Source organism: Cornus florida, unplaced genomic scaffold (assembly GCF_030987335.1).
Source record: "Cornus florida cultivar Cherokee Brave unplaced genomic scaffold, ASM3098733v1 CherokeeBrave_3.0.0_Hap2_Chr07, whole genome shotgun sequence".
In the NCBI taxonomy this organism is placed as follows: domain Eukaryota; kingdom Viridiplantae; phylum Streptophyta; class Magnoliopsida; order Cornales; family Cornaceae; genus Cornus; species Cornus florida.
In genome coordinates, this window is record NW_026775577.1 from 3924048 (window position 1) to 3991975 (window position 67928).

The window sequence follows — 67928 nt, forward strand, 5'->3', positions numbered from 1 at the left end:
CAATAGGTCCCATAATCTCTTGAGAGAGGTGCAATGAGATTGTGATCAAAGACACATCAAAAGAAGAAGTGAATTCAAATATATTTGATAATGAAGCAATAGGTATAGCCATTTTAGGGCTTTCCTTTCACAATTCCTCATTGGGGGGATCCACAACACTTCTCCCTTTTCCCCTTATAACTTCCTCCCACTAATTCGAATTAGGTCTAGCCGTCCTCCTTCATTCTCCATTTTTGTGTATGCTTAGTAGTGGGCTTAGAAGAGCAAGATTGGGTTGAATGACCAAAAGATTCACAATCTAACATCTGTGACTTCTCATATAGCTTCCTCTCTATATATACCAGTCTCGAACCTTGACCAGTGGGTTTATAATTCAAACCATAAGCCAACAGGCTATAAGGTGAACCGGTAAGCATTTTCATTTCTCCAGTTGTTAGGTTTCTAAGTGAGGAAAATAGATAATAATGTAATATTATCATATGTCCTATTGTCTTGGATTACAAAGAATTTTTACTCGAAAGGAACCAAAATAGTTGTAGAAGACAGTAACGATAGTTTCAGGTTTTGTTTTTGTGTTCCATATAAAGAAAATATTACATTTCAAAATATACTCTCTTTATTTATTTAATTTTTTTTTTAATATCTTTGTCTGCCTTCTTTTGTCATCGCAATAGGCTTCACACTAATCTTGCTCCTGGGTTTTAAACTCTATGGCTGATTTTTTCCTGTCATTTTGCCTTTATATATATATATATATATAGGTTTTATTGGAAATTCACACTAATCTTGTTCTTTTGGGATGGCAGCTGGATAGGTTTATTCCCAACCAATCTGCAATGGATTTTGATTTTGCACATTACATGCTCAACGGTGGGATGGTAAGAAAGGAAAGCCCAACACCATGCTCTCCAGCCAAAGAAGCTTACAGGAAGAGGATCCTTGCATTTTGTGTGGAAAAAGAAATTGGGCTTCTGTCAGTTTCTCTAACTGCATTTTGTGTGGAAAAAGAAAAACTTAAAGAAAAACATGGGTTTAAATGCAACACAACATGCATTTTTATATCCCATTTAAGTTCTGATAAAGTTGGTAGTTTCTTTTACGTTTTTTTTAGTTTGGAAGAGAACAAAGTCCAGTTTAGTGGTGAAGTGCAAGGTTGAATGAGGCATGTATCATTGAAGATTTTATTATACTGATATAATGCATAAAGTGAACTACTATGAAGGATTATGGCTTGTATAGTTGGCCTATATTTTAGAAAACAAATATTAGAACTAAGAGTATTATATTCTTTATTTGGAGTGAAATGAAATGTATTTATTGCAAATTGTCACATTTCTCATGATCTAGGCATTAGATTTGATTTTTCTGGTGCCACCTCTCCATCCTGTACTCTAATTTTCATGGTTTTTCTGAACAGCTGAGGACTTTGCAAGACGGGCATAGTTCAAGGGTTGGTTCTCTTTATTGGAACAATCACACACTGTATTAGAAAACTGTATTAGAAAATTAAAAGAAACCAAAAACTGTCTTGGTATGGATGATGGCTTTAGGATACTGCTGAAGAAAATACTAAAAAAAAATAAAATAAAATAACTGTGTTGGTGTAGGAGTGATCCCAAAGTAGGGTTATTAAAGAAATTAAAGACTCAAAAGGTGATGTTTAACTGGTTAATCTTGAAATATAGTTGCAGTTTCTTTGTCCAGTTCTTTTATGATCCTGTTTTCTTACCCCTTGCTGAAAATATCCTATACTGGATCTTGGTTCCCTTTACTATTTAGTCTATTACTACTTACATATCTTGTTCACTGATAATCAAGTTAAATTATACTTGTACTTGAGAATCCAATATAATTAATTGGTCTTTCTGGGTGTATACCAAAATTTACATGAAAATACAAAACCTTTGGAATTAAATTAGGCGGGTCATGGGGATTTAGACCTCCATTACCCAAATTAATTGTATGGGAAAGCAGTATTGTTTATCAGGAGTAGGCGGAATTAAGTTGCCTACTGCCCAAATTAGCACTAGGCTCTCTTATCTTGGTTTTGTTTATTTATGTATGTTATTTTGTTCGTACGTTTTGGTAGTAGTTTCTTCGCTACTTTTTGTTTGTCAATGATGATGATATCTATTTGATTCATAAATGACAATCTTATTCGTTCCTTTTTCTGATTAGCATACTGAATTTGAGACTTGTGTGATGCAGCTACTTGCTTGGATTTTGTACCATGGACAATGAGGTGATTTTTTTACAAGTGCAGACTGAAACTCAAGTGGTAGAAGGTTTATAAATTTGGTAAATAGCAGTGCTAGAAGATTTTGTTCCTGTTTTGGAACATTGATGAATGGTGAATTGTTTTGGAACTTTAGTAAATGATGAATTTTTTTAATGTACAATGAATTTTTTGTTGTAGTGATAGGCAGACACCATTCATGCACAACTTGAAAAAGTGATGGATGAAATAATTTAAAGATTATCCAAATGATATAAATAATTTATAGGAGGAAATCTATTTAAAAATTAAATTAACATTATAATAGTTTTGTTAAAATAAAGACATTAGATTAGTAAATTGTAATTACAAATAGGGATGTCAATAGTCTGCCTCATGACAACAATGGCACTATTTATAACTTTTTCAAACACTAAGGCTTTTTCTTGATGATGTGACCATACCTCTTTATCTGCCATGGTGTAAGGCTGTTTTACATTATTTGGCTTTTTGTTCAATCACATGGCTAGACACAGAATGGGACTCTTACTGAATAAATCAGCTCTTGTAGATAAACAAAAGCAACCCACTTTCATATCTTATCATCACATGGCTAAAGTTAAAAATAGTGGTGCTAGGTGCATGAACTATTATGCAAAACACCCCACTTCCTGCCAAAGAGAGAGAGAGAGGTGTAAGTCCCTTTTGTCAAATCATCACATGGGTAAAACTCATTCACATGTCTGTGAATTGGGCTTTGTAAATAGACATATGGCATATGCACAATGCCATAACATTAGCACTAGTAAATCTCAAGGATTGAGTTTTTTTGAGCAATAACGGGGAGGTGGAATTCATACAAAATACTGCATAAAATAAATAAAAAATACATACATTTCATATACATACTGCATAAAATTTAACTCAACTACTAAGTTTTTTTTAGCAATAACGGGGAGGTGGAATTACAAAGTCATCATCCCCTGTATCTGAATAATCTGACAACTCTGAAGCAACTTATAAGTCTGGATCATTAGTAATGGCTTGAATAACTTCAATTGGATCCTTATGCATCTTCTTTGCAATGGAAATGCTCTCATTCCTGCAACATCTGACATATAGATTTTTTAATAGCTTTGATCAAATATGAGAAAAAATAAAGATACTACATAATCAAAGTGCACTTAGAAATCTATTTAAAAAATAAATTAACATTATAATAGTTTTGTTAAAATAAAAACTTTAGATTAGTAAATTGTAATTACAAATACGGATGTCAATACTCTGCCTTATGACAACAATGCCACTATTTATAACTTTTTCAGACACTAAGGCTTTTTCTTGATGATGTGACCATTCATCTTTATCTGCCATGGTGTAAGGCCACTTCAAATTATTTGGCTTTTTTTTCAATCACATGGCTAGTCACAGAATATGACTCTCACTGAAAAAATCAGCTCTTGTAGATACACAAAACCAATCCACTTTCTCATCTTATCATCACATGGGTAAAGTTAAAAATAGTGGTGTTAGGTGTATAACACGACAACTATTATGAAGACACCCCTATCATGCCAAAGTAAGAAATGTGTAAGTCCCTTTTGCCAAATCATGATATGGGTAAAATTCATTCACATGTCTGTGAATTGGGCTCTATAAATAGACATATGGCATATGCACAAAACCATAACATTAGCACTAGTAAATCTCAGTTGTTGATCTATGGATCGAAAGTATATAGAACGAAAGTACTCATTAAGAGATGCATGGATTGAAAGTAGTTGTTTTACATTCTCAATCGTTCTCAAAACTATTCCATTTATAACTCCTCACATCGATGGTTCATTTTTTTTTGTAAAACTAACCTGGCATGTAATCGTCGTCACCTCCATCGAGATTTGGTGTGTATTTATTTTTCAATGTGTTCAAGTGTGTATTTATTTTTCCCTCAATAAACGTTTCAAAAGTGTTTTTACAAATGTACGTTGTATTTATTTTGCTATTATTTGGCTTCTATTCATTATAGCATTATAAGCTATTCCATTTTTAACTCCTCATATTTGAAACTATTCCATTTTTAACTCCTCACGACATTTCGTGAGGCCATGAGACCCCTCCGACGTATAGGATTTTGCTGCTTGCCATTGTCTTCAACCATCAAATGTTCTTCCTTCATATATAAGAAAATACTAGGAAATCTCCTCAGTATATATAATAAGATACTAGGAAATTTTCGAACTCTAGTGAATTGTCTTCCATAAATTCATGCTAACCCTTGTAAAAATATTTTGTGTTATTAACCTCTCTCACTTCAACCCGCTACGATTTGCTTGCATAACTCCTAATTATAGACTTGGAAGGTAAAACTCTATCAAATTGCTTAAGGAACGCTGGTGGAAGTTGTAGTCGTTGAGAGCTCCGTTCCGGGAGAAAAACTTTGAAGAACTATGGACACAAATCAGGTAAGGAGAACTTTTTGCAAAGTACTATTTCATAATGGAACTGGATTAAAAGCAGCTTCTTTACCTATTAGGGAGAGAATAATTGTTTTTAGGATATCTTATAGAATAAAAAAAAAAAAAAAAAATTAGCTTATGTGTAATGTTTTAAGTGATGTTGGACAATATTTTGTATTACTCATTCCCTCAAGTTAGATAGATTGGAATAAAGTTTGTACTCTTTATGGCACTAATGGATTTATTTATGGATGTAATGTGCAACCTAATTAGCGGTGTGGGTTATAATACCATTTTCAATTGCAAAAATAAATCCCTTTTGCGAAGGTAACACTTTTTTTCCAAAGGTACCACATTTTTGAACTGAAGGTACCACTTTTTGGCGTCAAGGTACCACGTTTTCTCTAAACACTTATTCATGGCGCTAATGGAGCTATTTATGGATGTAATGTGCAAAAAAATTAGCGGTGTGGGGTGCAATACCATTTTCAATTGCAAAAATAAATCTCTTTTGCAAAGGTACCACTTTTTTTCCAAAGGTACCATGTTATTGAACTAAAGGTACCACTTTTTGGCGTCAAGGTACCACGTTTTCTCTAAACACTTATTCATGGCGCTAATGGAGCTATTTATGGATGTAATGTGCAACTTAATTAGAAATGCGGGGTGTAATACCATTTTCAATTGCAAAAATAAGTCTCTTTTGCGGAGGTACCATTTCTTTTCCAAAGGTACCACGTTTTTGAACTGAAGGTACCACTTTTTTGAAAAAAGGTACCACTTTTTGTCTAAACACTTATTCATGACGCTAACGGGAGCTATTTATGGGTGTAATGTGCAACTTAATTAGCACTGTGGGGTGTAATACCATTTTCAATTGCAAAAATAAGTCCCTTTTGCGAAGGTACCACGTTTTTTAACTGAAGGTACTTCTTTTTGGCGTCAGGGTACCACATTTTCTCTAAACACTTATTCATGGCGCTAATGGATTTATTTATGGATGTAATGTGCAACCTAATTAGCGGTGTGGGGTATAACCATTTTCAATTGCAAAAATAAATCTCTTTTGCAAAGGTACCACTTTTTTTCCAAAGGTACCATGTTATTGAACTAAAGGTACCACTTTTTGGCGTCAAGGTACCATGTTTTCTCTAAACACTTATTCATGGCGCTAATGAAGCTATTTGTGGATGTAATATGCAACTTAATTAGCGATGCGGGGTGTAATACCATTTTCAATTGCAAAAATAAGTCTCTTTTACGGAGGTACCATTTCGTTTCCAAAGGTACCACGTTTTTGAACTGAAGGTACCACTTTTTGGAAAAAAAGGTACCACGTTTTGTCTAAACACTTATTCATGGCGCTAACGGGAGCTATTTATGGGTGTAATGTGCAACTTAATTAGCGCTGTGGGGTGTAATACCATTTTCAATTGCAAAAATAAGTCCCTTTTGCGAAGGTACCACGTTTTTGAACTGAAGGTACTTCTTTTTGGCGGCAGGGTACCACATTTTCTCTAAACACTTATTCATGGCGCTAATGGATTTATTTATGGATGTAATGTGCAACCTAATTAGCGGTGTGGGGTATAACCATTTTCAATTGCAAAAATAAATCTCTTTTGCAAAGGTACCACTTTTTTTCCAAAGGTACCATGTTATTGAACTAAAGGAACCACTTTTTGGCGTCAAGGTACCACGTTTTCTCTAAACACTTATTCATGGCGCTAATGGAGCTATTTATGGATGTAATGTGCAAGAAAATTAGCGGTGTGGGGTGCAATACCATTTTCAATTGCAAAAATAAATCTCTTTTGCAAAGGTACCACTTTTTTTCCAAAGGTACCATGTTATTGAACTAAAGGTACCACTTTTTGGCGTCAAGGTACCACGTTTTCTCTAAACACTTATCCATGGCGCTAATGGAGCTATTTATGGATGTAATGTGCAACTTAATTAGAAATGCGGGGTGTAATACCATTTTCAATTGCAAAAATAAGTCTCTTTTGCGGAGGTACCATTTCTTTTCCAAAGGTACCACGTTTTTGAACTGAAGGTACCACTTTTTGGAAAAAAGGTACCACTTTTTGTCTAAACACTTATTCATGGCGCTAACGGGAGCTATTTATGGGTGTAATGTGCAACTTAATTAGCACTGTGGGGTGTAATACCATTTTCAATTGCAAAAATAAGTCCCTTTTGCGAAGGTACCACGTTTTTTAACTGAAGGTACTTCTTTTTGGCGTCAGGGTACCACATTTTCTCTAAACACTTATTCATGGCGCTAATGGATTTATTTATGGATGTAATGTGCAACCTAATTAGCGGTGTGGGGTATAACCATTTTCAATTGCAAAAATAAATCTCTTTTGCAAAGGTACCACTTTTTTTCCAAAGGTACCATGTTATTGAACTAAAGGTACCACTTTTTGGCGTCAAGGTACCATGTTTTCTCTAAACACTTATTCATGGCGCTAATGGAGCTATTTGTGGATGTAATATGCAACTTAATTAGCGATGCGGGGTGTAATACCATTTTCAATTGCAAAAATAAGTCTCTTTTGCGGAGGTACCATTTCTTTTCCAAAGGTACCACGTTTTTGAACTGAAGGTACCACTTTTTGGAAAAAAGGTACCACGTTTTGTCTAAACACTTATTCATGGCGCTAACGGGAGCTATTTATGGGTGTAATGTGCAACTTAATTAGCGCTGTGGGGTGTAATACCATTTTCAATTGCAAAAATAAGTCCCTTTTGCGAAGGTACCACGTTTTTGAACTGAAGGTACTTCTTTTTGGCGTCAGGGTACCACATTTTCTCTAAACACTTATTCATGGCGCTAATGGATTTATTTATGGATGTAATGTGCAACCTAATTAGTGGTGTGGGGTATAACCATTTTCAATTGCAAAAATAAATCTCTTTTGCAAAGGTACCACTTTTTTCCCAAAGGTACCATGTTATTGAACTAAAGGTACCACTTTTTGGCGTCAAGGTACCACGTTTTCTCTAAACACTTATTCATGGCGCTAATGGAGCTGTTTGTGGATGTAATGTGCAACTTAATTAGCGATGCGGGGTGTAATACCATTTTCAATTGCAAAAATAGGTACATTTTGTAAAGGTACTACTTTTTTCCCAAATGGACCACGTTTTTTGAACTGAAGGTACTTCTTTTTGGCGTCAAGGTACCACGTTTTCTCTAAACACTTATTTATGGATGTAATGTGCAACCTAATTAGCGGTGTGGGGTATAAAACCACGTTTTCAACTGCAAAAATAAATTCCTTTTGCGAAGGTACCACTTTTTTTCCAAAGGTACCACGTTTTTGAACTGAAGGTACTCATTTTTGGCGTCAAGGTACCACGTTTTCTCTAAACACTTATTCATGGCGCTAATGGAGCTGTTTGTGGATGTAATGTGCAACTTAATTAGCGATGCGGGGTGTAACACCATTTTCAATTGCAAAAATAGGTACATTTTGTAAAGGTACTACTTTTTTCCCAAATGGACCACGTTTTTTGAACTGAAGGTACTTCTTTTTGGCGTCAAAGTACCACGTTTTCTCTAAACACTTATTTATGGATGTAATGTGCAACCTAATTAGCGGTGTGGGGTATAAAACCACGTTTTCAACTGCAAAAATAAATTCCTTTTGCGAAGGTACCACTTTTTTTCCAAAGGTACCACATTTTTGAACTGAAGGTACTCATTTTTGGCGTCAAGGTACCACGTTTTCTCTAAACACTTATTCATGGCGCTAATGGAGCTGTTTGTGGATGTAATGTGCAACTTAATTAGCGATGTGGGGTGTAATACCATTTTCAATTGCAAAAATAGGTACCTTTTGTAAAGGTACTACTTTTTTCCCAAAGGGACCACGTTTTTTGAACTGAAGGTACTTCTTTTTGGCGTCAAGGTACCATGTTTTCTCTAAGGAAGATCCAAACCAATTTTTCATTCATTAAACTATCCATTTATCGACACCATGGAACCAAGGAAGATCCAAACCAATTTTTCATTCATTATAAACTGCTTCAGTTTTAAACTCCATCAAATTTGAAATTAGTACATTAATATAGTAGTGAAAGAAATTTCATTGAGACCCTAATATAATAAGCCATACAATACTAATTCCTGAGAACCCAAAAGAGCAACTTCATTTGATTTCATGTAAGGTAGATGCCAATATAATAAGCCATACAATAGTTGCAAAAATATACCAACCTAATCCACAATCAAAAGTTGCAAAGCTACTATTCTTTAAAACTTTAAAAATAGCTAACACCAACAGAGTGCAAAATACATGAAAAAAAAAAATGACACTATTCAACAATACAAATGTCCCATATCCCACATCATTTCAGGTACCACTTTTTAGAAAATTCAACGATCGTCCTATCCCACTTCCTCTAGCTTCCAACTGGGCAAATACTGGTATGTGAGGTTCCTTGAGGTAAATGGTACCTTGTTGGCTGATGGAGGTGATGTTAGAATCATAAAAATAAAAAAAATAAAAGAAATTACTAACCACAAGTAAGCTGATGGAAGCTTACTTGAAATCAACATGCTTGACCAAATGGATAAAGTGCTTTGTTCTTTACAAAATCCTTCATTTTGTTATTGTCATCTGAAAGCAAATTTGAAGCAATAATTGCACGTAATCTATCAACATCCACCTGCAAATTAAACCAGGTAAAGACAAATCATGAATATAGGATAGGGAAATGGACTTCATGCATGAATACATATAAGTGTAAATAGATAGGAATCTAGTGTTGCAGAAACTATATATTTGATAAAGAAAACTTTTTCAACAATGTTGAATTTGGCATATGCACAAAATCTCGGTGATACTAAACTTTTATATGTGAAATATTGCATAAACAGGTAGCTTCATCCTTGGGAAATATGTTAGCAATTTGGTCAGATCAGCACAGAGACAGAACATAAACAAAACCAAAACAAATCTAATAATACGAAAGATCTCCCTGTCCCAAAATAGTTATCCCTTTTTACTGATTCCAAACACTCAATGGCACGCACCTTTTTTCTGACATTCCAAAAGTAATCTTAAAGTGACTATTTATTTTGAAATTTTTTAATCATTCATTTCAATATGTCGTAGTTTCAGTATCTTTTGTGTTCGGTTCATTTTTAATGAGCACCACTAAGTACAGTGAAGTGACCATATAAACTGCAATATGTTCATTTAAAATGACAGGAGTCCAGTATTTGCGTATCTAATTGGTTAGGTGATGTAGGAAAAACAAGGTTGACTGATGATTTAAGCTACTGATCTCATACTGAATTCTTTGACAATGAAAAACTGTCTGAAAATATTTAAGAATATGCTATTCATTTAAACCTCATCTAGCAAAGCTGGTTTCTACTCGATAGGACCCATTATACAGTGGATGTCAAACATTTTCTATATCATTCATTACATGGTTCATTTTATTGCTTACTTCATGTTAGATTAAAACTCACTAGAGCTGGATGCTTTCTCTTTCAAAAAAATGGCACACATTAAGGGTATACTGCATTAGGGGGTTCTAAGGTTGAAAATTTTGTTGCCTAAAGGGGGTGCTTACCGCTCTCTTTGTTTCAACACGTGCCATAGTCCCCTGGTCTTCCCGCTATTGACACTACGACATTGCAGCCTAGCGGGGAGAGATCGGAAAGCGAAGTACTTGCACACAAACATGGGTTTAAAAGATGCAAAAAGAAAAAAGAAAGGTATAAGCTGGAAAACGTGTAAAAACAGAATGGGGAGTGCAGTGAAGAGGAAGGAAAACGTTATAGTGGATGCATTTTGTGGTTGCATTAATTTTTTAAATTATGTTTGCATGTATTGGAATTGAAGACCCTCCAGTTTCAACCCTTGAACAAAAGTATGTAGGAATGTGGATCAGTTTTACAAATATATTTTTTGAAACCTTTAAAGGCAAGAACCATTTCTTCCTTTGAAGACTAATGACCAGTGGGTGCTTAGATTAACAATGCACCAATGGTTTAGAAGAAAACAGAGAATTAAATGATTAACGAAGAGTATCGAGGAGATTGTGTGATTTAGTAATTCGGTATTTTCTTCATTCGGGGAAAAAAATAAATAAGGCCCATGTAAAAAATAGAATTGGGCTTCACCTTCTCTTTTGGGTGACTGAGTGAACCATCCCATTTCTCCATGAAGTCCAACATGAAAGCACCACAACTATCACTGAATAAAAGACTGTTTAGGTATCTGTTAATTATAATTGTGAACATAATCAGTACACCAAACTAGGAACATTAAGTGATAAAATTACCTATCGGGCTGTTGAGGTACGTTGGGCACATTGTATATGAAGTTTTGTAGATCTCTTCCGGTGAATACCTCAACCAACATTACCTACAAATGCACAATATATAAATGATTAGAGTAAAAAATTCAGTACCACGTTCTTCAACTTGTATACTTTACCGTCCTAATTTAACAGTAAATGAATACATAATCAAAAAAATGAGCTCATATGTAATAAGCGTTTACCAAATCTTTTGACATCTTGTCTGGAGTACGCTTATCATGCGAACATTGCTTCATTGAATCCAACACATCCATACGACTATCGCAAATGTTAAAGACATACAAGCACCAATGTTTCTCATTTACAAGTATTGGAAAGAAAAGCTGCATATTTAACAATGTAAAAATTTAATTACTTTTAGAATCATATTTTTTTGATAAAAGTATAATAATTATTTATGTTTGCAAGCGATAAATATTACCATATTGAATTGGCAAACTTTGTTATCATCGACATTCCTTATCCTTTTATACTTGTTCCAAACTGCTTGTATTTTACCTTTCCTATCAACCACTTTTGAAGGTATCTTGGAAAGTTCAATCTGAAAATGCACACAATTGATAACCTAATATGTGTTAAACAAACATTCACTATAGATAGAAGAATTTTTTACCCCAATCGAAGGCGGAAAGAAAAATTTGGTTCCTCTATGCTTTTGTTTCAGCTGGAGCATTTGGCAATAGACTTCAACCACCTACAATGATCACATTTAAACCATTAATGCATGCGTGTGATTGGTTTGAAAAATCAATGAACTTTAAGTGAACATACCATATTTGATATCCAATGATTGTAAGAGATTGTTCTCATCTCTTTTCTTGTGAGGAAAATATCATTTATGTTCACCAGCATTTCACTATAATTAAACAATAACATATTAAGTGTTTGAGCATAGAAAGTAAGTAAATATAGAGCAAATAAGAAATTATTTATATAATTTCTCACTCATCATTTCTGCTCTCATCCATGGCATATGAGATGACTGCCTTTGCTTCTGGACGAAGGACACGCAATCGGTTGACCTTCATTTCAACCCAAGGTGATCCCTTATGGCGCCCAGGCTTTATAACACGTAATAAAGGGATCACTGCTTCCTGCACATCACGCTCCTCTTCCATTGCTGTGGAGGTTCCCACTTCCTCCTCCATTGGTGCGGGGATTTCTCCTTCCTCCTCCATGGGATCGTGTTTTGTAAAAGATTACCAGGGTGAGTTTGCTTGTCTTGTGGAGGTTTCGAATTCCTCCTCCACTGGTATGTGGGATTCATCTTCCTCCTCAATCGGATTGTGTTGTGCAAACAATTGCGAAGATGGGTTAGGTTGTCGTGTGGATGAACTGGGTTCTGAGGATCTCGACCCCCTGCCTTGGCCTACATTGTGCCGTTGCTTCCATTTCTTAACAACTTTAATAATTTCATATGCCAACTCCTAACAATTTTAAACAAGTTTAATAAATATATATATCAGTTAATATATAAATGTAACCGTAGAGTTCCAAGTAATTATGAATATGCAAATATAACCGTATATTTAGTACCAATTATAAAAAGTCATAATTGACGTGATTACCTTATCGGCATCTTCAGATGTATCAGTTGTAAACTTTACCTCACCGAAGCCGAAACCATTATATTTATGCTTCTCCAAATTCAACCTCTCGCCTATTAATTTGTTGGTCCATCCACGTACGCATGACATCTCAGGCTTCGGTTTTGGTCCATTGACATCCACACGGTGTAGGTAGAAAAGCTACAACATATAAGCCATTATGATAATGACATTATAGCTATTTAAAATAAAATGATAGACACATTACAAATATTATATCTTAGAACATACCATGAGAAAGAACAAGCATCCATGTATGTATGTACAACCTTCTCTTCCTTCCTTTCCTTTATAGGACGCAATTCCTTTTTTCAACCAATCTAAAACAAACTTCCCCCAATTATACGATTTAATAGCATCCACATTGTCAACCGCTTCCAATAACCTTTTGCTTGTCTCATTTTTCGATATGGGTGCTAGAAGTGATCCGCAAGCGAAAAGGACAAAAGCCCTCTTGAAGTCATCCCCAACAGGAAGAACGTCTAATTGATGCACTAAGTTTGGCACTTCTATTACACCGTCCTTTAAAAAAATGCCATTTTCTAACCAATGCACACTTTGTACAATATAATTTGGCACATCTTCTCCTCTTCCCGAGGGTAGGCCAAGTATCTCTTCAACGTCACTTGGCGTAACATGGATCCAAGCGCCAGATTCAAGGGTGAGATGAGATGTTCTAGGGTCAAAGTGTTCTACCAACCATAAGCACAGGTTGCGCTTCAAAATGGTACACTCGATGTCTAAAAGGGACCCAAACCCAATCTCTTGTACGGCAACCTTTTTGTCTTCACTTAAATTGCAAACCGTTTCCTTAAATTTATTTGGAGAACACCAGGTATTCAACATCTACAAATAAATTACCAACACAGGCACATTAGATACAAAAAGGAAGGATAGAGCACATATATGGACATAACAGTCCAACTTAAATTTACCAATTTGCACTTCTACACATTACATGTTGAAAAGATTCAATCTCAAATCTGCTAGCTTACAAAGGCACTTGGGAGTACTCATATATTCCTAATTCATTAATTCAATACACATTCTTCGGAATTAATCCAACTAAGCACGTTAATGATAGGTAAAACACACAAAAATAAGCATATATAAAGCATCACTTAACCCAATCGAATAGATAAAAGGAAAAAAAAAAAACACTTACAGTTTTTATTTTTATTTCTTTTATTGAAATTGTTGAAAAGTTCTTTTCCTTGGATGTTAATGGTTGTATGGTTTACCTAATAAGGGAAGGAGGAAGGATCCAATGTCCTCATACCATTTGTTATAGGAATGAAGGTTCTACCTCGTATTTTTAATTAGAGAATAACTCTAGGGGGTTTTGATTACCATTGGAAATGCTCAGCTCAGAGGATAAGTAATGGACCTTTTTGTTGATGATCTTATGTTAATCGCAGCTGGGATGTTGAATCTGTTAAAATACTGACAGAATCAATAGCTCAATTTAGTTTTAACTTCTATTTCTAGCTTGATTCCAAATAATGCAAAGAGGTGTCATATTCTGATCTGGTATAGAGACTGCTACTCAAAACCTAATTCTCAGAAAGCTTAATTTCTCTATTAGGACCCTCCCAATTAGATATTTGGGAGTTTTATTATTGTATAATAGACTGAATAAGCAGCACTGTGATCCTTTAATTGAGGAGTTTTGGACTACCAACTACTCATTTTGTGCTGGAAGGTTACAACTTATAAAGTCTATGCCATTCTCAGTGTAAGTTTATGTGGCTTCCCCCTTTGAATCTAGGACATTCAAAATTCAAACACACAATCAGTTACCAATTAAGCACCCAAATTGGCCCACAAATATTAATAACATCAGTTTCTCGAGTCAAATAAATAAGTTAAGAATTATCCTTTTTCAAATAAAGTTTTATGACAACACCATGATAATGATGATTTTTATTTTTGGGAAGCACTGGAAGTGTTTTTGTTGCTTCTACAACTGAATAACTACACAAATCTTTCAACCTTCAAACACAAAAACACACACACAAAAGAAAATAAAAAAATAAAAAAATGAAAATTTTGTTGTTTATATATTAATAAATTTTGTTACTTTATATTGTACTTTGTTTCATATACAATTGGGTGCCTGTCTTAATTGACAGATTTATGCTTCATGCGGTTAACATCCAATTTATTATTAGCATGAAAAAAACTGGAATAAAAAATATATATATATATATATTTAAATAATTAAAGATATGACTTACCAGTATGAAGTGATGAAAGCACTCTAAATGGTAAGACCGTAGGGTGCTGCAATTGTAAAAATTATAATCCACAATAAGGGCCTTCAGCTTGTTCAAGACTAAAGTTCAACCCAAATTTACCAATTAGTCTTTCAAATCCTGCAAAGGGAGATCCTGTTTCAGTCATTATCTTCACAAATATTTATAACTAAAATTCATAAATAAAAAAAAAAGTATATAAAAAAGATCATAAAAATTTTCACCAAATAGGATTTAGTTTGCAAAACAAGAATTACAGTTACAAATCTCAGAACAAGATAACCATAAACACGAGAAGCTAGAATGAACACGAACAGTCATCTTAAGACATATACACCAACTTATTAACTATTAATAGAAAATCGAACATGACACAGATATTCAAATTTATAAGTCCAGTCTTCATTTAAGCTGAGTCTTATGCAGTAGTTATGCTACAAAATAGGAACCACATGCTTTAGCTTTTATGTTACTATAATTGTAAATTAAGGAAGGCTATTCTAAGTGTAAAGAAATAAGAAAGTGTGCATCAGAAACAAAGAAATAAAGAAAGAATTAATGAAAGAAAATAGAGTTAGCATGCTTAGGAATGCAAGGCTCTCTTCAAACTGGCAACTGTATGCTAAACTAAAAACTACTTCAACCCTTGTTTTCTTTAGATATACTCTTGTTGAAACTCAGAATTTGTAATTTGGTGGTTTGACAAATCTCACACATACATGTTACTTTCAGAAAAATATGTGTACATGAGTCCAGTTAACTGATGGGAGATATTCTGATGACGTTTTCTTGAGTCTCCGTTCAAGTTTCAAGCTTAAATAATTTATCCTATAATGAATTTATAAATAAGGTCACATCAAATCCAACTTCTAAATATTAATTTTTTTGTCTTTCTTAAAGGGCAATAAGAAAATTGAAGACCCAATCAGGGTCATCTCTCCTTTCTGCATTTCGATCAGCAAAAGGAGAAAAGGTTTTGGAAGTGGAAGGGACAATCACCAGCCAGCCGGTTCTTCAAGACGTGGGAATTTCTACATGGCCTAGTATATTTTTGTGATAGTTCAACTCTTTAGTATTCAAAATGCTACTTTATATATATATATATATATATATATATATATATATATATATATATATATATATTTGATAAAAAAAAGGGGTCAGGTGACATGGTGAAAGCTTAAACTGGCCACTATAAGGAGACATATTTAAGTATGAGATCAGCCATTTCGTAGGCTGTAAACAAGCTGAGTCAAGCCAACTTTATAGAGCTTATGCTCAGCTTGGCTGGTTAGAAGCAGTGTCTGAGCTTAGTTTGAGCTTGGTTAATTTTTTAACAGTTGTGATCAAACTTGACTCACTCAAATAAACCAATTACTCAGCTCGGTTCGCATAAATGAATTGAGTTCTTAAGAAGTTCTGGAGGATGGGAAATTTGGAGCCTTGTTATCATAATTGTTAGTCAAAATAAAATACGCGCGTCATGCTTTGCAACTTCTCACTGTTGGAGCAAAAGATTGAGAAAATGTGTCTGTGTGACTGTAGATTCTTAGTTTTAATTGTTGATTAAATTTGGACCATTGACTTCTTTTTCTGTAAACAAATGAATATCAAATCTAAAAGATAGGTGAAACGCATGAAAAACTTAAATTAACAGGATAATCTGCCAAGGAATGCTCTACGATGTCTCTAAATGCTAGTTCAAAGTTTCAAATTATGTATCCACATAAGGTATAAAGGAAAAAACAATCATGAGACTTGCTACATCAACAATATTCAAACATATATACAATAATAACAACGAAATAGTAAAAAAAGGTTCAATAATTGCTGTACTACTTTCACAAGTGATTGAAATTTGCAATAAACTGTACATTATGCATAAAAAGGCTTCCTAATAACTATTGGAAAATCTGAAAATTTGGATACAAGTCCATTCAACCAATCTTTTCCTAAGTCCTTATACTTTATCCTATGTTTGGTTGCCAAGAAATTGGGAAAACAAGAAGAAATTAGGAAACATGGAATCTTGTAACAATTCTACTCCTTTATAGAAACTTGTTAATCTTAAAGTTTTTCTTCTTTCCTTATTTTCTCTGCTACCAAATAATGGACAGTTCAAAATTGTTGTGTTCTAGCCTAATTTAACCTACATCTTAACTTAAAAAGTCCAAGCAATGACTTAAACTTTTATAAAAGATTGGGATGATCAATACCAAAGTCCATGCCTTCTAGCAAACAAATTTAATGACATAGCTAGCCCTTTGTCCTACATTGTTAATTCTCAACATACACAAAGAAACATCATCCACATATGCTACAAAATGAAATTTTGCATAGACACCATTATTAGTAAGACAAATCCAACAAAATGAGATTGATTAATCAACAATAATCTACTTATCCTAAATTATTTTTCAGTCAACTTGTTCATTCTATAGAGAAAAGAGTATCACCCAGTGGCCTAATTGATAGAGTGGCCAGCTTCCTGTGTTCGAGTCCTTTCTCCTTCTAGTTTGCCAAGGAAAAAAAAATAGAGAGAAAATACTATTTTCATGGCTGGGAATAACATGCACTTCTACTGTTACGTTATTAGAAATAATTGTACTTTAGCTTGATGGAATGTCTGGAACAAAATTTTAGCAACTTGAGGTATAAAATCTACAAAAGAAGTACATTATTCGCTTGGAATTCAACATTTTAATAGAAAGAAATCTTTAGTATGCATATGTTTCTGGTAAGGGGAGAAAATTGTGACATTTCAGTAATCAAATAGGCATAATATGGAATCTAATCCCTAATAATTGAGAAGTAAAGTCATAAGATTAAAGATGCAAAACTAAGACAAAGATGAAATAATTAACACATTTATTGTATAAGATAACTGCAATTGTTGGTAGAATATATCAACTACTTATTCCTATATAAGAGATTATACCTAGTTGATACTTCCATAATCATTATATTCACCTTCTCACCAAAATTAAAGCACGTATGTAAAAAGCATGCTATTAACCACCATTAAACTTAACTAGAAAACTTAAAAATAATATTTTTGGAGTAATTATCTAAAAAACAAAAGTGACTAAACAAGATTCTTGAAATTGTACCAAATAATTGAAGAAATATAATGTTAGTATCATTATTGGAGGTAGTGCATACTATGTCCCAGGAGGTAGTTAGTAGCCAATACATATATACTCCATATCTTGTAGCAAATATTTTGTAGCCGTAGTTCCTTATTTTGTAGCAGATTAAGGTACTACTTCTTTCCGATATTCCCTATGGCAACCACTTAGTTATCGCGTATGTGTCTAACTTCTGGCTATAAAATAGCACTTTTAACTACACAGTCAGACATAGCATAGGTACGTAGTCTCTTCTATACATACCAATATTGAAGAGCTTCTTCCTTACATAACTACTACTATATTAGGAACTACTTGACTGCCTTACCCATTATACATGGATTTGTGCTATATGGTAGATTGAGTTTATAAATTTGTATATAACCTCTCATCACATGGTACTAGTCACAGTTGTGAAGTCCTTGAAGAGAGTTCAGGCTTATGGGTTTTTGGTGAAGTAGCTCTAATTGTCTTTTTGGGTTAATATAATTTATAGTGATTTCGATTATATTCTTAAGAGGATTATAGAACCTAACCTTCTAAAGTTCACAAGAACATGAATGACATCAGTTTAAAAAATCTTAATAACAACTTCCACTTTATCTTCACTAGCTAAGAACTTATCCTGTCATTATCTACAAAAAATTGAAGTCAGTGAAGGTTTCCTGTCTCGAAACAACAGAAATTTGAGATTTACCACAACTTTATGAAATTCTGCATGATTAGTTGCAAGTGTTTCCCAATGAGAACTCATTAACATCACAGTTATTTTTCCCTTAACTTTTGGATTTGACTTATTTACTTCCTTGCATAATATATAACCAATAATTGTATTGCCATCACACCTACCATGAACAGAGGAGTTATCAATAGTAATCATAGTCATATTTACAATGAGACTACAAAGAAATTACCAGTATTACTGGTATGCAGTTATTTTGAAAAATCCTCTAATATTTTTTTATCTTTTTTTTTTAAAGTAAAAAAAATCCTCTAATCTTATCTTTGGAGAAACAAGAAAGTTTAGTTCCACTTTTTATTGCAAATTAGTATGCACCCAATTGGAGCAGTAGCACAACCAAAACCAAAAAGGATAAAACTGAATCATTCTTCTGTTAAAAAAATAAATAAATAAAAGAAAATAAAAAAAACCAGCAACTTCATAAGACAGAAAAACATAGCTTACAGCATATGAATCCTCAAATCTATTGAATATGTAAACAACACATGAATTGAAATCATGTCAGCAGAAAGTAACAACAACTTAATTGATTAAAATTTTCAACACATAGTATCATTTACAGAGAGACTCTACAACTTTCTAGGGGAAGGCAGAGATGAAAGAGGAAATTGGAAAATAGTACCCGGGTTAGAGAGGGTTAGGGCTTATCCCTATGCTTGAAGAAATAACTTCTGCGATTGAAGAAAAAATTAGAAAATTGATGAGAGTTCAGAGAAGGAAGAAAGTAGAATAATAAAGATCAATGAATGTTTAGAAAAGGAAGAAAGGAGAACAAGGCCAGTACCTGGGCGATTTTCCTCTGAAGGTGAAACTTGCAAAAGACAAAGCTTCAAACAATCAGCCTTTGTGATTGAGGCAAAGTTATGTCAGTGCTTAGAAAGGGTTAGGCTTTCATTGATGGATTCAATAGAGTGAGGGCTAGGTCTCATTTGAGAATGGGAGAGAGAAGGGTCTACACAAATAGAAATATGAAAGAGCATTAGGGCTCTAATTAGGTCAAAGTACCTATTTCAAGAGTTATAACGTGACCGGAGGCTGAGATGACGGTAAAAAACCCCAATTGTTTGCAACCGTCCAGTTATTGCCGCTACACCAGAAATTAGGAAGAGAAAGGTTAGGGTTTCAGCAAAGAGGGAAAGAGGAACCGTTGAGCCTGAGTATTTGATTTCCCTTTAGCAGATCGAAGATTGTTCGTGCCATGGCAGATTGTATCTGTATCGCAGGAAACAAGTGAGGGAGAAAGAGTCGTGAGAGAGGGTTACACCGAATGGAATATGAAAGGCCTTAGGGCTTGAAATTAGGCAAGTGTAGAAAAGGGCATTTTAGGCAACACATAAAATAGGAAGAAGGGTATTTTAGGCAACAGAAATATCAAACAGTATTTTTTCATGTGCCACCTCAGCTTTTGGGTCAAACCCATTTTAAAGAAACTATAGGACTTTGACTCAATCTCTTAGTAAATATGATACCCTAAGTCCATTTATGTGTAATAATCCCTATAATTTATAACGATTTCGATTATATATCCTAAAGAGTATGATAGTGTGCAGGGGTATTTTTCAGAGGATTATACATTCTTAAGAGGATTATAGAAACTAACCTTCTGAAGTTCACAATAACAGGAATGACATCAATTTAAAAAATCTTAGTAACAACTTCCACTTTATCTTCACTAGATGAGAACTTATCCTGTCATTATTTACAAAAAATTGAAGTCAGTGAAGGTTTCCTGTCTCGAAACAACAGAAATTTGAGATATATCATTTTTCATACATTGGTCAAGTTAAATGCTCAAAGAATATTCTTTCAAAAGAACAAAGAGGCTCAAGAAAGATGCTGATTGCGAGTGTTAATCATCGAACACAGACAATTATGTTATGTGAAAACCATTGTAGCAGAAAGTACATAACCAATCCAATTATTTTAGTGCATAATAGGATATAGCTTATTTTAACAAATCAACCATTTAGTGGGTACATTCAATTTAAAGCCACTGTCTAGAAAGCACTAAGTTTAAAAAGTAAGGAACACATATTGGTTAGTATTTAAAGAGTATGATACGAGCACGATAAGAGTAATTCCTTGCTTCTTAAGTGACTACTCCTCAAATTTTAACTCTTGTTTTTCAATTGCAATGTAAAACATTTTATAAGTGCCAGCGATCCAACCCGTAAAATCACGCTCTCTACATTTTTCCTATTAAATTGAGTGAAAAAAAAAAGGAGTTGCAGCCGGCTCCTTTTGTGTAGTCCCCTTATATCTAATAGTTTCTATCTTTCTTTTTAGAAAACCCAATAGCCTACAATAGCAAGATATTGACAAGATATTTAAATATTCTATACTCAAAAAACAGATAACACATTAACAAGATATATAAAGACTACCAAAAAAGAATATGGAGCTAGAGTCCCAAAAACTTTTAGGCCAATGATTAAATTGCAACGACCGTTCAAGACTCTATTTTATAAAGCCAAACTGAATATATATATAATATTACAAGCAATAGATAATAATCAAGTTTCTATTTTGTTTTCACTTATTAGATGCATGAAATGGATCAAAAAGTTAAGACAAACACTAACTTATGAAATTAGTGTTACATTTCTGCATTTCCAAATAAACCTTTTAAATTAATAGTAAAGCTATCCAAAGATCTCCAGTTGACAAGAGCCATGAATTCTCTTTATGGATAGGACTAATATAAGATTCTCAGACTGTGTTTTTACATTCACAAATTACGATATTTTTCTCAATCCAATAGCCAGTGAAGAGAGCTTATGACTCTTTTCAAGAGAGGGTGACTTCTCCTTTAAATTGATGTCTATTTCCAGCTGAAAGTAACTTTCTTTGATAAATTATCCACCACCAACAAAAGTTACTGATCATAATGTGTGAACAAAAAATGAATTCTGAAGTTTGAATGTCCATAGTGTAACATTAATGCCAGACACCCAATATGTTAATTATTATAAATATCATACTTTATCATCATATAAATAAGCCTAAATACTACAAGAAATTTCTTGAGACACCATGTATGTTCTCACCAGGACTAAAATGTTCTCATTTCATGACATCAACTGCTTTGTACTCATATTTGAGATCTATGTTGAAAGAGGCGATAACCAATGGTCAATAATTAACAAAAAAAATTTTTTTTTAACTAAAATCAAATAAAAAATCAGGGTTTTAGAAAGTGAAACCGGCAGAAGAAATTGACTGATCAAAATTTAGAGAGCGAAAGTAGTAGAGTGAGAGAGACCTTTGAAGTTGAGAGCGATACGAACACGGCAAGAGCAAGAGCTCCCCCAGGAAGAATATAGCTTCAGCTTCATTGGCTCCTCACCATTACTCGCCTATTCACAAACAACCAATAGCTTGTTAGACAGTTAAATCAATCAGTTGAGTCTGTAGTGATTGATGTGATCGTGCTCTGTGCAATTGATTGATGATGAAGTAAGAAAATTTTAGTGACAATTTCTTTTAAATAAAAATTAAAATAAATTGGAAATAGAGCAACTGATTCACAACGAATTTGAGAGACACCAACCATAGTGCACGATAAGAGTAATTCCTTGCTTCTTAAGTGACAACTCCTCAAATTTGAACTCTTGTTTTTCAAGTGCTATGTAAAACATTTTATAAGTGCCAGCGATCCATGATGTAAAATCACGCTCTCTACATTTTTCCTATTAAATTGAGTGGAAAAAAAAAAGGAGTTGCAGCTGGCTCCTGTTGTGTAGTTTCTATATTTATTTTTAGAAAACCCAATAGCCTACAATAGGAAGAAAACCCTAATTTTACAAAACCCAATAGCCTACAATAGGAAGAAAACCCTAATTTTAGAAAACCCAATAGCCTACAATAAGAAGAAAACACAAAAACAAGAACCATTACAACAAAAAAGCTTAAGAAACACCAAATCATCATAACTCAATCCAAATTTACAGCCGAAAAAAGAAAACAAGAAAAATTCAACTGAAACAATGAAAATGCACTGACAAATGTATGGTTTGAAGCTCACCGAGAACCCTTGATCCCTCTTCTGAGCCCATTGTAGCTGGACTGAAAATTGAGCTGGGTTTCTCAATTCCTACAGCGATAAAGCTAGAGAGAGAGGGTGGAGGGACCGGCTTAGAAAGAGTCGTGGAGAAAGAGAGAGAGAGAGAGCAGCGATGAGAGAGAGCAGCGAATGAGAGAATTTTATTTTTAGGGCCAAAGAAGATCGTATTTACCCAACGAATTAGGGCAATATATTAAATTATGGAGAAAGGGCATTTTAGGCAACACCGAAAAAAGTGAGAAGGACATTTTTGGCAAAACATTTCTTGAACAGTAATAATCCATGTGCCACGTCAGCAATTCATTTTAGGGAAATATGAAACTTTGACTTCGCCTCTGAGTAAATACGGAGTCCTAACCCCATTTATACGTAATTATCCCTAAAAATTAACGTCCATACTTGTGGAAAATTTTGGACCCAGGTCTATAATATAACCTTTACTGGTCTTCCTCTTGCTTGTAAACAATTGTGTTCACTCCAGCTTTTGATGATAACCTTTGAAAATAGCAATTGACTAACAAAAACCCTAGAAAAAATTGGTGAAAAAGCAATTCACTCTCATACTTCAGTCCAAAAGTCATGGTCATCCTAGTCATGCATGGGAATCTTCCCAATAATTTAAATTTGTTCTGCATTGGACTCACTATTCCAAGTCTTTTCCTTTATTTAAATTTAGGGACAAAGATGTCACAAGCATCAAAATTTAAAATTAATGAATCTGTATGGACTTGATCATTGCATAGAAATTACTCTGTAATAAGTTCAGATTTAAAATTATGGATGGAACATAAGGCATCACACCCACCAAAAACAGTGACAATGTTATTGTGCTAATATTTTATCATGTAGAGCATCAACTCTAGAATATGGCATGGTTTTTTCAAGTATTTATTTTTTCTGGGAAAAAAGAAAGAAAAAAAAAAAATCGTTTAGTAGCTGATGATATTTTTTGAATTACTAATTTGAATCAAGTTGAAATTAGTGTGTGGCAACTTTGTTTATTAAGTGGTGGGTGTAAATTAAATTAGACTTTAGTGAAAAAGAAATTGATCAAGTCTGTCTCACACTAGTATAAGTGATGGGCCATCCTTGTCATTGCGGAGCTTTCCAGTAGGCAGTAATGAAAATTACTTTTGTGAAGCTTCCCAGCAGGCACTAATGAAAATTTAATCCTCATTGACTGACTAAATCAAAGTCTTTCTCTTTTCTTTTTTTTTATTCTTGGTGGGCCCAATCAATTTATTCTTTACCTAAATTACAAGAAAAATGAAACTCAATTCTCTTTTTATTGTCCACTTGTCTATTTCTTGTTGCTGAGTTCTGAAGCAGACCTAACCAAACAGAGAAGATGAATCAATTTTCCTTGTGTGTGGCAATCTCATACTCCCTTTTATTTTGGTTTATAACTAAGTAATGAAAATTTACTAAACAAGACTAATTATCATTTTTTTTTTTTTTTGGTTGCAGCTTCAGCAGTGGAATAGAATTTGCAAATGTGGTGGTGAGCTCAGATCTGTTCCAACAATCATGGATAAAAAATTTGGAGCTTGATAGGAACAACAATCAAAGTGATCCAAACTTACCTCCCTCTGTTAAATACAGTGTTTATACACATCCATTCCTTGGTACTATTGTGGTTTTTGGCTCTTCACCTACCTGTACTGTACAACATCTTGAAAGAGAAGGCAGAGAACTAATTTCATCAGAAACTCTTAGAAGAGAGGCTTTTCCTTGCTTTGATTTTCTCAGAACCAAAAGCAACCAAGCCTTCTCCATTCACAAAGCTGCAATTTTCCTTTTTCGATCTCGCTACGATGATCTCTTTCACCTGAAAAACCAGCTGGTAACACTTCTCAACTTCTCTCTGTTATGTTAGTTATAGCAGTTGTGATAATTGGACAATTTGAGAAAGAATAGATCATGAAATGTTGTTACTGTGGTCAAACTGAACGGAAACCCCAATTTCTGGTTATCCAAACAAGTCATACTTGGCAGTTGACCTTACAGTAGGACACCAGTACAGTAACTAACTTCCAAGGTTTTAAATGAATGCATAATCAGTTACCCAAAGAATGCTTTCATCAAATTCTATAAAACTATGCAGTTAATAGATGTTTGCAGCTCATTTCAGTTCTTGCATAAACAATAGTGTGTGTGAGAGAGAGAGAGATTCTGATCACAGGTATGACTCAAAAATGAATGCATAATCAATTACCCTTTGGAAGATTTCATCAAATTCTTCAAAACAATGGTTTGTGTGTGTGTTTCACAAGTATGATGATTATTTTAGCATCAAGATTAAGACTACATATCATTTCTCTGGGTTCATGGAATATTAGTTTCATAATGAGCAAATCCAAACCCCAACGGATATTGGGATTCACTGTAGCCTCATAGTCAACATTGGTGACTCTCGTACCACAAAACAAATGATGACAATTAGACACTTTTGCATTGAAATAGTTGCAGCCCAATGGGTGTCACCAAAACAGGAACTCAATTTGCATTTAGGAAACATTTGTTTCATGTTCACCGTTCAAATCAGATTGATAGAACCTGGAAAATTAGGAATGCCAGATACTAATTTTGAGGTATGTTTGCATCTTTTATGCAGCTTGACGGTACCACTCCGATAATTATCACAGGACACTCTATAGGGGGATCCATTGCCTCCCTCTTCACCTTATGGCTGCTTGAAAGCATTTCTCCAAAGGGGAAGGCCATCAAGCGCCCCCTTTGCATCACTTTTGGATCACCCCTTGTTGGGGACTATGGCTTCCAACAAGCTATACTCGAACGCCCAACTTGGACTTCTTGTTTTCTGCATGTAGCCTCCAACTGTGATCCGATCCCCAAACTTTTTGTCTCAACTTCCCAAAATGGAGGTTACCAGCCATTTGGTACATTTCTCTTGTGTTCTGAATCCGGCTGTGCCTGTTTTGAGGAACCTGAATCAGTTTCGGAATTGCTAGTGGCAATGAGGTCGGATGGTGTTGGAAATCAAGATCCTAACAACTATACTAGGATTTTGGAATGCCTCAAATCGAAGGCAATCTGTAAGGGGAGTTCAGGTCTGACTGGCATGTCAAGTACTCTTCGCGGAGGAATTATCACACAACTAGAAGCAATTGGTATTAAGACCTCACAGGTAATTCTATCCTATTTCTATTTGATTCATTCTCTTTGGATATCATCAAAATAATGGCATTCTCTCATGTTGAAGCAGAATTTGTTATGTTTAAACTTTTTGTGTCCTTTCTGATATCTCTAACACCTCATTTTTCCAAATAGCAGCCGCAATGGGCAGCTAGTGACATCAACGCTCCCAAAACAAAAATTGAAGAAAGAACAAAGAATCTTATAATTCAGAAGAGATCTGCTTTTGATCCCAACAAAAAACTAAATGACAGGAAAATAGACATGGCGTACCTTGAATGGTACAAGAAGGTCAGCACGGGTAATAGAGGCTACTACGATAGTTACAAGAACGTGTTGGACCAAAGCCGGGGAACTATTGTGATGCACCACAGAAGACTCACCCTTTACTGGAAGACTATGGTTGAAGAGGCAGATAAGTTGCCCCAGAAGGAGGGAGCATCCTTTCGTACTCGGTGGCTCTATGCAGGAACAGCCTATAGAAGGATGGTTGAACCTCTTGACATAGCTGATTACTATAGGAAAGGTAAAAGGGACTACAAAACTCAAGGAAGATCTGAACATTATGTCTTCTTGGAGAAGTGGCTTAATGATGCCCCTCGAAACACTGCAAGCGTGAGAACTGCAGCTTCCAGTCTTACTGATGATTCTTGCTTTTGGGCTCGTGTTGAGGAGGGTATGATTTCATGCAAATTGTTGCAGGCTAGAGAAACCAGTGAGGCAGATAAGGAATCCTCGAAGGTGAAGTTGATTGAGTTTGATCGCTACGCAATGAATTTGATAAACAATTTTGAGGTATCCACTGAGGTTTTCTTGGAGCAGAGCAGCTTCATGAGATGGTGGAGGGAATATGAGGTGATAATGGGAACTTCATATAATTCAGAACTCATTGATTTCATAAGGAGTGGCAGATATAAACAATATGTTTAGTGTTGGGGTTCTTCTGATGCATAAGCCTAAATAGTTAAGCTTGTGTGAATCCAGTTTTTGTACTACATGTTTATGGACTTGGCTTTGGCAATTGCTCTGTACTTGAATGTTTTTCCACTTGAATAAAAAAAAAAAAAACTAGATTTCTTTCTTTTCTTGTCTACTTAATTCTCTATTCACCTTTCTTTATCAATTTGAATTTATATTACATCCTATGTTGGTAAAGGAAACACTTGGACACATACTTTTGTTTAATCAATGACATCTTCATTTGTTCACTGACATCAGAAGAATTGCCTTTTTCCAGCATTTCTCTCAATGTTTATCAATTATAATTCATATATAAATGCCTACTTTTATGTTTCTTGATCAGGTCTAAAAATATGAGCAGAAAACACATACACACACAAAAGAAGTCTACAGCTCAAAAGATCATTTGATCTTTGGTTTTCATTGACTTGTCCATGCTTCCAAACTTTTCTAAAATTGTATTGTTGACTAATAAAGACAGATCATGAATAGGTGTTTATGAATGAACTCATTAAGATGAGCAAGCATGACTTGCTTATCAAGATTTTTTTTTGCGACTGTTTTTCAAATATGCTTGAAACAGAACTTGAAACTGGTTTAACTATTCAATTGACCTGAGCTTTCACTAGAAATGTTAGACTGAATTCACACTTCATTTCTAAACTCAACTCGAGCTTTAGTTTAGATATAATGGACTTGACTGGAATAGTCATTTTATCTTTTGCCATAAGCTACTTAGTAATTTAGATGTTTTTTAATTTTTTTTTTAATATAAAAAATCGCCCAATTTAAAACGGGTTTTGAGAACCGTTTACTTAAATGAGGTGGGGATGGGGGTTAAAAAAAAAAAAACCAGCCGGTTGCGGGGCGAGGGCGGGGGACTAAGATCCCCGCCCCATACCCGCCCCATAACTACCCCGTTTAATATTTTAAATTACTAATTTATCCTATCATGTTAATATATTTACCAAATTAACCTTCACACACTCTCTCTCTCTATATATATTGGAAACCCTACACTTAACACTTCCATATATATATATGTGTGTGTATATGTGCTATGATTATATTTAAATAAAAATATAATCGGTTATGGAGCGGGTGATGGGGTGGGGGCGGGGCAAGTGGGGTGGGGGCTGTTATGGGGATTAGAGGCAAAAAATTAACTGGTTATGGGGCGATTTTGGGGGCACCAAAATTAAACGGGGGCGGGGATGGGGAATGGGAAACCCGCCCCAAACCGCCCATTGCCATCCCTACATGTTGGTCCCACCACTTTTAATTAACTTTTTATTTTATTTTCCTTCTAATTTTTCCACCACAAAATTATATACATGCATACAACCATATAAAACCCACATAAACACATTAAATAAAATATATGAGATGTAAATGGACCCAACTAAAATTCTTATACTCAAAAAGCGAAAAAATATAAAAATGACAACCCTTACATTTCAAAGAGTTCTGAACTCAATGAAATGCCCCAAATAACTCTCTGACACTCTCAGCACATCCCAGGGTGTCCGGCACGCAACATGTGAAAAGACAAAAATGCCCTTGCGAAAATATTAAATTCCAAAAAAATGAAGAATGGCAAAAATCGAAAATATTACAATTAATGTATATAATAATAATTATTATTATTTTTAAATTACATTTGTTGTTGTTTAAAATTTTCCCCGCATAAAATTAGAGTCCATTAATTTACCCCCAAAAAAAAAAAAAATTAGAGTCCATACTATAAAAACTTTTGGAGCCGGTCTAGAAATTCCTTTACTGGTGGTCTTCGTCTTCCCCTTGCTTGCAATAATTGTTTTCACTTTGATGGTACCCGTTGAAAATAACAATTAGAAAAGTCCATGAAAGAGTGTGTGTGTGTGTGTGTGAAAGCATCATTTGCTACGCATCAATGTCAAATAGTACTGTGAATAACAAAACCCATATAAAAAATTGGTGAAAAATCAAACCACTGTCATACTGAATTCCAAAGTCTATGGCTCATCCTCGTCATGGGAAGTTGCCTATAATTTAAATTTATTCTAAATTGACTCACTATTACAAGTCTCTGTCTTTGCCTATTTTTGGAGAAAAAAAAAATGATTTACTTATTACAATTACAACTCAACAAAACAACAAATTGAATCAACTAATATTCAATTGTGAAGTTGGTAACGGAATATTTTCCCACTTTTTATAAAAAAAATGATTAGATTTCTTTATTTTCTTGTCTCCTTAGTTCTCTATTCTCCTTTTTTTTTTCTTTTTTTTTTTTTTCAATTTAAAATTATATTACATGCTATGCTGGTAAAAGAAACACTTGTCCTCATAATTTTGAACTATCAATGACATTTTTTTTTTTTTTTTTTTTTTTTAGTAAAAAAAAATTGGTACTCATATATACGAGTCTCCACCGAGAGGTGAACTCCTGACCTCCTTTTAAAATGTAAGAGACTGATACCGCTAAATCACTAACCTGTTGTGCATTTTTGTTAATGTTAATTCGTATACAAACGATTATTTATTATGTGAACTCTAGAAACATCATATCTAAAAATAGGAGCAGCAAATTAACTGTAACACAGTGTTAAAACTTGGACCTGACACATGTTAGAGTATTAATGAAGTCATTTGTAGGCGATTTGTACCAAATTAGAGTCCCTACTTAATGGAAAAGTTTTGGACCCAGGTCTAGAATATAATCTTTACCGGTCTTCCTCCTCTTGCTTACAATAATTGTGTTTAGTCTAATGATGGTACCCTTTGAAAATAGCAATTATAAAAGTACATGAAATCAGAGTTTGTCACACGTTAATTACAACTTGACCAAGTCATGAGCCATCCCTAACATTCTGAAGCTTCCAAGTAGACGGTAATGAAAATTACTTATGAAACTTCTTAGTAGGTAATAATGAAAATTAATTCCACATTGACTTACTTGTACCAAGTCTTTCTCTTTGTTTAAGCTTTTAGTGGGCGAATCATTTTATTATATATCTAAATTTCAACTTACAAGCAAATGAAACTCCTCCTCTTTAATGTCCACTAGTCTAGTTCTTGTTGTTGAGTTTTCAAGCAGACCTAACCAAGCAGAGAAGATGGCTCAATCTTCCTTGTGTGTAACAATCTCGTACTTAAACTAATGTCACTGTGAAGTCTGAGGATTATCATATCTAACTTCCATATTTTTCACATTTTTGTTGCAGGTTCAGCAGTGGAATAGATATTGCAAATGTGGTGGTGATGAGCTCAGATCTCCTCCAACAATCATGGACAAAAAATTTAGACCCTAATAGTGATACAAATTTGTCTCCCTCTCTTAAGTACAGAGTTTATCCACATGGACCACATCAACCCCTTGGTACTATTGTGGCTTTTGGCTCTTCACCTACTTGTACTGTACATCATCTTGAAGGAGAAGGCAGAGAACTAATTTCATCAGAAACTCTTAGAGGAGAGGCTTTTCCTTACTTTGATTTTCTCTTCACCAAAAGGACCCAAGCCTTCTCCATTCACAAAGCTGCAATTTTCCTTTTTCGATCTCGCTACGATGATCTTCTTCTCCTGAAAAACCAGCTGGTAACACTTCTCAACTTCTATCCGTTATGTTAGTTATGGCAGTTGTGTCAATTTGCAGCCCAATGGGTGTCACCAAAACAGGAAATCAATTTTCATCTAGGACACAATTTGTTTGGGATAAGTGCAAAAAACCCCCTTGATACCTAGGGATAGTGTAAAACTAGTCCCTATTTTTTTATAATGTGCATGTTAGTTTCTAAAATTCAAAAACTAAATATGAAAATTTTATTTTATCCTTTTGATTCCAATTTTGCCCCTCACCCATTAGTATACACCGAACGGCCCAGCTCGCCCGAGATGTGACCGGATTGTCATCGGAAATTTCACCGGAATCGAATTTTCGTTGGAGAAAACGGGTGGGGCGTGTGACAGCGCGTAGCGTGAGATCTACACGCTGCATTTCTGGTGGCGCGTGCAGACGCGTGTAGTGGCTTTTATTTGTAGCGTTGTGTTCATCTTGGTCTTGTTGACCTTATTACGTGATTAATGCGTGATTTTGATAACAAAGTTCCATCAAAGCTCAAAACCACAAGAGATCCATCAATAACAAGCCCTAAAAGCAACCATACGAATCGAATCAAAGCTCAGTTGTCGACTATAACGGTGATAAGGTCCTCTCTTTCTTCAAGCTTGAGCTTGGGAATGACGAGCTTGAGAACACCGTTCCTCATCTGAGCCTCGATCTGGTCCATCTTATAGTACTCACCTTCTGGAATTGGGATTGACCCAAAGTAATTCCTCGAACCAAAGCTCCATCAAAACCGTCTTCCACTTCTTCAGCTTTGACGTGGAGAAAGTGGGTTTCAGCCCAAACCCTCAAATCGTCCTTAGAAATACCAGGTAAATCCACCGTCGCCATAAACGAGTCCTCTCTGTCTTTGTCAATTGGTTAAGGAGATGCCTTCGGGCATTGAGCATCTAACCAAACTTCAATCGCTTTATTTGGTTGATATGCCTATTGAATTGTTTAGGAAGCTAGATCAAAGCAGAGGAGGTGCAGATTACTGGAAAGTATCTCATATCCCAGAGGTTCTATTTGCAGCCTTTGTAGACGGTGATTGGGAGGTGTACAAAATCTGAGAAACACGGTGCAAGAGAGATGAAGGCGATCATAGATGACCTCAGCTGCCCACATTGCCTTTTCCTTTTTCCATTTCAGCCTCTTTTTTTTTTTTTTTTTCATAGCCAGAGGAAGAAGGTTGGTTATAAGAACCACTGAATTGTTCACCATCCATTGGCCCACTTCGGAACTTCTTGGATAGAACCATAAGTTGGTTTTTTTTTTTTTTTTGAAGGTGAATAAAATGGTCATTTTACCCGGGTTGTATTTATAATTATTAATTTATTCAATTGAAGTGAGGGTATTATCGACATTTTATACCACATAGGGACCTATTTGCACCAAATTGATAGTATAAGAATTTTTTTTGACATGCATTATGCCAATGGTCGAGAGGTTTTTTTTGCACTTAACCCCAATTTGTTTCAGGTTAACCATTCAAATTAGATTGATAGAACTTGGAAAAATCGAAATGCCAGATACTAATTTTGAGGTATGTTTGCATGATTGCATCTTTTACGCAGCTTGACGTTATGACCAATACGTCCACTCGTATAATTATCACAGGACACTCGATAGGGGGATCCATTGCCTCCCTCTTCACCTTATTTCTGCTTGAAAGCATTCCCCCGAAAGCCAAACGCCCCCTTTGCATCACTTTTGGCTCACCCCTTATTGGTGACTCTGGCTTCCAACAAGCTGTACTCGCACGCCCAACTTGGACTTCATGTTTTCTGCATGTAGCCTCTAACTGGGATCCGATCCCCAAACTTTTCGTCTCAACTTCCCAAAATGGAAGTTACCAACCATTTGGTACATTTCTCTTGTGTTCTGAATTCGGCTGTGCCTGTTTTGAGGAACCTGAATCAGTTTCGGAATTGCTAGTGGCAATGAGGTCGGATGGTGTAGGAAATCAAGACCCTAACAACTATACATGGAGTTTGGAATGCCTCAAATCGAAGACAATCTGTAAGGGGAGTTCAGGGCTGACTGGCCTGCCAAGTACTCTTCGCGGAGGAATTATCACACAACTAGAAGCAATTGGAATTAAGAACTCACAGTCACAGGTAACAACTCAATCCTATTCTAGTTGATTCATTCTAAGATGTCATCAAAATAATGGCACTATCTCACTACAAATTTACCAAAGCTGAAGCATGTTGAAGCGGAATTTGTAATGTGGAGAATTTTGTGTCTTTTTTTATATCTCTACCATGTTTCTCACCTCATTTTTCCAAATCATAGCTGCAGCAATGGGGAAACGACGACATCAATGCTCTCATAACAAACATTGAGCAGAGAACCGAGAATCTTATAATTCAGAAGAGATCTGCTTTTGATCCCAACAAACAACTAAATGACAGGAAAGTAGATATGACCCAACTTGAATGGTACAAGAAGGTCAGAGCCGGTGACAGAGGCTACTACGATAGTTACAAGAACGTGTTGGACCAAATTCGGGAACATATTGTCAAGAACCACAAAAAACTCACCCTTTACTGGAAGAAAGTGGTTGAAGAGGCAGATAAGTTGCCCAAGAAGGAGGGAGGATCCTTTCGCACGCGCTGGCTCTACGCAGGAACAAACTATAGAAGGATGGTTGAACCACTTGACATAGCTGATTACTATAGGAAAGGTAAAAGGGACTACATAACTCAAGGAAGATCTGCACATTATGTCTTCTTGGAGAAGTGGTTGAATGATGATACTAATCCAGAAGTTCAACGAAACAATGCAAGTGTGAGAACTGCAGCTTGCAATCTTACTGAGGATTCTTGCTTTTGGGCACATGTTGAGGAGGCTATTCTTTCATGCAAGTCATTCCAGGCTAGAGAAACCAGTCCGGCAGATAAAGAATCCTCAAGGGTGAAGTTGAAGGAGTTCGATCGCTACGCAATGAATTTGATAAAAAATTTTGGGGTATCCACTGAGATTTTCTTGGCACAGAGCAGCTTCATGCAATGGTGGGAGGAGTATGATAAGATAATGGGAACTGAATATAATTCAGAACTCATTGATTTCATAAGAAGTGGCAGACATCAACAATATGCTTAGTGTTGGAGGCTCTTCTCTTCTGATGCATAAACCTAACTAATTAAGCTTGTGTTAATCTTGTATTCTTCTTCTATATATATGTGTGTGTTTATGAACTTAGCTGTGCCAATTGTCTTGTACTATGAATATTTTCCCAATTAAATAAAAAAAAGGATTAGATTTCTTTCTTTTCTTGGCTCCTTGGTTATTTATTTATTTATTTATTTATTTATTATTTTTATTTTTTAATTTACATTTATATTACATGCTATGAAAGTAAAAGAAACACTTGGACACATAATCTTGAACCCTCAATGACATCGTATGTGAAGTTAACATTGTGTCAATGATAGAAAGATTGGGTCTAAAAATATGAGCAACAAATTAACTGTAATGCATTGTTAAAACTTGGCCCAGAGTCACGTTAGTTAGAGTATTAATGAAACCATTTCTAGGCAATTTGTACCAAATGTTGAAATTATGGCCAAAACACTAATAAAATAAGTTAAGCACTACGCCAAGAAAGAAGATGATGAAGAGAAAATGACATTTATATTTTTGTCTGCTTAAATAAGTCCAGTATTAAATTATATGAATGTTCCTTTGTATTTCATATAATATTATAAATTATTTAAAATTAAGTCAATCAACCAAAATGTGTAAAATGATTTGTTAAAAATTAATGGGTATGTTATTTTTGTTAGATAATAATATATATTTTTTTATAAATATTTTATGACAATTAAATATTAAAAAATAAAAAAATATTTTATATCTGAACAGTCGAATCTTTACCGATCTAGAATATAACCTTTACTGGACTTTCCTCTTTCTTGTAATAATTGTGTCAGTGTAATGATTCCCTTTGAAATAGCAATTAGGTAAGTACGTGAAATCGAACTTTGTCACACACTAATTACAACTGGTGTCATGATTAACAAAACTCATAGAAAAAATTGATAAAAACAAAAAGCAAATCACTGTCATACTTTATTCCAAGTCATGTCGTTGTATTCTTCCCTGTAATTTAAATTTATTCCACATTGACCATTGCAAGTCTTTTTCTTTATTTAAATTTAGGGGCAAAAATACCACCAGCATCAAAAGTTGAAGTTACAGATAGGATAAAACACAAAAACAGTAACCCATAACATATTTCATCTGTTCCCAAATAAAAAAATATATATATATATATATAAATTGTCATACTTTATTTTTTTTTATTTTTTTAAAAATAATTGTCCACTTTTTTTTTTTTTCAAACAATATATTTTAGAATGTTTTATATATATCTTTTGAATTAAAAATTTTAAATTTAAATATTCAAAACTTAAAAAGACAAATTAATAACATTTTAGAGAGACAATGCATGCCTTTACGTGTCTTTTTAAAAATTACAGTATTACTTTTCAAAAATGACACTTAAATTAGGTCGAAAGAAACAGTTAAAAACAATTTAAATTTGTTGCAAACTCACAAAATGCAATCAATTAATAATATAAATGAAAACACACACCACAGTGGGTTTTGACTATATAGCCCATGTACACAATAAAGATAGATGAAAATATTTGAAGGAAAAAAAGAGATTTACGGTCTCTTCAACCTTAATCCCAAATATATTCTTTTTGTGTTTTATACTCTTACCCATTTTAGATTTTTAGTATTTTAAGAATACAAACCTTTCTTACCGGATATAATAGAGACTTAAAATCGAATAGAAACCGTAAGACAAAAAATGCTTAAAAAAAATTTTGGGTCAAAATCCGGTGAAACAAGAGATTTGAAGCCACAATAATGACCAAAAATAAAACATAAATAAATTGCATATTTTCTGGGGTCACCTAACTACGATTTTGACTGTTGTGGTTGAAGCATGGAGGTAATAATAATATTTTACAATGCTTAAGAAGTCGTGTGGAATTAAACCGACTAGTGAAAACAAAGTAATCTGTACGGACAGACAGCGTTTGGTCATTGCATTGAAATTAATAATGTTCCAACAATATTTTTAAATCTTGTTAAAAATATTCAAATCACTATTCTACACTGGTACCAAGCCATGGGCCATCACTAGCACTGTGAAGGTTCCGAGTAGACAGTAATGAAAATTACTTGTGAAGCCCCCCAGTAATGAAAATCTATTCTTCTTTCTTCTTCTTTTTTCTTTCTTTTTTTTTTTTTTTCCAAATTTATTATTCATTGACTGACTAAAACAAAGTCTTTCTCTTTGTTTAATTCTTGGTGGGCAAATCATTTTATTATAAACCAAAATTACAAGGAAATGAAACTCATTCTCTTTATTGTCCATCTCTTGTTGCCGAGTTCTCAAGCAGACCTAACCAAACAGAGAAGATGAATCAATTTTCCTTGTCTGTAACAATCTCATGCTTTCTTTTATTTTGTTTTATATATAACAAAGCTATGTAAATTTATCAAACAAGACAGATAATAATCATGTCTAACTTCCATTTTTTTCTTTTCACTTTTTGGTTGCAGGTTCAGCAGTGGAATAGAGTCAGCAAATTTGGTAGTGAGCTCAGATCTCCTCCAACAATCATGGAATGAAAATGAAAAATTGAAACTTAACGGGGACAACAATCAAAGTGATCCAAATTTGCTTCCCTCTCTTAAGTACAGAGATTATACACATCAACTCTTTGGTACTATTGTAGCTTTTGGAACTTCACCCACTTGTACCGTACAACATTTTGAAGGAGTAGGCAGAGAACTAATTTCATCAGAAACTCTTAGAAGAGATTCTTTTCCTTGCTTTGATTTCTCAGGACCAAAAGCAACCAAGCCTTCTCCATTCACAAAGACGCAATTTTCCTTTTTCGATCTCGGTACAAGGAGCTCTCTGAACTGAAAAAAAAGCTGGTAACACTTCTCAACTTCTATTTGTTGTGTTAGTTATGGCAGTTTGTGATAATTGACCAATTTGAGAAAGATTAGACCATATCAAAATGTGTGTGTGTTGTGTTTGTCATTCTGATCCTGTGGTATGACTCAAATGAATGCATAATCAATTACCCTTTTGGTTGCCTTTAGCAAATTCTACAGAACAATTCAGTAGAACAGATGTCTGCAGCTCATTGCAGTTATTGCATAAACAATGGGGGTGTGTGTATCTGTGTGTTGGGGGAGGCTGGCCTTCTGATCACAAGCATGATTATATTAGTATCAAGATTGACATTACATATCATTTCTAGTTCATGGAATATTAGTTTCATAATGAGCAAATCCAAACCCCAACTGATATTGGGATTCATTGTAGCCTCATAGTCAACATTGGCGGCACTTGTACCACAAAACAAATGATGACAATTAGACACCTTTGCATTGAAATATTTGCAGCCCAATGGGTGTCACCAAAACAGGAAATCAATTTTCATTTAGGACACAAATGTTTCATGTTAACCATTCAAATTAGATTGATAGAAGAACCTGGAAAATTCGAAATGCCAGATACTAATTTTGAGGTATGTTTGCATCTTCTATGCAGCTTGACATTATGACCAATACGTCCACTGGTATAATTATCACAGGACACTTGATAGGGGGATCCATTGCCTCCCTCTTCACCTTATTTCTGCTTGAAAGCATTTCCCCGAATGCCAAACGCCCCCTTTGCATCACTTCCGGGTCACCCCTTATTGGTGACTATGGCTTCCAACAAGCTGTACTCCAACGCCCAACTTGGACTTCTTGTTTTCTGCATGTAGCCTCTAACTGTGTTCCGATCCCCAGACTTTTCGTCTCAACTTTCCAAAATGAAAGTTACCAGCCATTTGGTACATTTCTCTTGTGTTCTGAATCCGTTTCGGAATGGCTAGTGGCAATGAGATCGGCTAGTGTTGGAAATCAAGATCCTAACCACTATACAAGGATTTTGGAACACCTCAAGTGGAAGGCAATCCGTAAGGGGAGTTCAGTGCTGACTGGCCTGCTTAATACTCTTCGAGGAGGAATTGTCACACAACTAGATGCAATTGGAATTAACAACTCACAGGTAACAACTCAATCCTATTTCAAGTTGATTCATCCTTTTAAGATATGGTGTTTAACCCGTCACAAGGTAGAAATTAGGAATGCACACAATTCAGATTGAAGCGGTATGGGAATATTTTAGAACCAAATTGTTTCTAACGGTTCCATTTTTTAACCGAACGGGACCATAAAGTCAATGAAACCGAACCGATCCAAACCTTGATAAAACAGTTTGATTTGTTTCAGTTTCACGGTTCTAGACTTTTTTATAATTCAATCTAATATATATATATATATATATATATATATATATATATAATTAAAAAATGGTTCAGTTCGATCAGGTTTGGTCTTGTAAAATCTTAAACCTTAATTAAACCGTTTACAAACGGTTTCATGTTTTTGAAACCCGAACCAAACAAAATTGTTAAAAAACCAATCCAAACCTACCAGCCCAGTTCGGTTCAACCGATTTTTGTGCACTCACAGTACAAATCGTATAAGAAGAAAATCATAGAAAGCATTATTTAGACTCATCAATATAATGGCATTCTTTCACTACAAACTTATCAAAGCTGAAGCACGTAGAAGCAAAATTTGTAATGTTAAAAAAATTGTGTCCTTTTGATGATGTTTTTACTTGTTTCTCGCCCCATTTTCCAAATCACAGCTGCAGCAATGCGGAAACACTGACATCAACGCTCTGATAACAAAAGTTGAAGATAGAACAAAGGCTCTTATAGATCAGAAGAGGGCTGATCCCAAGAAAAAACTAAATTAAAGCAAAATAGACATGGCCAGAATTGAATGGTACAAGAAGGAATATACATGTAATAGAGGCTACTACGATAGTTACAAGAACGTGTTGGACCGAAGTCGAGTAAATGTTGTCCAGTACCATAAAAGACTCACCAATTACTGGAAGAAAAAGGTTGAAGAGGCAGATAAGATGCCCCAGAAGGAGGGAGCAGCCTTTCGTACGCGCTGGCTCTATGCAGGAACAAACTATAGGAGGATGGTTGAACCGCTTGACATAGCCGAATACTATGGGAAAGGTAAAAGGGACTACATAACTCAAGGAAGATCTGCACATTATGTATTGTTAGAGCAGTGGCTGAATGATGATACTAAACCAGAAGTGCAACGAAACAATGCAAGTGTGAGAACTGCAGCTTCAAGTCTTACTGAGGATTCTTGCTTTTGGGCACATTTTGAGGAGGCTATTCTTTCATGCAAGTTATTCCAGGTTAGAGAAACCAGTCCGGCAGTTAAAGAATCCTCAAGGGTGAAGTTGATTGAGTTTGATCTCTACGCGATGAATTTGATAAAAAAAATTTGGGGTATCCACTGAGATTTTCTTGGACGAGAGCAGCTTCATGAAATGGTGGAGGGAATATGTGATGATAATGGGACCTTCACATAAATCAGACCTTATTGATTTCGTAAGTAGTAGCAAACGTCAACAATATGCTTAGTCTTGCAGGCTCCTCTTCTGATGCATAAACCTAACTAGTTAAACTTGTGTGAATCTTGTATTCTTCTTTTATATATATATGTGTGTGTGTGTGCGTGTGTTTATGAACTTGGCTGTGCCAATTGTCTTGTACTATGAATATTTTCCCAATTAAATAAAAAAGGATTAGATTTCTTTCTTTTCTTGGCTCCTTAGTTCTCTGTTCTCCTTTTTTTCTTTTTTCCTTTTTCTTTTTTCTTTTTTCTTTTTTTTTTTTTATCAATTTACATTTATATTACATGCTATGATGGTAAAGTGACACATAATCTTGAACCCTCAATGACATTGTACGTGAAGTCAACATTGTGTCAATGATGAAAGATCGGGTCTAAAAATATGAGCAACAAATTAACTGTAATGCAGTGTTAAAACTTGGCACCAGGGACACGTTAGTTAGAGTATTAAATTATTAATGAAATCTTTAGGCAATTTGTTCCAAATGTTGAAATTATGGCCAAAACACTAATAAAATAAGTTAGGCAATACACCAAGAAAGACGATGATGAAGCGAAAATGACATCTACTTTTTTGTCTGCTTAAACAACCTAGTATCAAATGATTTGGATGTCCCTTGTATTTTGTGCAAAATTGCAAATTATTGTTGTTTAAAATTTTCCTTCCATAAAATTAGAGTCTATTCTTAGCTCACCGCAAAATATTTGTTTTAGAATTCTTTTTTTTTTTTTTTCTATTTTTTTTTACGTAAAATTTATATATATATTTTTTTAATTTTTGATATTTGACGAAAATTTAGGTAGAGTCTATTCATATGCCTACAACTCGAGCGGATTGGGCGGGCTTGGCATTCATCTCGGACTAGGCCCATATAAAAAATTTTCAACCCAAGCCCAGCCTTAAACCCGAGAATGTTGCACCCTTGACTTGAATCTAAAATCTTAAGTATAAATTCCAATCACACTATCAACTTGACTACTACACTACACTCTTGTGACTTAATTATAATTATAAATATATATAATATTTTCAGGCTCGGGTTAAACTTCGAGCTTTATCTATATTAACCCAAGCCCAGTCCGAATTGAATTCGGGCTCAAAATATATAGCTCAGGTCCAAATCAAAATTAAAAAAATATTGTCCAAGCTCACAAAATTTCGAGTTGGGCCAGCCCGAGTTTCAGCCCTATTTATTGGGTAGAACATGTAAAAATGGCTTGTAAAAAATTGATGAGTATGTTATTTTTAATAAGTTATAATTTTTTTTTTCTTCGTAAATATATTATGACAATTAAATATTAAAATATATATATATATATGTTTTTCATCTGAACAATCGAGCCTTAAAGAAAAATATTTTACATCTGAACAATTGGAGCCTCGAGGAAAAAAATTTGGAACAATTGGAGCCTTGAGGGAAAAAAATTGGACCCAGGTCTAGAATATAACTTTTACTGGTCTTCCTCTTGCTTGCAATAATTGTGTTCAGTGTAATGATGGTACCCTTTGAAAATAGCAATTAGATAAGTGCATGAAATCGTAGTTTTGTCACACACTAATTGCAACTGGTACTGTGATTAACAAAACTCATAGAAAAAATTGATAAAAACAAAAAGCAAATCACTGTCATACTTTATTCCAAGTCATGTCGTTGTATTCTTCCCTATAATTTAAATTTAAACCAGAAGTTCAACGAAACAATGCAACTGTAAGAAAAGCAGCTTGCAGTCTTACTGAGGATTCTTGCCTTTGGGCACATGTTGAGGAGGCTATTCTTTCATGCAAGTCATTCCAGGCTAGAGAAACCAGTCCGGCACATAAAGGATCCTCAACGGAGAAGTTAAAGGAGTTCGATTGCTACGCGATGAATTTGATAAACAATTTTGGGGTATCCACTGAGATTTTCTTGGAGCGGAGCAGCTTCATGCAATGGTGGGAGGAGTATGATAAGATAATGGGATCTGAATATAATTCAGAACTCATTCATTTCATGAGGAATCGCAAACATAAACAATATGTTTAGTGTTGGGAGCTCTTCTGATGCATAAACCTAACTAGTTATGCTTGTGTAAATCTTCTATTCTACTATTATATGTTTATGGACTTGGCTGTGCCAATTGCCCTGTACTTGAATATTTTCCCAATTAAATAAAAAACAAGTAGATTTCTTTCTTTTCTTAATTGTCTCCTTAGTTCTCTATTCTCCTTTGGTTTTATTTTTTATTTTTTACTTATTTATTTCTGAGTAATGATAGAGAGGTCCGACGATTAATTTTATGTGAGTAAAGGCTAAATTCTAATCATATCGTATCCTAATCATTTGATTTTTCTTTAATGGTTGGATGTATTTATCTTCAGCTGTTCTTTAGAGAGCAGAATAGCAGTCCAGAAAATTTATACATAATATTACATTAATTACATACAGATGCAGACTCCCTATAGAGAGTAGAACTTAATTTTTAAAGACAGTATACTTAAAAAATGTTTATTCACGAAAGAACTAACAATAGGAGTACCCAGGTTTCAAACAAAGTTCTTAAAGTTCCATTAAATTCAATTAATTTTGTTGTACCCACAGTCAAATAACTAGTATACTTGAGCATTTAGAAAGTAAAAGCTTCTATTTCTAATGTATCACAATGTGACAAGTAAAGCTCTGTCAATTTTACACACACACACAAAAAAAAAAAAAAAAATCACAATTCTGACAGTCAAAGAACGAGTGTATCTGAGAATTCAAAAATAACAGCTTCTATCTCAAATGTATCACTTTTCAAAAACAAAAAATGTCAACTAAACAATAATAACAATAACACATCATCACAGACTCAAGATATGACATCAGAAGGAGAAACAAATAATTGCACCAAAAAAAAATAAAAAACTCAGTATCTCTAACGGTTGATCGAAGACCCAAGATAAGGGTTAGTTAGAGTTTGACAGAAAATGATTGTTTGGAAAATCCATACAACCCAATAGTTAGGGTTTGAGAGAAATTGATCGCTCTGAAAAAATATATAACCCAAAGCCCTAATTTCTAAGTTCCATTGGATGCTGTAAATATTCCACGACACAAAATTCCATACCTTTATTTTTATTGTGGTGGTGACGATAATGTTTTGATCGGTGACAAATAGATATGGTCCAGATGCACTGCCGGTGACGTTGGTCCTCTCTCTCTCTCTCTCCATTGACTATTGGCTTTCAAGTTTAAAAATATGGGCTCACAATGGGGAAAAAGGGGAAATTTTGGGGGGTTGGGGTCATTAGGCTGACGTCATTTCATAGAATTTAATTCATAATGTAAAGAGTCATATGATGCGAGGATAACGAATGAGATAGGGACCAAATATATTTAGTCACTAATGCTACCAAAACGACGTCACAGGCACCATTGCAAGAACCGCGGGAGCGTGATTTTTTTTCCCGCCAAACAATTGGTGTTGGTCACTAAGGCTCCGTTCGTTAGGAAGGAAGTAAATTAGATGGAAGAGAGAGAAGAAGAGAAAAATGAGACATCCCTAGGAAAGAGATTATGGACTTCTCTCGTTTTGTTCGGTTGGATGAAAGATAAGAGAAGAACCTACCAAATTATTTTGTTCGTTGTGAGAGAAGGGAAGAGAGAATTTAAAATTATTTTTATTATTATACCCTTCATTATTTTTTTTCCCGAGAAATAGCCATCATCCTTACTACTCATTTAAACAGTACCATTAATTTCACTCTAATTTATTGTTTGCTTTAATTTTATATATATATATATAATCATATTTCATCATGAATAATAATAATATAAAAAATGTACCCCACTATTTACATACTTCGTTGATAAATATTGATAGGGAAAAATATAAACCTATTCTACCCTCGATAAGATTGATTAGATTTCATTATCAATGATAATGAAATCTGACGTGGTTCAACAGGTAAGAATAATCCTATTATAACTAGAGGAGGTCAAAATGATTAAATCATATCCCCGACAAATTTGGCAACAAATCTCCTATGATTTCGCACAAGCGGAAGATAAGATCAACTATCGACATCGGCGGAACGATTTTGATTCCAATCGACAGCCATAAATAAGGCACCAAGCCATTAAAGAAGGTACGACGTAAAAACTATTATTAATCCCTGCCTTCTTTTTAGACCTCCGTGACTAATTTGATCGTTGGAGAGCTCTTGGCAGGCACCACACCGGTGCCGTCAAGGTTCATCGATCTTTTCCTCTCTTCCTTGCAGGAAAACGGTATCGTATCAGACTGCGCGAATTTCAGCCTCAACAGTTGGCGCTGTCTGTGGGAACGACGATTCCCTTGAATCAATTAATTACTCGTTGGGTATATATGTTTACAGTCCGGTATGGTTACCGAAGGAACACCATCGCAGGGATCTGGTTAAAGGGTAGAGTCGGGTGAAAACCTGGACACGGCTTGAAGCGTTGGAACTGCAGGTTCAAACTCTGAGTCAGGGTATGAACCAGTTGATCCAGCAAAATGCAACGCTCTTGCAACACCTTGTTCCACCGGTTCAACAAAACTTTCCAGGACAAGATCTCTCAAGTCCAAACGGAGGTAATGGGAATCTTGAAGAGAAGGATAATCATCCCCCCCAAAATGAGACTGAAGTGGAATAAAGCCAGGTGGGAACCCGACATAGAGAGATGGTTCACCCATCTCTCCCACGGAGTTCCCGACCTCCTGAAAGCATAGCCTTCTGTCTTAAGGAAAACACAAAGAAAGTTACCCATCTCGACTTGCAGATCAAGGATCTCAAGGGGAAAATGGAAGATGTAATGCAGGCTATGAAAGGGAAAGGTCCTGCCGCCGTAGATGACCTGGTACAAAGGACCAACCTGCCTTTCAGCCCCGCTGTTATGAAATGTCCACTACCTAGCAAGTTCAGGATGCCCTCATTCGAATGCTTCGATGGGACCAAAGATCCCCTCGATCACCTGGAAACTTTTCAAGCTCTTATGCATTTACACGCTGTGCCAGATGAAATCATGTGCCGAACTTTTCCCACTACACTTAAGGGATCAGCGAGAGTTTGGTTCAATAAGTTGAAGCCAGGAACCATCAACACCTTCGAAGAATTGAGTAAGCAGTTTGTGAGCCACTTCATTGCAGGTCAAAGGCATAGGAGGCCGGCTACCTACCTGTTTACCATGGAGCAACAAAAGGAAGAGTCGATTCGGGAATACATCACCCGATTCAACGCAGAGATGTTGCAGGTAGAAGAGGTGGACGACAATGTAGCTTTGACCGCTTTCATAGGAGGACTCCAAACCTCCAGATTCTTGTTCTCCTTATCAAAAGAACCCCCCACCAACATAATAGAGTTGCTGGTCAGAGCACAAAAACACATCAACGCCGAAGAGACCATGAGTGCACGGAAGGAAGGAGAGGACAAGAAGAGGCCTGCCCCTCTCGCCAGAGATGAAAATAATACCAAATATAAGAAATCATTCTTCAGCCAGAGCGACAGCACATATCATAAGAATGACTCAGATGAGTATATCGACTAGAAATTGTCTCACGGCTGAAATTAGCCTTATCAAGTCATTCACAATTAAGACTGGGGGCATCTTAGTTAATCATTTTAAATGGAGGGTAGCTCCATCACGTGTTATTTTGTTTTTAATAAGCCTTGAGGTAATGATGGTCTTTAATAAAATTCCTTTTAGTTTATACGTGCAGTATCCCCGTACTATAAGGGATAGTAAATGAATGTCCTGTACTACAAGGACCCGGGTTGGATGAATTCCGTAATTAATATCTCCTTAAAATAAGGGATGGTAAATAAAAATCCTTTAGTAAAGAAGTGAGCTGAGTAAAACTCGTAAAGTTCAATTCCCTTACTAAAGGGACGACCTGAGTAAAACTCGTAAAGTTCAATTCCCTTATTAAGGAGTGAAACTCATACAATTTATTCCCTTATCGAAGGAAGAGTACTGTTCCCTCGGGTGCAAAAATAAATAAATAAATAAAAATTCCTGAGTTACTATTCACGTGAATAGTACCTGCGGGTACTGTTCATAGGGGTATTAAAAATAAAAAAATAAAAAAAAGGAAAAAAAAAATACTATCCATGAATAGTACCTGCGGGTATTGTTCCCTCGGGTCCCAAAAAAAAAAAAAAAAAAAAAAAAATTTCCTGAGTTATTATTCACATGAATAGTTCCGCAAGAATAGTACCCACGGGTACTGTTCACAAGGGTATTAAAAAAAAAAAAAAAAAAATTCCCTGAGTTACTATTCACATGAATAATACCCACGGGTACTGTTCACAGGGGTTGAAAAAAAAAATTTATTTATTACATTCCCAAAGCTAGACGTGCAAGTTTGGGAATGGGAGGCAACTGAGAGGGAAAAATATAAACCTACCCTACCCTCGATAAGATTGATTAGATTTCATTATCAAGGATAATGAAATCTGACGTGGTTAAGCAGGTAAGAATAATCCTATTATAATTGGAGGAGGTCAAAAGGATTAAATCATATCCCCGACAAATCTGGCAACAAATCTCCTATGATTTCGCACAAGCGGAAGATAAGATCAACCATCAACATCGGCGGAACGATTATGATTCCAATCGACAGCCATAAATAGGGCACCAAGCCATTAAAAACGGTACGACGTAAAAACTATTATTAATCCCTGTCTTCTTTTTAGAACTCTGTGACAAATTTGATCGTCGGAGAGCTCTTGGCAGGCACCACACCGGTGCCGTCAAGGTTCATCGATCTTTTCCTCTCTTCCTTGTAGGAAAATAGTATCGTATCGGACTGCGCGAATTTCAGCCTCAACAAATATTATCCCAGTAGAGTCATGTCAAACAAAAATTCTTATTTTCAGCCATTTGCGTTGTATTTAACTTGCATTACAACATGAGATCTGAACACTCAAAATTATTTGCACCACTAGTTGTAGTCTTACGTCTTACAATATATGGCAATACTAGTGAAGTAACTATTGTTTTTCGAACTAGGTGTGAACATGGAGTTTTTTTTTTTTTTTTCGTTATAAATATGTTCTGAAAAATGATTTATGGCATTGTATGGTTCTTTATGTAGATTCTGTATTTTTTCTTCTGAATCCTCTTTTTTACTAATAAGGAAATTATATAACAAACAATCCATATATATATATCATGAATAATACCTTGATATATATATATATATAACTCATGAATAATAATACTTTGATAGTTTTTTTACGTGAGATGAGATGTGTAGGGTTTAATTTTTAATATTTGGAAAGGATAATATTGTAATTTAATAGTTTTATAATAGCTCCACTTATTTTCTCTCCTGTCTTCCGCCCAAATTTGAGCGAATGAAAACTTGTAAATGAGGAGGTATAAGACATCCCTCTTATTATTCTTTCCCTCCGTGTCTCCTTCCTACCGAATGAAGGAATTTTGTTCCTTCCCTCCTATTTTCTTTCCACCCTTCTTTCTTCCTTCCTACCGAACAGAGCATAAAGCATACCCTTTTTGTGACAGAAATTTTGTTCGGCACTAAAGAGCTACCTTTAGCAACGAAATTGATTTTGTCAGTAAAATTTTCTATCACAAAGGTCACTTTTGTTATAGTGTTCTTCTCTCTTATTCTTATCAACTTAAATTTAGGGTTAATTTCACTTACACTCCTTTAAGTTTGGCCAAATATCACTCTCAAATATCTTTCGAAAATAACTATCACTCAGGTCCATTTCTATTTTTCCGTTAAAGTATTCGTTAAAAATATGTAAAAATACAATTTTGCCCCTAATTTTTTAATCTTATTCATTCCAAAATATCAAGCTACTTAAATGACCAATGGATTATGAGTGTGGGATGGTAGGTCGTGTTCTCCTACGGCCACGATTTGTTAGGTCACTATTTTGCGTCAATTCCGAGTGCTGTTTTCTTGTAACAACCCGAACTTGTACGTCTGAACCATTAACCGGGTTCTTACCCGAACCTGAGGTCAACTAAGGATGACACCGTCATTTCTTACATCAATACATGACACATGAGTCAATCCTAGGTCCAAAATACTCTAAGGGCACTATTTTACAAAGGTGGTCAAATGTGTAAGTCAAAGGGAAAGAATCAGCTGGCTAAAAACCCTTGGTCGGCCGGCTGACGAGGCTGGATCGATCGACTGACAGACATGGTCGGCTGACTGAAATGATTGTGAAATTAGCATACTCTCGGGACTTTCCAAATTAGCCTGTCAGTTGGCTGATGGAGGGGGTTCGGTCGGCTGAGGGTGAGGGTCAGCCAGCCGAAACAAGGCTTCCTGGGATTCAACTCACTAAAATGATTTCTGGCTGAATTCTAAATTTACGGTAACAAGTCATGACCTTATACATTTGAAAGGCTTCAATAATAAATCAAAATATAGCTTCCTTTCCCATTCATCGTAAAATATTTATATAGTCTCGCTTCCCTTTAAAATACCAACAAGGGTTATAGTTTACAGTACATGACCATGGCTTGCAAAATGAATACTCTAAACTGTGGCTTTGAGACTTTACAAAAGTGTAGCAAATATATAAAAGATGGCAAAATATATATTCCTAATCCTCCTTAAGCTTGTGAAGGGTCTGCGTCTCCTACTTCCTTCCCGAGTCCTGAAAAATATTAAATGTGATGAGGTGAGCAAATTGCTCAGTAGGTGGTGCCTAAGATACACCTCTTGTGACCCCGTAAATCCAAACAATGAATAGAACAATAGAAAACGGGATCATACTAAGCCGGGGAAAACACATCATCAATTTTCAAGTTCAAAACAAGCAAATGCCATGTCATGGATGCAATACATATATGTCACTCCTCCTTTTCAAAATCATCCATCACTTTTCAAACTGTTAATATAACCCGTTCGTTGGTGACTCCACATAAACACGAGAGAAAGATTGACTACTGTCCCTGACCCTTGGTACCCCCGCGGCGTCATTTGGGGCCCAGATAACTCAACCACGCTAGGGCATTTCCTCTAGTTCTCTCTAGGTTACAATAACACAATGGCCCTTTGGCGACTCTACGGTGACCGGGTTTTTTCAAAACCATTTAATCAAATTTCTTCCCAAAAACCCCTTTCTTTTTCCAATTCAAATAACTTTGCCCATTTTCATGCCCAATGCCATGAATACATGTCACATACTTTGCCATTTCCATGGAAATAAAGAAATTTCTACTACATAATTTAACATGCTTCCACATAGCAATTTTTAGCAAGATAATAAACACCATAGGCATGGAAATTAACACTTAAGCATGTTTCTCATACAATTTAACCAATGCATATAATCATAGAGTTCATGTACAACAATTATATCATTTTCAAGGCAATCAACTCCAATTAAGCATGCTTAGCAACAAATATTGAAAGAAAATTCACAAAGGAACAAGAAATTGGGAATTTGAAACCCCTACCTCACTTAGATGCAAAAACCCCCAATTTGCTCAATCCAAGCCCTAGAATTAGAAATTTCTAGGGTGCACTAAAACCACTTTTGCTCCGATCAAATCATAGATCTCGCCGTGCTCTTTAATTTGCCGCAAACAGCATTAAAAATTTTCAAAAATTGAAGGAGAAATCTAAGATTGAAATTTAGAAGAAAAGAAAAAAGTAAAAGAACAAGAAAAAAGAGAGAGAGAAGTGCACAGCCGGGAAAGAGAGAGAATGAGACCCAAGTGGTCACTAAGCCATAAAAATGGTGGTGGTGGGTCCCACCACTTTTAAAATTTTTTTTCTTTTTATTCTTTTATTTTACACCACAATTATATATATATATACACATATTAAATCACATCCATATAAAACACATCAAATAAAATATATGAGATGTAAATGGGATTAAATACCCCCGTACGCGACAATTCCTGTAGCGGGTCCCACACGGGACCGTCCGGCCTAAAAAATTGAAAAAAACAAAAATGGCATCCTTGGCATTTCAAAGAGTCCTAGACTCAATCAAATGTCCTAATCAACTATCAGACACAACCGGCACACTCCACTGTGTTCAGCATGCAAAACGAGAAAATACGATAATGCCCTTGCATGAATGAAAAAATTCCAAAAAAATGGAAAATGGTAAAATTCAGAAATATTACAATTTACCCTCCTTAAAAGATTTCGTCCTCGAAATCTACCTTCCTTAAGGAGAAGGCCACAGCCACATAGTTCCCAAGAACACCTCATAAAACCCCGAGACTATGAACTCACCGACATTATTGCCTTTGACACCGGACGTCACCAGGCAATCACACGCCACTGCCACCAAAATCCAATACTGTTACCCATCTCTCTCTTCATCAAAACACAAGATTAACTAGACCTTACGTTTGACTCAAAACGAACATCAATCTATTCTATATAGTCACAAAAAGCTCCAAAGCCCAAGAAAAAAACAGTCACCAGACTACCAAAAGACAACATCTAACCTCAACACATCATTTAAAAGACACACTAAACCCCAAACAAGGAATTTTGTTCATTACTCAATCAATCTTAACTCTAATCTACACATCCTTGACAGACCAAACACTTGTTATCTAATACGTAGCCACACCACCACATAACCGTATCAACGGTTACTAATCACACTACATGATAATCATTACACTTAACAACTTCAAGATGATTAAACAATGAGTCCCCCAATGACTGCATAAACCTTAGTCACTAAATCAGCAAAATGCACTATCTTGTACCTAGGGCACAAATCCTCAAAACAAAATCTTTAATAATCAAACGGATTGGACACTTAGTCCCACCTAGTACACCTCGTCACTCGAGACAAACCACCTGAATCCACACCACCCCAGTAACACACGCCTAACACCATACTCTCACTATTCGTGTCAACTTAAAACAATCATTGACCTTTGACCCAACATCGCGCTAAAGAGGGATTGATTCAGGAGAAATGGTTGGCTAGGCCATCCTCATCCTCATCCTCGATCCAGTCTCAGCACAGACGTCGTTCTTGTCCTCAAGTCCACACTTCAAATACAATCTCACACAGTCTACAAAATAACAATGAGATCTACTCGCTATCAATCCATCACTCTACATAACTTCAACAACTATACAGTCATATACCTATTCTCATAATCTCAATCATACCTCAACCATATAACCATAACAAACAAAACGATAAGGCACCAAATGTCTCAATCATCGATCAGCATCAAAGCTCCCTAATCTTCTCATAATACCCATAACAGGTAAACAACTTCATAACATCATTTGATTCAATTCTGACCTTGTCAAAACACACAATACGACTATCTCATGTCCGAAACCTCAAAACCAAAGTTAATCATTCCCATTATTCCTTAATGGAATCCCATAATCATTCTCAATTTTTCATTCATGACAAATTCCTTGCCATCACCACCAGTATTAGACATTGAAAACATACAATCCATATTCGACAACTCGTGCCTCATATACCACCGGTTAAAACCACACTCAAAATGAGCACTATAGAAATCAAATACTCTACCTCCCACCGAAAGAGTGAGTCAACCCCCTTCAACCAGAGCTTCTATCGATGAACCCTAACGACATAACAAACCATAAACAGGTCCGTCCACCCACGAACGCGCACAACTCCTAATTGGAGAACAAGGCTCACAACAATCGATGCCTTTGTCAGGACCAGAACAAATGAAAAGGATAATGAACCAAGTTCTCACAAAGACTGACGAATCGCACCCAAATGCACCCGACAACCTGTCACACGCTACTCATCGTTCGTCCAACCATGGATACCCAATCTCACCTGAGATGAAATGAACTCCTTATACACAAGCAGAATAACCAACTTGGAAACACATAAAATACCATGAACACCAATCCAAGCGACCTCACCACTAACGGACCGTCCTACACAATCAACACAGAAACCTCGCACACACTTCTCTACAACACCATGCTAACCAAAACTAATTAGATAAAAGCACTAGCACCCTCAACATACTAACACTAGAAACCATCACTGCACGTTGGACACCGCATCCCATCCTACCCAATAATCTCCTAATGAGAAAATCTATGCAATACAACGACACATGATTACCCGTTCCACAATTGCCTCAACTGGCACATAATCCATCACCTACCTGACAACACACAACAAACAACTCGTAATTTCCATACCGCATTTGGATCATACCTTAAACTACTCTGCTCATCAGGCACTAAGCATCACACTACAACACCATAACACCTCTACTGCCACTCATTCCAACCACAGTATAGTCACCCAATTTTGCCCCTACCCATTTGTGAGGGTATTCCTGTAAAACTAGTTTGGTTAAGCTAAAAAATTTGACCACCGGATCATAAAATAGACTTCACAATTGGGTCCAGAGCGTCCCAAAACCATGGGGACATACCTAGAGTCGAATTTGCAACAACACTCCTAACACTAGATCAAAGAAAGGGCAAAATAGTAATTTTGCAGTCCTAACCCGTTCAAGTTTGATTAAACTTGAAAAAATGATCTAATATAACTACCAAATGAATAAAAAAATCATTGGTTGTGTTCAGAATAAATTCAAACTTTAAGATAAGAGAAATATTAAAAATAAAATAACAAAATAATGATATATAATATGATAAAGTAAACTAAGTAACCAGTTCCTGGCAGCGGGCCATAAATTGATTACAAATTTTGTAGTATCAAGCCATGTGCGAAAGGTTAATAACATAAACTACTAGTAAAAAAAATAGGAATAACAAAAAATAATAATAAAGGTTTTTTTTTTTTTTTTGTTAGATTGTTGATGAGCGCTGAATATATGTATATTCGAGCCCCTAAATACATAAATGTTAAGGCATAAAGTGATACTTTTATCATAGTTAGACTAATTTATGTTTAATGTGTGTTTGTAGGTACTTTCCCAAATAAATGGTTAAAACCGAGACTTTATGATGATATCGAAGCTTACAGAGTCGTTACCGGTCATTCAGAGTAAGACAAGAGCTTAAATGGTGAGTTTGAAGATATTCAAGCCTTAGAGCTTGAGCCCAAGTGTTGAGGCTTGAGCATCATAACAAAGAAAGAAGAAAAGTTAACAAGGCTCAAAAGCTCGAGCCTCGTACTTTGAAGCTCGAGCCTTACCCTAAGGTGCTCGAGCCCTAACTAAGGATGCTCGAGCCTTGACCCTCAAACTTGAGTATGAGGCGTCAAAAATTAAAGAGTTGATTTATTTACAAGGCTACGCTCCCAGGTCTCGTGCCTCACCTCTAGGATCGAGCACCATCGATTAAGGATCGAGCACTAACAACTGAAGCTCGAGCCTGGTGTCCCAAATGCTCGAGCCCAAGAAGCATGGATCGAGCAATGTTAAAAGAATCCAGTCCCAGAAATATGCTAAGTGTTGAAGAAAAAGACGCTTCGGAAAATAGTTGAAGAAAATTGACTAAGTGTCAAAGTGAAGATCGAGCACCATTCATTGAAGCTCGAGCATCCATTCAGAGAAGCTCGAGCCTTGTTCCTGAAGTTCGAGCCTGCACCGTAAAGCTCGAGCCTTGTGTTCCTAAAGCTCGAGCCTTTCATAACATGTCACATCTAAAGTACGGGATTGCTCTCTTAATCAGCCGAATTTCATCCCAGTTGGGCTAGAAGACCTAAAAGCCTACCAAATATATATATATATTTTTTCTATAAAAGAAGGCATAAGCCTTGATAGAAGGGGTCCGAAATTTCAATCTATTTGCCGGTGTATTCAGAAGGCTAAAGGTGTGGTGGCTTTTAGGGTTTCTATAACCTTAAGAGTGAAGATCCTGAGAAGAGAAGTGTCATCCGTGACAAAGGAGATGAACTCAACACAGATGATATCCAACCTTGTCATGAGTAGCTAATTCCTCTCTTAGGGCACTGATGTAACCCGACCTAAATATTATGGTTTGATTGTTTTAACTCTGGGATTAATTTTAATATATGTATTTTCTTGATTATATGACTATGAGCACTTGAGACAACTCAAGTGGTTTCCATACTTTAGTAGATTATAAACTGTTACTACCTTGTCTTAAATGTAATAGTCTGTTTTATATTCTCAACCTACCTTGTTGTACGGTATCTGGCGGAGCCCTACTGGACACAAGAATAGAGATCATATAATGGTATTCCAACGTATTTTGCAAAAGAATGTTTTCATAGTCTATGCTTAAGGAAGGTAAATTGTTTGCAACATAGTTAACGTAATTAAAGTAGTTAGAGTAGGTAAACGGATAATCCACGCTAACCGCAGATAGGTTATAGTTACCTAATTTTGTAAAATATCTTTTTTTAAAACCCGAATTGAACGAATGTTATTGAGTTCAATTCCTTTGGAAAATATCATTATTAAATTCCCAATGTTAGTATAATTAACTGTAATATACGGTTGTGGTGAAGTCAAAGCCCTAAGATTCCTCTCTCTCTGATCATTATATTTATTTACTTTGCTTTTAAACCGTGATAACCAACAAACTTTCCAACCAAGTTACCTGTAAACCATAGAACAAAGTTAAAGACTAAATATAAATCTCTTCTTCCTATGGGTTTGACATCTCTTTTTGTAGCACTATTCTGCAAGGAATCGTTCTATTGCGAATAAAATTATCACAATAATTTTTGGCGCCGTTACTGGAGAGATTAGTTTTTATTTTAGTTTTTAATTAGTTATTTTGGTTTACTAGTCTTCGGACTCTCTGATATCTCACCTTACTTCTTTTTCTTTTCAGGTATAAGTTAGCAGTGAGGACAAAGACGCTTAAGGGAGAAAAAGCTTCGGTTTATTTAACCTTTTATGAGTTCTTATTATTTTCTATTTCTTGGAATATTTTATTTTTGCTACTGTTAGGATTAGTGGAACCAGTGCATGTTAACTCGCCATAATCGGACAACTCCTTTAGTGCATGATCCTGAAATAGAGAGAACTCTTAGACAGTTAAGAAAGCTTAACAAACATCTAAATTCAATAAGAAGTTCTTCTGATACTATGGCTGAACAACGTAATGCACCAGGAAATAATGGTAATGGGAATGGAGAACAGGTTCCACCTGTCCCTCCACAACCACAATTGAGGGACCATTTTATTCCCACCATATACACTTCTCCTTTATGTTTTGTTCTTTTGGATACTGATGCAACCCATTTTGAGATCAATCCTGCTAAGATCCAAATGCTTCCTACCTTCCATGGGTATGCAACAGAGGATCCCTATAAGCATCTGGATGTATTTTTGGAATTGTGTTCCACTACCAAGTTGAATACTCTTACCAATAATTCATTCAGAATCCGACTTTTCCAATTCTCTCTCAAGGAAAAAGCAAGAACTTGGTTGTAGTCCCTTCCAACAAATTCCATATCTACATGGGATATGTTGCAACAGGAGTTCTTGAAGAAGTACTACAATGTGGGTAAAACCACGCAAATGAGAAGATAAATCATGGCATCTTCCCAAATCCCTGGAGAACAGCTCCATGATGCATGGGAGAGATATAACGATCTTCTGAGGAAGTGTCCACACCATGATATTGCTCAATGGCACTTAATACAGATCTTTTATGATAGTCTTACTGATTCTTATAGAAATATAGTCGATGCTTCTAACAATGGAGCTTTTCTTCGAAAGAGTCTGGCTGACGCTTGGGAACTATGTAGGACTTCACCTGGAATACATAAGGTTGAAAAACTTTATGAAGTAGATAAATCTAGTGAGTTAGCCGCTCAAATAAAAGCCTTGAACCATAGGTTCAATCAAATTTATCATCTGGTTTTGCTCTTGTTGCTAATCCACTAACTGCCTTACCTAAGGCAGTTTGTGGATTAGCAACAAGAGTAAAGCCAGATGATTTTGTTCCATCTGTATTAATCCAAACCATTTTGCTGACGCTTGCCCTATGCTGGGACAATCACCTGAGATCCTACAGGAGTAAGTGAATGCTGCATTCTCTAGACTAGCCTATAATCCATATTCTCCTACATATAATCCTGGCTGGAGAGATCATCCTAATCTGTCATGGCATAATCCAAATCAAGGAAACACTGTTCCCTAATCTCAGGGGCAATATCAAAATTCATCCAATCCTATGCCACAAAATAATTCTTTCAACCAATCTGGTATTTATCGTCTACCTCAGTTTAGAAATCAACCCACTCAAGCTCCTAATCTTCCACCTCCTCCTAGAAATTCTGCGTTTGAGGGATAAGTACTCAATGCTCTGGTTGATCTGAAAGCTAATACCCAACTTCTTAATTCTCATTCTCAAGCCATAGCAAAGCTAAAGGCACAAGTTGGGCAAATAGTGAGTACTCTATCTCGAAGAGAGGATGAAAAGCTGCCTAGTCAGCCAATAGCTAACCCGAAAGGGCAGACTTACATGATTGATGAAACCAATTCCTCAGGTATTCATCATGAGCAAGTTCAGGCTATCACTACATTGAGGAGTGGTCGAGTGGTTGATAACCAAGTTGAAAAAGGACAGGAGGAAAAAGAAAGGCTTAGGATTCCCATAATTCATATCATTCAAAATCCAAATCCCAAGGATGTTTCCTCAAGTGCTATTCTACAATCTACAAGAGGAGTTAAAAGTGGAGTTACTTCTTTATTTGCTCCTAACCCTGAGATAGCTTATGAGCCAAAAGCGCCTTATCCTGAATGTCTCAAGGAACCCTCTCACTTTAGTAAACAAGGGGAGAAAATTCAAGATATGATGGAGGTCTTTAAGCAGGTTAAAATCAGTCTTCCTCTGCTCAATGCTATAAAGCAAATTCCAGTCTATTCCAAATTTTTAAAGGACTTGTGCACTCTTAAGAGAAAATCCAAAAGCCAAGTTCTTAAGAAAGGTTGTCTCACCGAGCATGTCAGTACTATTTTTAAATACAACATTCCTCTAAAGGTTAAAGATCCTGGAGCTCCTACAATTTCTTGCACCATTGGACACAATGTGATAGAACGAGCACTTCTTGACCTTGGAGCAAGTGTTAATCTTATTCCTTACTCGGTGTATGAGAAGTTAGGTTTAGGAAAGTTAAAACCTACGTCAGTTGTTCTACAGCTTGTTGACCATTCTGTCAGACAACCATGAGGTCTTGTTAAAGATGTACTTATAAAAGTGGACAAGTTCTATTTTCCGGTCGATTTTCTAGTTCTTGATATAGAACCAGTCCACGATTCCAAAAAGTATATTCTAGTCATTCTTGGGCGACTTTTTCTAGCCACAGCGAATGCTTGCATTAACTATACGACTGGAGCCATGGATTTATCTTTTGGGAATATGAAAGTCAAGCTAAACATCTTCAATGCTATTCATCATCCCCACAATGATAGTGAATGTTTCTTCCTTGATGTTATTGATGAGTTGGTTGAGGAATCACTCCCATCTATTTTGGCCAACGATCCTTTAGAAGCTTGTCTGAATCACTTTAACTATGAAGATTTTGATATCGATGCTTCAATAGCTGAAGTGAATTCTTTGCTCAATTCCACTCCTATCACAAAGATTCCTCCATGGAAATCTAGGTTAGAGCCTCTTCCATCACTTTCTAATACTCCGTCTATTCCTTCTTTAGAGTCTCCTCCTAAGCTTGAGCTTAAGCCACTACCAGAAAAGCTCAAGTATACTTTCTTGGGTTTAAATGACACCTTCCCAGTGATCATTGCTTCATGAAATATTATGAAAATCTTGAAAAATTGGAAGTCAATGCTTCACCATGGTTGCATCGGGTGTGGGAATTCTATTCTCATTCTTTCATAGGGTCTTATTAATCTTGTATGAAGTGTAGCCAAGGGCCAAACGGTTATTTGACTCCATTTTATATTTTTGGATTCCGAGTTTTCATTCCAAGTTCCATTTTTGCCTTTTTGCCCGTTGGGGGGTCGAATTTTGCATCGGTGGTATTTTTAAGTCGTGAACCATTGTAGCACATCCTAATAGGTAATTTACGTTTACATGGTCGTTTCCGGGTAAAACCTCATCCTTGGTGATTTGAGCCTCTTGTGAATTCATTTCGCACTTTTTTTGCATATTCTGATCTAGGGGCATTATAGACTTTTCACTGCGGTTTTATTTTCTTCTTTCAATATGGTTGAATAGAAAACATGATTTTAAGGGGGGTTTCTTTTCCGTGTTTTTCCAGAAAATGTCGTCTTGATATCGGAAATCGCTTACGAAATTCAGCTCTTAGTTTTTCAATTTAGCAGCTTTTTGGACCTCCATGACCAGATTTCATGGAGGGGCATTTTGGGTATTCTACATTGCATTTTTTTTTATTCTCTTACATATCATGTAGAAAACTCAATTTTGAGGGGGGTTTCTTCTTTGTGTTTTTGTAAAAAAATTCATTTAGGCCTCCAAATTCAGCTTTTGTTCTAGATTTTTCTGAAAAATAACCTCACAACAGCTTTATGGGTTGTTGCCAGCCATGGGTGCACCCAGTGCGCGCATGGACGTGCGCATGGGGCTGTCATGGCCCCTCGTTAGGCCGCCGCGACGTCTCAACTTCAAACCCTCGTTTCTCCCTCGTCCAGACTCTAAATCGAGTGAACTTTTTTTTAAACTTGACTAATTTTTCGCTGTCTTTCCAACGGTGTGCTCGGTTGCATCCAGATCTTCCTGGATAATTACCAGTTTACCCTTTTAGCCTTAAGTGCTCGTTTTTCTTCGTCAGGTCGTTTCTCCTTTGTCCGGACTCCGAATCATGCGATTCTTGAGTCTAGCCTAATTATTTTTTTTGTTGTTTTTCCAGCGATGTGCTCGATGGCACCCAAATACACATTTTTTTAAAACGACTATTTTGCCCCTGGGGGCTTATTTGTCATATTTTTGACCTTTTGCTTTCGCATCAGTTCTTGTTAAGTTCCACGACCTTATGGAAGGTCACTTTAACTTATTAGAGTCTTGTTTCTTGTTTCCGCATCTGGATCCGTTATCGAGTCAATCTTCTGTTCATCACAGGACACGCTGGCCTAAAAACTAGGGTCGTCTTAATGGAGTTGCCATGTGGTCGGGGATTGCTAGCCAACCCTCTCCTCGTGATACTATAGAGGTGTTATGGGTTGGATTGCATTAAAGATTTGGTACGATGAAACGGAAATGTTCAGATGGGGAGCGACATTTGCATGACATTGCATTTCATTAGTGTGTATGGTGTATTTGGGATTTGATGACATTTGTTATATACTTGTCGTTGTAATTGTTGATATGTAGTCCCCGTAGTATGATCCCGTTTACCTTTTTACCTGTTCTTTGCGTGGATTCACGGGGATATAAGAAGTGTGTCTTAGACACTTCCTACTGAACTTTATGCTCACCCCTTTATTATTAACATTTTTCAGGTCATGGCAAAGAAGTGGCGGACAACAGTCCACCACCAGTTTAGTCGAGTTGGCGGATTTGGACTTTTTTGTGATCGATGTGTATTTTACCCTTTTTATTGTAAATAATACTAGGGTTCATTTTGTATCTTTTACATTATTGAAAATGGTCTTAAGACCATCCATTTGTATTTTGTGGCCTCACTATGATTTCAATAGCTATGTAAGGCCTTAAGGACATATTTTTTTATGTATAACGGATTTGCTTAATTTTAATGGTGTATCGGACTTACATATGGCCTTATGTGATTTTAATACTCCCTAGTTGTGTTAGTTTCATCATCAAATGGAATACTTGGGACAGGTTTGGGCTTTGAGTAAGGTCACCAAGGGACCAAAGTAGTGCCAAAGTGCACAGGATCACAATTTTAGGCTGTTTGGGGCATTTTTGAGGTTCTGGGCATCTTGAACCGATTCAACCCCATTGGACCGATTCAAGGGGGGTCTTTGGTTTAAAAATGGGAAGACTGCCCATCTTGAACTGGTTCAGCCCCACTGAATCGATTCAAGTCCCCCAATGCACTATTTTGCCTTCTTCAATTGTCAGCTTGGAACATTTGATTTCGGACGGTCATAACTTCTTTGTTCTAAACCCAAATAGGGTCATTCTTGAGTCCATTTTCAAGGATTTTGAGTTAGCTTTCCAATGAAACCAATTTTATCTTCAAATTCCATTCATGTTGAGAGTTATGATCATTTAAGTGGGATAGTGTTGAAATTTTCCTTGAACCGGGTAAGGGTACTTTTAGGAATTCACAACCGATGGCCCTAGTATCATAGAATGACTATTTTAAACCCCATTTGACATGTTTAAGGTCTTATTATCCCCTTTTATCATGAAATGACCATTTTACCCCTAGTGTGTCCTCGGGTTTGGTTAAGGACCCGGTTAGCGATTCGGACCCCCGATTTGGGTTGTTACAGACGGTCGGTAAGGAGGATCGAATGAACTTTCCTGCGTTAACTCCCTCTGCCATGATGGTGTGGCCTTGTTACGACCGAACTTCATGGCTTCTTCCCGTCTAAGCCTCTCATGGTGTGGATCGATCTCCATGAACTCTTCTCTTCTAATCCGTTCGCGATGTGGATCCAAATGGACAGATCCTTCCCGATCTTCTACATGATAAACATTTGGCAAAATATCGTCAGGCCTGATCTCTTTGCGACGGAAATCCAGGTGAACGTTCGCTTCCTGTTCAACCTGGTGAGCAATATTCATTTGCACAACTCTTTCGCCTACCGGAGGCGGTCGTGGAATAATTGGAACTTCTCGGCGCTCCATTCCAGCTCTTAATTCTGCATTCTCTCTTCTCAGAGCTTCAATCATGCTCATTAATTCATCGAGCTTTGTTTGCTGGTCATTCTCTTGTGGATTAAAACTCTCATCTCTTATCATTGTTCTTGATCGAAGCAAAGTCATCAATCGTGAATTCATGATCAGACCTGAACTCTGCTAATCCGAATATACTAGATTTGGTCTCGGACTGGCTGAATTCCGATCTCCTTCGGTTGGATCTGAATCTTTCCTGCCATGAGCTCGTCAGATCTACCTCTGCAAAACAAATTGTGATTATGCAAATCCGACTCCAATTTCCAAAGATCAATTAAAACCAAGCCTCTACAAGACTGATCATAATCTCGCTGATCTGAATACAACTTCCAGAGATCAAGCTTCTTCTTCACGAATCAATCTCGATCGATTCCACAGACGGCACCATTGAAGATACAAGAAATATTCCCTCTCGATTTGGAAAGAATAATTTTACACTTCAAAAAATATTTTTCTCCTTTTTTCCCTTTCTTTTCAGTCTATTTATAGACTTCAACAAACATTCTAGAAACTTCCTAACTAACTCTTCACGCTGGGCTGATCCTTTGGGCTCATTATGGATATGAGCCCATTTCCTTTGCTTTGAGATTGGGCTTCCAAACTGATCTTCCGGTCTTGGGCCCAATAAGTAATGGTTTGATTGAACAAAGTGTTCTTTCCAGACCCGTTTCCAGTAATCTGGGTTGTACCCGGCCCTGGTCACTTTTGGTATCTTCAGTCATATAAGCAGCTTTATTTGTGGCTATGTTTGTATCTGTGCTAAGAGTTTCTCCATATTTGGTAGTAATTCTTAAACATGGCATGGTTTATCCAGGTATTTTTTTTTCTGGAAAAAAATAAAAATAAATTTGTTTTAATAATTTGAGACAAGTTAAAATTGGTATGGCAACTGAAAGTCACCATATGCATCTACCATTCATTTTTAAAGGGGTTAAAGTAAATTTATTAAGTGGTGAAATCTAAATTAGACTTCTGTTAAAAAAAAAATTTAAAAATACAATTTGAGTAATTTTAACAAATTTCAAGCTGAAACTAAAATAAATACTAATACTATATTCTTTTAACCAAGCAAAGACCTTATCCTCTCGAAACCGGCAAAACTAGATTAGCTTCCAAGAGCAAATAGGGTCAAAGCTTTAAAATTTTAACAAATTATATGTAACGACCCAAAAAGATACCAATAATAATAATAATAATAACAATAGTAACAAAATATATAAAATTTCAGCATGATCTCTTCAGAAAAAAGTCCCTCTACAACCTGTTGAAATACATAAAAATGCAATGGCCTCACTTGGCCTTAAAATTAATCTGTCATGTCCCAATGCACAATACAAATATTATACCACATTCCTAAAATGATTACATACATATACAAAGTCCCGTTCCTCCATCTCATTTAAACAAGGAACACACTTTAGTTACATCAAGTTACAGTCTATAAAATATGACTAAAATTTAAAAGTTCATAACTTACAACATTATACCAATTAAATTAAAGTTTCACAAAATAGTTAAGATTACATTTACAAAATATTAGAGTTCTAATACAAAAGATAGCAAAATAAAATAGGTCTCCAATCTTGTCTAAACTTGTGGTGGATTGTCATCTGCCACTTTTTTTCTATGTTCTGAAAAATGTTAAAAATAATGGGGTGAGCATAATGTCACACCCCGCCTATGGAGGTTGTGTCACGCAGACGACACGCAGACACTGAGGGTGATTGATGGCATCGCCAACAATGCGCAAGAGAAGGAAAGGGACTTGCATGATCTAGTAGATGACTTGTGCATGGAGATTACCGAGTGCAATAAAGAGTTCTCCCAGGCACGCGAGGTCGTGGTGAAGCCAAGGAAGAAAAAGGCGCCAGAGCCCAAAGAGTACGATGGGGCAAGGAATGCGCGCCAGATTGACAACTTCTTCTAGCACATGGAACGGTACTTTGAGTGCATGGAGATCGAGGATGATGAGAAGAAGGTGCAAACAGGCACTATGTACCTCACGGACATTGCCACTCTATGGTGGAGGCAACGCTTCACCGGTAGAGGCACAAGAGCGGTTGACACATGGGAGGAGTTCAAGAGGCAGCTCAAGAGGTAGTTCTACCCCGAGTGCATCGAGGATCTCGCCATGATCAACCTAAAGCGCCTGAAGCAGAAGGTTAGCATAAGGGAATATGTGAAGAAGTACTCCAACTTGATACTGGAGATCCCAGAGATGCCGGAGCGGCAACGCGTGTGCTTGTTCATTGATGGGTTGCAGCCTTGGGTAGCCACAGAGCTGAGAATGAGGGAGCCTAGAGACTTGAGGAAGCGATGACAAGAGGGCCATGTCTCCCAGGAGGGACCACGGCAAAGGTGGGGGAGACTGGTGCTTCAAGAAATGGGGCTCACCCAAGTCCAATGATGATGAGCATAGCGAAAAGTAAAGACGCCCACGCCATGACAAGGGCAAGGACCGTGGAGAAAGGTCCAAGGCCAGTGGCAAAGGGGAGTGCCGCGACAATGGCAAATGGGAGCCGAAGTGCTACTTGTGCAAAGGACCGCACATATTGCGACACTGCCCTAACAAGAAGACCATGAGTGCCCTTATGAAGGATAAGGGAAGGGCAAGGTGGACGATACGGGCAGCGACGAAGACAGGTGCATGGGGGCTATGCAGATGCTGAATAGCATGGCGCATGACACCAAGAAGAAGGGTAAGGCGAAGAAGGTAGCCAGGGTGCGCTATGTGGATGCGCAGGTTCGTGGCAAAACCGTGTAAGCGTTGGTGGACACGGGCGCCACACACAACTTCATTACCCCGAAGGAGGCGCAACGACTTGGCTTGGAAATGCGCAAGACGGAAGGCTGGATCAAGGCCGTTAACTCTGAGGAAGCACGCATGAGCAGAGTGTACAAGAAGGTGGAGCTATGCATGCAAGGATGGAAGGGCAAGGCCGACTTCCAGGTTGCGGAGATGGACGACCACGACATGGTGCTGGGGTTGGAGTTCATGGACAGGAACAACGCCGCGCCACTACCATGCCTTGGTGCGTTGATGATACTTGGAGGTGAAGAAGACAAGGCCGCATGCATGGTGCCGCTCGTGGGCAGGAAGGAGAGTCCAGAGGTGGCAGTCAACACGATGAAGCTCGTGAGGACCTCACATCTCCCGAAGGGCGCTCGTACATTTGGGCCAAGGACATATGCGAAAGTGCTGATGACCTGCGAGAAGCTGAGTCAGCTGAAGAAACCGTGATGAGGGCGTTACGAAAATGGGTGGGGGTGAATGTCACACTCCGCCTATAGAGGTTGTGCCATGCAGGTGACATGCAGACGCTGAGGAGGGCGTTGCATAACAATTGCATGTCGAGTGGAGTTTCTAGAGTCTTCCGGAGTTGTCAAGAGTTGTGTGGAATATTCTAGATATGTGTAGTATATTCTAGAGTTCTCCAGAATTGTGTGGAGTAGTATGAAGAGTTCTAGAATGTTGTAGATACTTGTGGATAAGTATAGAAGTATGAAGAAGGTGGGAGAAGATTCTAGAGAATCGATCTCCACCGTTGGTTAGAATGCATCCTAGCCATCCATTAGGGATGGGGATGTCTATAAATAGGAGTGGGACTTTATTTTGTAGACATCAAGTCCTAGTGTGAGTCTTGAGAGCCTTGTAGAGAGTTTGAGTACTAGCCTTGTACAAAGCATTCTTTGAAGTAATAGAAGTGTTCTTTCCTTGCCAACTTAAGTGCCTTAGTGTGTGTGAGTGTGCAAGCCAAGTGAGGAGAGGGCGAAGGCCACTATAACACTAGTAAGTGCACAAGGGGAGTGTGTTGGCTAAGTTGTGCACGGGAGTTAGGCTGACCAAGTACTTGCGAGAGTAAAAGTAACGTCTTGGTGCTGGACGGGAGTAGCTATAGTGGTGCTGAAACTCTAAGCCCGTGACAGTTGGTATCAGAGCAGGTTCGTCAAGGGAGCTTTGTTGGAGTAGACATGGCTAGTGGAGGAGACCACCAAGTCCACGTCCTGGAGCAGAGCTTAGAGGAGAAGTTTGCCACACACTTGGGCTACACTGAGACCAAGTGTGTGGCAAACTAAATTGTTGAAATCCCAAGGTTGAACAGTTAACCATAGTAGGCAGATCGTGGTGAAGTCAACCCCCAAGTATATCTATCTCTGATCTCAATCCCTTTACTTTATTTATTTTTTGTTTATGTTATTGCACTACAACAAATCAAATCATCTTTCTAAATTAAAATAGTATTAATTGAAGACTCAGTAAACCACTACAGTCCTTGAGGTTCGACACCCTCAACATAACCTTATCCTACAAGGATTCGCTCTATTACAGTGCACGGAGGTTCAAAAGCAGATGCTTGCTACCTTCAAGCTGGTTGGGGATGCACTACAGTGGTGGGAGTCCGTTACCACTGTAGAGGAGAGGATGACATTGAGTTATGATCAGTTCAGTACTCGCTTTGATGAGAAATATTTTCCCTATGCAGTCAGGGCAGCTATAAAGACTGAGTTTCTAAATCTACAGCAGGGGAACATAACGGTGGCAGAGTATGAGCAGCAGTTCACACGCTTATCTCTGTTTGCTCCGGAGGAGGTGGATACAGAAGAGAAAAAGCGCAATAGTTTTGTGAAGGGACTGATGTGGTCGATTAAGCGAGCTATAATAGGCAGTCTAGCTTACACTACCTATGCTCAGGTGGTAGACGCCGTTTTGCAGCAGTATCAGCTGACAGTGGACATCAGACAGGCCAAGGGTGAGAAGCGGGGTGATAAAGACTCTGCTAATCAGTCAGTTGAGAAGGGAAATGGAAATGATCATCGACAGAATGACAAGGGCAAGTTCCAGGGACAGTAGCCTTGGAAGAAACACAAGAGTGGTTCAGATGATAACAGGGATGTGTCACATATTCATGGGCAGCAGAATGGGGGACCACAGACTGGACAAGGTCAGCCACGGGCTAACAGACAGAGAAGGCCATTTGGTACTTTCCAGGGTAGTTGCTACACTTGTGGAGAGTATGGTCATACATCCAGGCAGTGTCCTAAAGCAGGAGAGGGACAGGGGCAGCATGTGCAGCAGGGGCAGAGGGCGCCAGTACCTTTACTCGCTCCACAGGTACCCCGGATTCAGGGACAGACTTATCCGGCTTTACCGGCACCGCCGCAGCCTCAGGGACAGGCACCCCAGCAGTTGCACTATGGCAGGGTGTACAACCCCATGCCACAAGATAGGCAGGCACCTCAGGCTAGTGAAGGTAAGTTTCCTATTCATGATTACTAGGACGTGTTTTGTGGAGTTCCACACACTCGTTATATTTCGGTCTTTATATTTTTTTATCTGGGATGAGGACGAGGGTATTAGTATATCGAAGTTGGGGAATTTGAGTTGCAACCAGATGCGACTTATTTTGAAGTCATCGAATAGTATTATTAACTGTAGGGATAATTAAATCCTACGTAATAAGGATTTTCTTTGATGCGTGTTCAGTAAAGTCATTACAATGAGGCTGAGTCCACTAGGGAATAGGAAGTTGCAGTCGCTCGTAGTTTCCTAAATTATGGGAAGAAGGTAAGAGCGAATTCCGAGGACGGAATTCCTTTTGTTAGGAGGGAAGAATATAATACCCCTAATTTTAAAAGGGACAGTCCTGGAATTTAATAAATTGTTTAAATAGTATTTTTATTTAATTAATTGTTTAAATTGTATTTTTCTTTAAATTAAATTAATTGTTATTTCGTGAGTTATTTGATTAATTGCGTTTTATATTAATTGGTTAATTATTGTATTAAATGGTAATTATTTAATTGTTTATAATTGAGTTATCGTAACGTAGGGTTTAGGTTTTATCATAGCCGCCGTCTGTTTCAAATTAGGTAGTTGCATGGGCCGATTAAGGTTGGAATTAGGGCTTAGTCTCTAATTTTTACACGGATTAGGGTTATTGTTTTGGGCCTATAAATATATTTCTTCATATGGGTTTAGGGTTTAGCAAACAAACATCACACAACCTGCATTCACGTATCAGGTTTTCAGAGGGGGGAAAACAGAAAGTTATAGAGAGTTTCAGAGAGAACCTTTAGGGACTGAAGGAAGAATTCAAGGAGAAGGTTGGGGATTGAATTAGGAGCAGCAGAGGGAGTTAAGATAACCATCGTTGCCGGAGTTGACAGAGGTCTGCAGTTCCACAGTCTGAAACTGAAGGCAAGTTCTGTTTCCACTCTATCCCTTTAATCTGTGTTCTGTACAGGCTTAGAAAGACTCTAAGGATTAAATCAAGATTAAAAACAGATTAATGATTAAATTTATCTTGTATGCATGTTCAAACGGAAATAAATCTCGTGAATCAAACTGTGCAAATTTTTAAAGAACTGTGAACTGATGCATGTTGTGTCTTGGGTTCAAGCTTGGTTAATTGGGATTATTGATGCATGTTGGGGGGTTTTTCATATAATCTAGGATAGTGTATGAACACTGGAACAAGGTTTTAAAATACTAAATAGGTTTTGAACTTAGCCGGAGGCGAAGAAGACAACCAGAGAAGGAATTACGGCTCTCAAAGGAGGAGAGCCGGCTCACCAAAGGAGGGAGCCGGCTCTAGGGGTGTGAGAGCCGGCTACACAAGGGATTGGAGCCGGCTCCACAAGGGTAGAGCCGGCTCCAATAAGGGAGGAGCCGGCTCCACCAAGAAGGGAGGCTGCTCCAATATTCTGGAGGCGGCTCCAGCTTCTTTTCTTGCTTCTGCGTGATTTTGGGTTGTTTCTGGACCTATGGGAAGATGACTGGGTTGTTTCAGTGGGTAAAATTGGGTTGTATAATAGTTCCAGAGATGTAAAAATGGTTGGAAGTATTGTTAATGGTATTGTGTTGAACCTTGAAGCAACCTAAGGTTAAACGAAGAAACTGCATATGTGAAATTGTCTTTGAAATCTTTGTAAACTGTTTATTGCTTTGAGCAAAGTTTTGGGTTCTTTTGCATGTTTAAATTTGTCAAGCATGTTCAACTATGTTATAAGCATATGTTTATCTATCTAGAAGATTAAGTATGCTTAAATGGAATTAATGGATGTTTTAAATTTATCAAATATTGCATCAGATATGGTTGTGCAGGAGGAGTGGTAGGTTTCAGTCTTACTTAATAAAATGGGACTGGAAAGGGATTTCTAAACCTTATGTAGGATGATTAATGTGTTGTACACATGTTAAACTGTTTATATGCAAATCTTGAAGTATGGTGGATTGGTATTTATTACTGTTTCGTCAACTATATTAACTGGAGGAACTACATGTACAGTCTTTTCATCTATATATAAAGCACTGTAATGTGATATTTCAATGGTATATTGGATGCATAAATTGGTTGTAAATATGTTAAACTATATTTATGTTTCTTTTGGAAATTAGTTGATACATGTTTATGCTGTGTTATTAACTATGGAACTGGAGGATTGTATGCACCGGTATGGGACGGTGACATACTAGGTATGGATTAGTTAAAACACTAATCCTACCTAATTTGGAAGGAGTTGGATTAACCATACAAAGGTTAAGTCCTACTTAAATGGATGTATATGAACCGGTATAGGACGGTGTCATATTGGGAATGGATTAGCTCAAAACACTAAGTCCTACCTAAATTAGATTAAGGTATGGATTAATCATAAAGGTTAAGTCCATCACCTACTTATGTCATGTCAATCAAATAAATTGAATGACCTACCATGGTTTCAGGATGGATTTGTTATACATATATCAGACCACTATACAGATGGATGATATTTTGTATTAGGAGTACGAACTTTGTATATTTATTATATGGGCCATGGTATGAGCTTGAGTCTCAGGACCATGGTTAGGGTGCGTATATTGCCTAGGATGGATAGCTGGACAGAGGTGTTGTTCCCTGGTAGGTCTAGATACACATGACCACAGTATGTGCGATTTACATGGTATCTCTATTCAGGCTGAGACAGACCTTTTTGGACTAGTGAGCGTCCTATAGTGTGTACTTATACATATATGGACTACTCTAGATATTGTTAAGTCTTTCTAGTATGTATCTGCGTATCGGATTCCTGTTTGGATTGTAGTAGATCAGGACTTTCATGTGGGCCTGACCCACCCTTATATTTTTCAGGTACTCGTTAGTTCCAGGGTTAGAGTTTGT

At 36.5% G+C, this 67928-nt stretch overlaps 4 protein-coding genes, 1 long non-coding RNA gene and 1 pseudogene across 7 annotated transcripts; 4 read left to right on the plus strand and 2 right to left on the minus strand.

The window, feature by feature from the left end:
* Positions 1-8784: 8784 nt before the first annotated feature.
* LOC132267614 (uncharacterized) lies at positions 8785-13230 on the minus strand. The gene is made up of 11 exons (XM_059768749.1): positions 12858-13230; positions 12588-12767; positions 11965-12446; positions 11791-11875; positions 11633-11713; positions 11441-11560; positions 11202-11342; positions 10981-11063; positions 10820-10892; positions 9229-9351; positions 8785-9122 (listed from the first exon to the last, which is right to left on the minus strand). The coding sequence occupies exons 3-10, from the start codon at positions 12195-12197 to the stop codon at positions 9235-9237; spliced, it is 933 nt and encodes a 310-aa protein (XP_059624732.1). The 5' UTR covers positions 12198-12446; positions 12588-12767; positions 12858-13230; the 3' UTR covers positions 8785-9122; positions 9229-9234.
* LOC132267615 (uncharacterized) lies at positions 12219-13472 on the minus strand. Its single transcript, XM_059768750.1, has 3 exons — positions 12858-13472; positions 12588-12767; positions 12219-12446 (listed from the first exon to the last, which is right to left on the minus strand). Exons 1-3 carry the CDS (start codon positions 13470-13472, stop codon positions 12219-12221), a joined length of 1023 nt encoding a protein of 340 aa, XP_059624733.1.
* Positions 13473-24094: 10622 nt separating this feature from the next.
* Positions 24095-27051, plus strand: LOC132315819 (senescence-associated carboxylesterase 101-like). 2 transcript variants are annotated; one of them, XM_059814231.1, is made up of 4 exons: positions 24095-24179; positions 24282-24657; positions 25429-25962; positions 26106-27051. In XM_059814231.1, the coding sequence occupies exons 1-4, from the start codon at positions 24163-24165 to the stop codon at positions 26898-26900; spliced, it is 1722 nt and encodes a 573-aa protein (XP_059670214.1). In that variant the 5' UTR covers positions 24095-24162; the 3' UTR covers positions 26901-27051. The 2 variants fall into 2 exon arrangements, with proteins under 2 accessions (XP_059670214.1, XP_059670215.1); XM_059814232.1 differs by having other exon boundaries at positions 26109-27051.
* A 2899-nt stretch (positions 27052-29950) lies between these two features.
* On the plus strand, positions 29951-33791 carry LOC132315820 (senescence-associated carboxylesterase 101-like). Of its 2 annotated transcripts, none has more exons than XM_059814233.1 (4): positions 29951-30045; positions 30137-30509; positions 32094-32636; positions 32815-33791. In XM_059814233.1, exons 1-4 carry the CDS (start codon positions 29969-29971, stop codon positions 33622-33624), a joined length of 1803 nt encoding a protein of 600 aa, XP_059670216.1. In that variant the 5' UTR covers positions 29951-29968; the 3' UTR covers positions 33625-33791. The 2 variants fall into 2 exon arrangements, with proteins under 2 accessions (XP_059670216.1, XP_059670217.1); XM_059814234.1 differs by having other exon boundaries at positions 32821-33791.
* LOC132315822 (uncharacterized) lies at positions 30516-31799 on the plus strand. The gene is made up of 2 exons (XR_009483856.1): positions 30516-31349; positions 31481-31799. It is a non-coding gene; the product is annotated as an uncharacterized LOC132315822 (long non-coding RNA).
* Positions 33792-35661: 1870 nt separating the features above from the next.
* On the plus strand, positions 35662-41408 carry LOC132267616 (senescence-associated carboxylesterase 101-like; annotated as a pseudogene).
* Positions 41409-67928: the final 26520 nt, after the last annotated feature.

What these genes read in the sequence shown, in the direction of transcription:
- LOC132267614 (XM_059768749.1), bottom strand. Translation starts at nt 12,197, where the DNA reads ATGGAGGAGGAAGGAGAAATCCCCGCACCAATGGAGGAGGAAGTGGGA. An exon ending in ACAAGATGTCAAAAGATTTG is followed by an intron (nt 11,064 to 11,201) that starts GTAAACGCTTAT and finishes GTGCATTTGTAG; the next exon opens with GTAATGTTGGTTGAGGTATT. An exon ending in TCAGTCACCCAAAAGAGAAG is followed by an intron (nt 9,352 to 10,819) that starts GTGAAGCCCAAT and finishes TTTAATTTGCAG; the next exon opens with GTGGATGTTGATAGATTACG.
- LOC132267615 (XM_059768750.1), bottom strand. Translation starts at nt 13,472, where the DNA reads ATGTTGAATACCTGGTGTTCTCCAAATAAATTTAAGGAAACGGTTTGC. An exon ending in GATGCTTGTTCTTTCTCATG is followed by an intron (nt 12,768 to 12,857) that starts GTATGTTCTAAG and finishes TATATGTTGTAG; the next exon opens with CTTTTCTACCTACACCGTGT. An exon ending in CATCTGAAGATGCCGATAAG is followed by an intron (nt 12,447 to 12,587) that starts GTAATCACGTCA and finishes TAAAATTGTTAG; the next exon opens with GAGTTGGCATATGAAATTAT.
- LOC132315819 (XM_059814231.1), top strand. An exon ending in TTCACCTGAAAAACCAGCTG is followed by an intron (nt 24,658 to 25,428) that starts GTAACACTTCTC and finishes TCTTTTATGCAG; the next exon opens with CTTGACGGTACCACTCCGAT. An exon ending in TTGGTATTAAGACCTCACAG is followed by an intron (nt 25,963 to 26,105) that starts GTAATTCTATCC and finishes TTTTCCAAATAG; the next exon opens with CAGCCGCAATGGGCAGCTAG.
- LOC132315820 (XM_059814233.1), top strand. Translation starts at nt 29,969, where the DNA reads ATGTCCACTAGTCTAGTTCTTGTTGTTGAGTTTTCAAGCAGACCTAAC. An exon ending in AAGATGGCTCAATCTTCCTT is followed by an intron (nt 30,046 to 30,136) that starts GTGTGTAACAAT and finishes TTTTTGTTGCAG; the next exon opens with GTTCAGCAGTGGAATAGATA. An exon ending in TTCTCCTGAAAAACCAGCTG is followed by an intron (nt 30,510 to 32,093) that starts GTAACACTTCTC and finishes TCTTTTACGCAG; the next exon opens with CTTGACGTTATGACCAATAC.